This window comes from Colius striatus, chromosome 8 (assembly GCF_028858725.1).
Source record: "Colius striatus isolate bColStr4 chromosome 8, bColStr4.1.hap1, whole genome shotgun sequence".
NCBI lineage: Eukaryota > Metazoa > Chordata > Aves > Coliiformes > Coliidae > Colius > Colius striatus.
The window spans coordinates 7,882,153-7,939,155 of NC_084766.1; the positions used below are offsets into that span (position 1 = coordinate 7,882,153).

Below are 57,003 nucleotides of genomic sequence, written 5' to 3' on the forward strand. Positions count from 1 at the left end.
ACTATGTAAACATCTCATTGATCAGAAACTATTACCACAAGGAAGTTCCCTTTATTAAGCAGCCAGAAGCTTTATCTGTGAACAACTTTAGAGAGTGGCTGGGTTTTTTTACCCTATAATTTATTGGATGATATATTACATTAGCACAAGTACCTTTTATGTGCAGAAAACCAAACCAAGCAATGAAAACCACATTTTTTTAGCTTTTTATTACAAATTACTTGCTGAATGTAAAAAGTGCTTTCAGAAATTCGGGCAATTTAAGAATTAAATTATCAGCCAGCTCATGAGAAACAGCATTTTGATTTCTGCACTTTCAGTGTGCAGTTTTGTGTATTTTTTGCTATCATAAATGTGACTGTTTCCTTTAAAACAGCAATGATCGTGGTTACTGTTTGTTGCCAATGTTATGTTTCCCTTCTTTTATATTTTATCAAGATTCCCAGAGCTAAAATAAAGAGAAACTTCTTTTAGCTCTCAAAACTAGAGGACTGGCTTAGAGAATTAAAGATAGAGTTCAGAAAAAGACAATTGTCTAGCTTCTTTCTCTGACTTGCATGTTTAGACAGCACAAATACAGTACTACCAGCAGAAACTGTCAGAGTTATACTGATTCCTCCAAATGTTGTCTCAGAAGTGAGTCCCACAGCTCCCTGTAAAGTAATTGGTCTAATTAGGTGGTAGGAAGAAGCTTCTTCAAATTCCTCAGAAATTAAGACGTGTCATCCGCTTAACATCTTAGCATCTGTTACTGCCTCTTGCACATTTCTCCACTACCTTAGTCTGAAGGACACTTACTTGGACCTTTTAGAGAGGGAAAAAAAAACCCCAACCAAACTCAAGTCGTTGAAACAGAGAAGAAATTGGCCCTTTCTTCCGTGGGATGAAGCATGTAAGGCATCTCACCTCCTTCTTATTTCTCAGTTTGGTGCACATTTGCCTGGGTGAGTACAATAATCCCTTTGTTAAGTCAAAATATAGGAGGATACAAGCATAACCTTAAATCCTGTAGTAATCCTTACTGATGTGGTAATGTTGTCCTGAAATATTTTCCTTGGCAACCGATCCCTGTGCAACTATTACCCTCTGTGTTTATATATTTGGAGCTTTGTTTCAAATGAAGGACTATTTTGAATCTCTAACGGTTCACTCAGTAGAATGACGACTAATTTGTTGTTTCTTGTTTTTTTTTAACTTTGTTTGCTGTTGTCTGGCAGGAAGTAAGTAACTATTTAATTATGGCTAATTGCTCATGCAGTAGGCATAATTTTAACACAAAATGTGCTTAGTATTCTGGGTAAGGTACCGAGGCACTGGGAAAGGTTCAGACCCGTGTGTGTAGAGTAAGGGAGAGGTGTGCAGTCATTGCAAGCTGCAAGGGTTGATTTTGCAATGAAGCTGTCTGGAATGGATTGAAATTTTTTTTTTTTTTTAGAGGGACCTTGCTACTTGAGTAGTTTCTGTTATGTTTAGGGGTTTTTTTTCCCTATGTCCTCTGCTTCTCTATTTGTTGCTGTGTGGATACTGCCACAGTGGCATGTAGAAGTAATTTTATTGTAAAAATCTGTACAGATATAGTTCTGAAAGTCTGTTGCAGCACTGGGTATGTGCCACTCATAGTATTCCCAAAACAGCTCATGTTTACCAAGAGTCAGGTAGCAAAAGCAAATAACTGCTCCATATAAAATGCTTTTCTTTGGCTTCTGTTCTCTTTTAATTGCAGTTCAGGCAAATTATGCCCCCTATTTCTTCGATAATGGAGCCAGAAGCACCAATGGGAACATGGCACTTCTCAGCCTGTCAGAGGACACACCTGTTGGTCAGTATGAAAATTATTATGTTTAAACTGTAAAACTGGAGCTGCTTGTTCTTTTGATTAGCAACATATATTTTGTTGTAGGTGGTTGTCAAATACTGTGGTCTTACATGTTTTTTTTCTCTCAAGCTTTTAATTGGCCTCAATTTAAAATGGCATGTGTGAATTATAGCTGTAATTTAAAACATGAATTTTAGCTCCCCTTTTCTTAGTCCACCAATCTATTCACAGCACAGGTTCTCAGCCCAGATGTTTGGGATCAGAAAGAAATTTGTGGTGGTGAGAGACTTCTTACCAATGCTGTAAATACTTGAGAAAAAAGCCTAGTTGCTAGTGATTTTACCAGCCTAGGTAAAAGCGAGCTGTATATTGAAAAATAAGAGAGGCATGATTTTCTTTATCACATTTTTCATGTTTAATGGTAGAAAATGTTTCTACTCGGAGTGGTAGAAAATGTTTCTACTTGGAGTGGAAATTACTTTTCTAAACGATTGGTATTTTAAAGAAATATTTAAATTAGTTTTATTGAAAAATTAAAAACTGATACATTTCTCAGCTTTCATCATTTTGAGGCAGCTCCATTTATGGTGCTTTTAACTGTAGTTGCATTAAAACAAAATAAATAAGAACAAAAAATGATTTATAAACTGTATTTTCCATGGGGGGAGAATGATTTCCTAACATTAAAAAAATATAATCAAATATAATACAGTGATGAATACCACCTTTTCTTCAAATATCACACTGAGGTCTTGTTTCAGATTTGCTCCCATTTGTAGCTCTTACAGGCTAAATCAGAAAAGTGTTTAGATATTGCATATGAAGTACCAGAGCACCCATTTATTAGCTACCTCATGCATAGAGGAGAGATGTATGTGTGGAAGAGTGCACCCAAACCCCTCTGCTCCCAGGGGAGGTGCAGAAGAGGGAAAGTTCCAGGGGCCACAGCCTCCTCTGAAAGCCCAACACCACCTTTGCCTTCCTAAACATGACCAGGTTCACTCACTGCTTTGGGAAGCAGATGCCTGGGTGTTGCCCAAAGTCTCCATTTCTGGCCCAGTGGTGTTAATGCCAACCAAGATCTACACTGGGCATGCCCTAGCCTGGGGAGAGGGTGATTGAGAAGCAATGGCTTCTTTACCTGCTCAGCCAGAGAAGAGGGGGGGGGGAAGGTGACTCTCAGCATAGAAGTGACGCATCGAGATGATGAACTTTAAAAGAGCTTGCTTATGATGCAGCAGGGATTTGCTATAAGCTTGGTCAAGCTTAAGTGGAAATCTCAGCTGAAGGCCAACAGTAATGTACTGGCACTTGCAAAAGCCAGAGGCAGATGAAGGAGCTGCCATTTTTGCTGTCCTTCTGCCCAGTTTTACATGGAAACCACGCTTGCTCAGCCCTGATGATCTGGATGGCTCTGCTGATTGCTGGAGTAAGATTCACCAGTGGAATCACTCATCTTAGAGTGTAGTTAAGGCTTGTAATGCCAGACAGCTACAAACCAGGCCCCAACACAGCTTGTTTAAGGTGGTGTTTGCCAACTCCACCCCTCAAGCACAGGCAGTACAACTCACCCACTTGCCATCATAGTCCAGGGCCAGCCACAGCATCAGCCTCCCCCAGCCACTGCTGGCAACCTCCAGCCAGCTGCCTGGAGATGGGCAGCTGAAGATGGCATTGGGCTGCAGCACAGGGAAGAAGAGCCCTTCCTACTGGGACTGCAAGACCACAAGGTCTCTCAGATGACAGCACTCCTTGTAGCAGCAAAGCACAGCAGTAATTTTCCAATGTATTTGATCTGGGGCTGTGGGCAGGCCGAGAAGGAAAGCATCATCCCTCAACAGCAAAACAGCAGTGTGAGGGATCAGAGCTTGTGTTAGTGTTCTTGTAACTAGCCTGAGTGAGAACAGTGACAAGTATGTGATGGGTCTCTGCTTGTCCTTTTGTGACATTAGCAACCAGACGACGTAGACAGAGGTCCCTGGAGACCTTATGCTTTGGTTGCAGCAGTGATAAAGTTCAAGCTGCTCCTTTTTCAATGCTGCCATGCTCGTGCCTGTTGGCTTCATCCAGAATGTGTTTACATGTGTTTATGTTGGCTGGTTTGTACTTATAATTTACTGTATAAATGTGGAGAGAAGCCACTTGTGGCTTAAAGCTTCAAAGGTGCCACCAAAAGCATTTATCTGAGATGAAAGATTAGGAGGTGTTGAGTTTTTAGGCTTTTGAAGAGGGCCTAGGGAAACCCTTGCGAAAGGGAGAGAAGAGCTTACTTTTGAGAACTCCAAGCATGGTAGCTTTGCCACACAGCTGCCAGAGCTTCTCTGGCCTCATTCCCAGAAAACCTTGGTAAAAGCTCTAAGTGCTGCAGGGTCCTGTCTTCTGAAAGCCCTTAGGGAATCACAGAATCATAGTGGGACGTGGCTTCTTGAAGTTTGCTCAATGTAAACGGCTGCTGCTGCCCACAGCTCACCTCAGCACAGCCCCAAGCTCGTCCCGAGCATCCATGCTCCATCAATCGTCTTTCAGTTTGAGCAGGACAATCAGTGACAAAAGAGGAGAGTTAAACCTTCCATGTGTTTGATTCTGGATGGTTTCACTCAGGCGCTACAAAAATGGGCAGACTGCCATTAGGTCTTCCCCGTGCTTACATAAAATTTGGAGTGGTAGGCAGAATGGTTTTCTTGGCAGCAGCCAGTGTCTGATCTGATGATCATGATCAATGCCATGAACAGCAGCTTTCATAAACCTCCAGGAATTCCACAGTCTTTGGCCCCACTGAGATTGCAAGTAATTGGCAAAGTGGTGTGTGTTAGTTACATTTCCAGGCATCTGCAGACAAGGGACATGCAACTTTTTAGAGCACCAAAGAGACGACAGACTCTCTATGTGACTGTAGAAAGAGAAAGTGCAGTGCTGCAGCATAAAATTCAAGAAAATCACGTTATCATGCTCATACCATCCTTACCTTGACCTTCTTTTCCCTTGTGCAGTTGTGTTTACTAACAGATAGTTGTGATCTAGCAAGTTACATACATTGTGATGTAAATTATCATAAGAACAGCAAGTAGTATTTCTGTGTGAAAGCTTGAAAGTGTCTGCAGCTTCCTAGATCCTATTTATTGCTGCATGGCATGAGACCCCTTGAGGTAAGAAGGGCCAGAAGAGCAGCCCTTTCCAGTGACAGATTTAAGAATGGCAAAAGTTATGAACTGAAATAGCAGTTGCAGTTTCTGTGGCTGTTTGGCAGAGCAGGTGGGTCATTAGCTCTTTGCCAAGAGTTGCCTGTGTACATACAAAATGTGCGTGTGCTCCTAATCAAGGTCTTAGGGCATGTGTGGGATGCTATTTCAGGTTGTTTGTTTCATCTTACCTCATTAATCCTCATAGTGGGCACAGAGTGGGACTGAGGACAGCTGCAGAGCAAGAGATTGAAGCATGCTCAGAAGGCCTAAGCCCATTACTCTCTCAAAGCCCAAGCACCATCAGTGCTCTAGAGATCTTTGCATGCCTCTCATCCTCACATTTTTCCTTTCTGTTTTTTCCCATGGCCTCAAGTATGCACTCCCTCCCATTAAGGCCAGTTTGCAGTAGCAGCTCTTTGATCAAAGCTCCAGCAGCCAGCTACCTACCACCAGCTGACTGCTTCAGGTCCTTCCATCCTTCAAGCTTCCCTTGTTGTACCTGCATGCTCCTGGTTTAATTTCTTCCTGTCATTCACAGCTGGCTGAGGAAAGCCCTCTTTTCCTCTCTAGTACCTACTGTTCCTTCTCTGTTTCTGTCATTCTGCTGCTCCCCAAACTGTATCTCCTGCTAATGTGTTTCCTGGCCTGTTGGTCTGTGCTCAGCAATGCCACCCTGGCATTATGACATCTCCCTATATGTGTTTCTGTATTTCATCCAGCACAGACACAGTACCTGAACCTGCAAAGATCTTTTTTTTTTTTCTGCCTACAATTTATTTCCAGCAAACTTTGTCATAAAAAAAAAAAATCTGAGTGAGAGAATTAATGTGTTTCTCTTCTCAGTTACAATTCCTTTCTGAATAGAAAGGATGACAGACATGGACAAGCTGCATCTTGGAATCTAGAGCCCCACTGAGACCTCACATTCAGATGCCTCCTGAAAGGTTAAATTGATTGAAGGTGCAGAAATATTCAACATTTTGCAGAAACTAAAATCTCCCTCCTGGGAAAGCTAGGAGCTCTCAGAACAAAACCATTACATGCAGCCTATCTTCTGCCTTGCTGCAGCAGAGCTAATGCTCTGCAAAACAGAGCTCACCTGCAAAGAGATGTACTGAGGACGTGCAAGTGCTACAGCCTTTGCTTTTGTTCTTATGCTTCTAACAGAAACTGCAGGGACATCAGAAACTTGCCTTCAAATGTCTTCTTCCTGGAGCTCCCAGGAGCTGGTTGCTGTGGGTGCCATGGGGACACATCGGGCCTATCTGCGGGGTGATATTTCGGGTCCCATGCTGAGTACTTGCTGACGAATCCCCCTCTTCCCCTGCAGGGCTTGTTGCTGTGGAGCCTTTTTCAGCTGCTGCTGTAGCAGACACAGCTTTTGGGCTGATGATCCTGGTCATGTCTTCACTTTGCCAGCCAGCACGGTGTGCTGGGGTTCAGGGAGGGAGCAGGAGTCACCTGAGTGTGCTCGGGAAGGAGTAGCTAGTAGGGAATGGGAAAGGAGTAATTTTTTAGGTAGTTTTGGTGTATGGTCCATGTTTTCCTGGAGCCTGAGGTCCCCTGTGCTTGCAGTGTAAAGCAAGCTGTGTTACCTGCCCATCACCTTTCCTGGTGAGCCTTTGGCCAAGACAGACAGAGCACAGGCACATAACCCTGGTGAGATGATGTTTGCTGTGACAGTGGGAAGAGAGCTAAGAGAGCTGTCCTGCCCTGGGAGCATGGTCATGGACATCCCTCTCAGCATCTTGTTAACAGATGACAGCTGTGGTGGCTAAGAACAACAGGAGGACTGGGCCCGAGCTCAAACTGTGTGTGGCTTGTTGAGGCTGGCAGGGAAGGAATTGGAGTTCCATACAGCAGAGAGTGTGTCTTCAGTGCGAGGGCAAAACCAGACCCAGAGCACATGGACAGAGGCTGGCTGTAAATAAATTTACATCAGAAATGAAGTAAAATGGATCCATAGCATCATGAGACAGCCATTCAGCCTGAGTGACCGGAGCAAAGAGGAAATGAGTGTTAAGATGGAACTGGAAACAGAGTGAAGGCCTGGCATGGCTCAGGGAGCAGCACGCAGCTCCCCACTACTTCCCCAGGCCAGCATGCTGCACCATCCCCTGGCTACTCAGAGCATCCTGCTCTTCTGACCAGAGCCCTTACACAGCATGTGCCATATCCCTGGGTAAAGACTTCCCTTATCTTTCTGCCAGTGAGAGGCTGTTCACTTGGTACTCACTGATAAGATTTTAGCTGGAGTTTTTTTTATTTATTTCCTTTTCAGCAAGTGGAGGCAGCACACTGAGAGGAGATTTTTAATTGGCATTAACACAGTGCTGAGAAGTGTTCCCAGGGTGTTAATGACATGGAGACTATTGTCCACTGAAATTAAAAATCAGACAAAATTAGGAATTGTAATGAATTAGAAGAGAAATTTTGATCCACAATCCAATTTAAAAAGCAACAACTATCCTGTGTTATGACAAATGAAGAAGTATGAGCTTTAGCTAAGAAGCAACCATTCCAGTGTAAAGATCAATGATATCCTTCAGTCTGTAATTACTGTCCTTCAGTAACCTCAGTCAGTACCAATAACAATATTTCTTCTCATATCTCACAGCGATAAAATTCCTGTTGTCCTTATAAGGAAATTCCTAGAAAATGTAGGAGAGAAAATTGTGAGACTGGAAGAATAAGCCCAGGTTCAAATGTATTCACCTAAACTTTCCCAAGCTCTAATAGCACAGGCCCCGTGGTCCCAGAGGAGTGGTGTGCAGTTGGTGTCCTGCTAGTGCTGGTCCCTCAGGGCAGCCCCAGTCACAGCACCAGCCCTTGTTCCTGTCTGTTGCCCACAGGCTCTGAGAGAGCACAGACACATGGTTGTGGTGGCCATCCTCTGTTCCCACTACACAGACAGCACTGCAGACCTCTGCACTGGCTAGAAATGGACAGCACAGCCAGCAGTGCACGAAGTGGAATCATAGAATGGGAGGGATTGGAAGAGACCTTTAGAGATCATCTAGTCCAACCCCCTTGCAGAAGCAGGGTCACCTAGATCAGGTCACACAGGAACATGTCCAGGCGGGTCTTGAAGACCTCCAAGGAAGGAGACTCCACAACCCCTCTGGAAGTGACAGAAAAAGTGAAGAAGGACAGAAAAACAACTTGTAATGGGCAGTAAGAACTTCCAACGACCAATAAAGCCTGAAGAAAAGCACTGAATTGATAAAGATGTCAGTGAAGTGCTGGCAAGTGACACCTGAGTTCTCTATTTGGCCCCAGCTCTGGTATTAAGACAAAGCTTTTAAAAAGAAGAAACACAGTGCTGGCGCTGCAGAACCTTAACAGTCTTAAAATTTGTAGACAGGTATATCAGGAGGCAGGTGTCCTTTCAGGACACTCTTTTATATCAGCCCCAGTTTGTTCTTCTCCTTCCATTTCTTTGCCCTTGTAAATGTCCCTCTCTGGCTTTCTTGTAGGCCCTTTTAGGTAACAGAAGGCAACTATGAGGTCTTCCAGAGCCTTCTTATCTCTAGGCTGAAGAGCTCCAGCTCTTTCAGCCTGTCTTCATAGGAAAGGTGCTCCAGCCCTATTAATATTATTATTAAAGCATAGGAGTATTAATTTTGTTACTAATGCACAGTGGAATGACAGGCATCTAAGTTTAAAAAACAATACTAAGAAACTGTCACCATGTTTTGAAAATATGGGTGTTCTAGCTTGCCCAGGAAGTATCACTTCTAATAAACAAAGACAGCTTACTGAAAAAAACTGGCACCAAGTCCTCAAATGTTTAAAAATAGAAGTAACAATCTCTCTTTTCCCTGCTTGTGAAAGAAATACGTTGATGAATTTAGTTTGGAGGATTTATTCGTTGGTATGAGCGTGAGTAGATGTGTCAAGTAGAGAATTTAATGAGAGGGAACTAATGAGTGGGAGTGAAGTAGGAAAGAAGACTTTGGCATCCATTAGTTCTGCAAGTGGAAAAGTCTGCAAATGTCCTTGAATCTGCTGAGCTTTGGAGCCTGGGCACAGTCCTCTGGGGCTGCTGCTGTCAGTTGCAGGATCCTCTGCCTGCTCATCTGCAATTGCACAGAGCAAAGGTGTGTGAGGGCCTTTTGGTACTGCTGAGATTGTCACCCAGTCCAACAACAGCATCACTTCTGACTCAACCTAGGTTCAGTCAGGAGCTTCTCATCTAAACACTACAATGTGAACAGTATTGATCTAGGTGTGGTTGCATAGGAAAGGGCCTAAAGTGAGAGAAACCAGCACTGATAAACTGTATAAAGTGCAGGACAAAGAGTGACAACCAGGACTATGGAACTGTGAAACTGTCTGCTTACCTCTGTTTCCCCATAAGTGGGTTTGATTCACAAAAGCTTTGCCTAGTGCAGAGTAGATAAGTTCCTGAGGAACACACCAAAGAAATATTTACTGATTGAAGGGGAATTCTGTTGGATGCCAATTTTTCAGGTACCCATGTGTACACTCTGAATGGAACTGACCCGGAAGGGGATCCCGTGACATACAACCTGGCCTATGAAGCGGGATCGAGACGCTACTTTGCTGTTGACAAAAACCTTGGGAATGTTACGCTGATCGAGGAGCTTGACAGAGAGGTACAGTGAAATGGCACCACTTGGTGTGTTTCTCAAGTTTCCTTCAGCTTCATTTGATCTGTGGCGTTGAGAGACAATACCAACATTTTTGCCCTCAAAACATGTAATTTGTTTTGCAATTCTGAGACATTATACTTCACCCATCACATTGTTTTCCAGTTAACTTGTACCGCTGCCACTGCTATTGAATTTTATTGGCAGCTGTCTGTCCAGTTTTTGGCCAAAAGAGTTTACACTTCATTTCTATCTTCTCCCACAAGTACCCCATCAAGAGCTTAGGGGTAGTTACATTCCTCTAATCTTCAGACAGGAGACTGTCCTGTCATGAGGATGAAGCAGAGTTTTGTGTAAGCAGTGTTCCAGGACACTTCTAATAGCCCTTTAGCCCATGTCACCACATGGGTTACAGAAGTTCCCAGCAATAGTGGCCTAAAGGTAACATTATTTTGGGAACACAGGCATTGAACACTTCGTGTTTCTCTCCCAGAGAAGGGCACAGATTACTTAGTAAACCCTTCAAAATACTGTACACCGACACAGAAGAATTTTGAACCAATTGAGCTTTTTTTAGGGAGCGTTTCTTGAAAAAGATGACTGATTTTCACTAGTGCTTTACAGCACAACAGGATTCCCAAAACAACCATCATGGTAGCCACAGAAAGGCCAAGGAGCCCCACAGCTGGAGGCTCCAAGGGGTCTTCCTCTGCTGTGATTGCTTTGTGGTAAACACCATCTCTCTGACAAGGGAATTTTTTTGGTTTGCAGAAGGAAGATGAGATTGAAGTCATTGTCAGTATTTCAGATGGCCTGAGTACAGTAAGTATTTAATTATGCTGTATCTTGTCAAACTATCTGTTCCCACATACCCCCTCCAATTAAATTTCCTTATAGAGAATGTCTTGTTTTATCAGAAAACACAATTTCATTGGAGTCCTACCTCCTGTTTCAAAATCCACTGAACTCCCAGTAACTCAAGTCTCACCCCAGCTTCTTGCTTGGCTATTTAGTTACAACGTGGTGTGGGCTGAAAGACTGACTTTGTGGCCTGTAGAATTACAGCAGTTTCCTATGAAGTTTCATTGTCAGCTCAGTAGCTTTGAACCTAAGAAAGATCTAGATGCTCTTTGGAGAAATGTATGGCTTTACAGGAGCTAGTGTTGGACACCTGAGAGTTGATTGGCCCTCCGCCCTCGCAGTGGTTCCCTAGCATGGCATTAAGTTTTGCTGAGGCTAAGGTGGTGAATGTTTCCTTGTCTGCTACTGAATAAAGCTTTTATCACGTCTAATCACTAAGGACTTCTCTGAGGCATTACACAATCTTCCAATCTCAGTTACACAAATTCCCTTGGTGTTTTTTGTTTATGGATGAATGCTGTCACAGACAGGATATTAATCTCCCAATAAGAGGACATGGACATCATCACTAGAGGTGCCACAATAGTGTGACCCTCTTACTGTCCACAAGACTGGGTAACTCTAGAGCTCTTCCTCATCTCAAACAAATTAATTGAGATTACTACAAGAACTGTTTGGGAGGTGCCATCATCCCACAGGCACAACTGCCCTGGAAATCTCTGTAAATAGGAAATAATGGGGCCACACCTATATGTCCACTTGCAAGCAACTGGGAAGTTTTGTTGGTCAGATATATTTGCTTCTGTATTCCTAGAAAGACGACACCCATTGCATTCTAGATGAATTGTTATCTATTGGTAGCATGTTTCTGTCCATCCAAATTATGCATGCTAGTGTTGTAATATCAAATGAGGCATTAATCAATGCTCTTTGCTGTCAGGTACCAACTTTTATAGTCTTTTTACGTATTCTCATAGAATACATCATGGTATGTTGAATGTCATGAGGAAGGAAAAAGACTTTTGACAACCAGTCCCAATTTGTAATTCATAAAGTACTCTGAGAGTCTTTAGTTAGTTTGGAGATATCTGTGTGTTCTCCACAAAACAAATTCTTCTGTATTATGGATTTGCTATATTTTATGTGCTCAATTTTGATAGTGCAAAGATATCCTATTGCAACATGATTTTTCATTGCCTTTGACTACTCCTTAGTAAGCAAATGAGCAGGTACATGTTGAAAATCAACTTGAGTCATAATATGTTCTTCATATTCTACTCCAGGTTTCTGAAAAAGTCAGGATCCTTGTCATGGACGCTAATGATGAGAGCCCGGAGTTCATCAATACTCCTTACATAGTCCAAGTCCCAGAGGTTGGTGGAGTTCCTTTGCGTACTGGAAGTGTATTTCAATAGGATGTAAAGAGGAAATAGTATGTTTTCAGTAAAATAACAAGATATGCAGGACTGACTTGCATTCTTTCATTTTAAGGTTTGGGTAGATATTTAATATTCACTGTAAACTTAGGGAATAAGTCTGTAGGTACTTGAGGTGTGCTATTTTCTGGGTAATCTCCAAGGCATGTCATCAGGACCTTTTAGAATTGACCTCAGAATATATGTGATGTGCTCTGTCTTAGCTGAGATTTCCTGTCGTTTTTATTCAAAAAGTGTTTCTTCCTTCATGTTCTTCTTTGTTTTTCTCCATTTTTAATCATTTCCCTCTTTTCTTTCTGCTTATTGCATTTATATTCCCTATACTATCCCACTCTTTTCTGGCCTCCTTTTTGATCATTTTTCATTTCTTCCAACTTGCCTGGTTTTCCACTTCTGTGTGGAAACTTCTGGAAACTCTTCTGGTTACAGAATGCTCCCTCTGGCAGCAGCATCTTTAAGATTGAAGCAATTGACAAAGACACGGGTTCTGGAGGAAGCATCACCTACTTCTTGCAGGTAAGGTATTAACTGTACCTTCAAAAATCATCTCTCATTTACTGAGAACTCAGAAATCATGTTAAAAAAAGGAGATTTTTAGGACTGACCCTGCTGCTAGTGTGTATGGGATCAATTTTGTACCATGCACAAGAAAACAAGCACTGACCAAACAGATATTGTCCGATTGCAAACAGCCAAGTGCAATCAGGCAGGCAGAAGGAGGAGCTGGAGTTGCCACTGTCACTCCTGTGCTTGCAGGACTCCTGATGGCATGCCTTGTCATTGGAGTCACAGGGAGAGCAACTCTTATTTGTAGTCTTGTATGCATATGGGATTTTTATAGCAAGAAGTGGCTTGCTTTAGAGAGCAAAATGCACTGGAAACACAAACGGGCACTTTGTTGGAACAGGTTGGTGCATAATTGAGACCTGGATCACAGAGGGAAATATGAGGTACTATATTTTCTCATTGGCATGACATGCTTGCTGGGAACCAGCCTTTCAGTTATTGCCCTCTGGTGAAGAACAGAAAAAGCTACATAATTAAAGATTAATTTCTGTGTAATACAGATCTTCTGCATGCCAAAAGGGCAACTTTTTGCATTGTATCCTTCAAATTCCTTCTTCCTATGAGCACCTTCATTTGGATTAGCTGCAGTCACCCTCATTCAAGAGACAACAGAAAAAAATAAAACAACAAAAACAAAAATTAAAAAACCCAAACAACGAGACAAAGCCAATTTGTTGCAATATTTACTTTGGATACAAATATGGAAACAAGATGGGAGATATCTGCATAGCACTAAAGCTAATCCTGTTAAGAGCTTGAGCATACTGTGAAAGAAAACCTTGAGTGCCATCTTGAAATTGAGTTTTGATTTCACTAGTTATGATCTACTTAAAATACAGCATGTGCAGGATTCCATTTTCCACAGGGATCTCTCCAGTGTCCTGTTAGATACAGCAATTACAAACTTCTATGTCTAGTTGATGTATTTGTGAGGCAAAAAGGATACAAGATAGATGTATTTGTTGAAGAAAAAAAAATTTTTCCCTGTCTTCTGGCACAGTCTCTGGGAATTCTCAAGTTGTAGTAGAAGAAAAAAAACCTCTCCAAAATCTGATGTTGGCAGGTAGTGACATCTACTGAAAAGGCCAAGATTATCTGAGAGTGGCCATTGTGTATGGGTACCCAAATGGAGAAGGTTTATAGATGGCTCCAGTCCAGAAGAATGGAGGGGGAGGTCCCTTCCAACCCTTAAGATTCTGTGAGACAAGTTTTAGGCATTTTTGGAAATCAGATGTCTTTCAGATTTTATTTCTGTATCACAGAAATCATCAAAACACCTTCCTGATTTTTTTATTAAGCCAGTAGAACTTGAAACACTAAGGGAGAAAACCTTTTTCTTCTTCCTTTTCTCCTCATCTTTTCTCTTCTGTTAAACCTTCCTCCCTCATTCCATTCAATGAACTGTGTTAACCAAAGCTGAAGATTTCAAATGCTAAAAGATTAAACAAAATCTACATTGCAGGTAACTGATTTATTCTGAATAATGAGAGACTTGTGGTTGGTTCATGAATTGTTCATAAACACAGAGAGGGAAAATTCATCAAATACATTATTCACCCAAACTTTATCGTTATTCCAGTCATTTCCCTTAGCAGATGAAATAAAAGATGAATCCCTATGGCAATCTTATTTCCATACCTGTAATCTCTGGCTATTTCTTCTTTGCTTTGCTTCTAGAACATCCATGCTAATAAGTTTACAATAGACCGGCACAGCGGTGTCCTGCGCATCAAAGCAGGGGTCACCCTGGACTACGAGAAATCAAGAACACATTTTGTGGTCGTCGTAGCCAAGGTAGAAAGCTTTTTATCTGAAACTAGAGGAGATGTGTGTGTGGGAGGGTGTTTTTGAGTAGAGCTGATTAGTTCAAATACAAGTGTGACTTAAAGGGCTGCTGAAACATGAAGCATAACATCTGGAGGCATTTGAGAGTGGGTTTCCCACATTTCACTCGGGGCCTAGTGCCAAGGATAGTGAGCCCCACTGCAGAAAGTCATTTGTGCATTTTGAGAGGCTCCTAGAAGTGAAGGGTTAGTGTATGCAGTCACAGCTTCAAGAAGCATCAGCCTTTGGGCAAATGGAGGTGCTCAGGGCTCCTTTGTGCTGCCAGGGACATGGCCGTGCTGCAACAAGGGCAAACCCTTGGCAGGCAGGCAGGTAGGTATTAGCCACAGTAACAGGGCATTGCTAGACCCAGTGCGGTTCAGATGATGGACTTATTTTCTGGAAATATCTGTGCATGTTTCTTTCTTCCACTTCTCTACTGCCTTGTGGCACAATCCTGCAAATATTGCACATCCTTTCTCACCACTGTCACTCTCAGCAGGGCTGTGCCTGTGGCACGGTTCAGGATTCATTAGGCATTACAAGTTTATGGATCTTGAAGTAAAGGCTCTCGGGATCCTGTGGGGACCTGTCACACAGACAGACTCACATGAGTTGGAAAAGGACAGTTTTGCTGTTATTTATGAGGGCTTTGAGTTCCTTGTGTTTTATGGAAAACATACAGATCTTTTAATGTATTTATTTAAACTGGGGTCATTTGAGAAGTAACATTTGGCTTAAATGCTGCCTTTGGGGCATTAGGGAGGACAAAGAAGAGCTTATCTTTTCTAAAACATTGAACGTTTAGAATTGATAGAGCAGACATGCTGAACAATTTGCACTCTTATACACCAGCATGGCTACTGACCTCGGGCTGGTGCTCTGAGACTGAGGGTGTTAAAAGCTTCTGAAATTGCAAGTCATCTTTCTAATTTGCTCCACTGTGTCAGTACCACAGAGCTGGTTGTAGTCAGGTCCCCAGAGACTGTTTAGACTGTTAGACACTGTGGCTGTCTAACAGTTCTTGGCTACACAGCTCCTCTGTGCTTTCACTTTATCATGTAAGAGTCCTTAGGAGACTTTGATCATGTGCACTGTTTAATTTCCCCCTAGAAATGCATTACCTTGCTACTATGGATTGTCTTGTGTTTATGACTAGACTATATGTGGAATGAAAAGCTGTAGACCTTAGTCACTAACTTTCTGCATCAGTTCTAGGATTCTTTTTTTCCCCACAAAATAACTTTTCCTGTCCACTGTGTTGCTGATAAAAGGTCATGTATGACTGCTTATATGGACACAACCACTTTTAATATAAGAAGTTACTTCTGACACATTGCAAGCTGTCTTCTAACCAGAGAGGGAGCAGGACAGATGGGAAAGACAAGGGAAGGGGGCAGCAGAAATTAGTCCCTATGTTGAGAGAAGGGATTCCTATGACTGTGCTTCTGAAGGCTCCTAAGCTGTTTTGCAGATATGTTTCATCAAAGGGATCTGATGATGACTTCTCTTCTAGGATGGTGGTGGGAAGCTCAGAGGAGACAACAAAGTGTTTTCAGCCACAACAACAGTTACTGTCAATGTGGAGGATGTTCAGGACACTCCTCCCATGTTCATTGGGACTCCTTACTATGGATATGTCTATGAGGATACACTCGCAGTAAGTGCTGGGTTTTGCCTGTAGGAGAACAATTGCAACCTTTCACATCTCAGTCAAGATGGCCTATGGCTTTTATCACAGGCTTTACTGGAAATCGAGACCTAAATTCTGATTTGACTCCTAGGTGAAATGAGCTGCCCAAATCTCAGACTTGTTATTACATCCCTTACAATTTGCCATGCAAGTCTTCCTGTTGCTGTCATTAAAGTAGAAAAGACTTCTACCCGTTTATGTTAGTCTAAGCTCAGTGACTAAAAGCTCTTCTATAGATGAGACCTGCAGAGATATTTGTCTGAAGGCTTAGGCAGGTTGCTAGTTACTTCACCTGAACACATCATGCTATTAGCTTCTGTGTTTCTGTGCTGTGTGGTCTCATGATGATCCAGCTGAGCAGGCTGGTACCAATAGCTGGTTGTACAAAGTGTGGAGATACAGCTTAGCAAATCAGTTTGTTATAGCCACCATGATGATTTCAGCTACACACTATTCTTGAAGCTGCAAGCCAATTAATTTTCTCTGTATCTAAGCAGTAGCATGGTATTGTGCGGATCAGCTTTCACCCACATGAGATTTATTAACAGTTTCTTCACACATAGGCTGAGAAATGGCATCTACTCATGAAACTACCCAACATACGACTGTTGATCTCTCTGGCAGTTTAATTGTACACTGTTTTCCTCATCTTCCCTTGAGTTGCAGGAAAGATTGTGTCTTTACTTTCTGTCCAGGACTCCATGTACACTGCAGCCCTTGCATGACTCTGTACTGGAATTCAGTACACAGGCTGCTATGACTCAGCAGGGCAGAGGAATAAGGCTTGTGTACTTTGCAGGTGTTCAGAGTGAATGGTATTATGTATATTGATTTATCCTGCATACTTACATATAGATTTTGAAATAACTTTCAAGAGCACACAGGAGTTATTGTTTACTGTGGGAGTCAATAAATGTTAATTACATCCAGCTTGAGCTCATAACTTATACCATTGTGATATTATAATGATGCAAGAACAAATCAGTCCTTCCCAGTGTGGGTTTTGCTGTTAGAATGAACTCCACAGAGATGCATGCACTGAATGATTTCAGGGTTGTTTACACACTGGGTGTTAATTTTGTAAACTTGCTTCTTTTCTCCTTGGTGGACTTGTAAGGATTTACAAGTAGTTTGTCACCTTCAAAGGGACTGCAGAGCATTTTGCCCAGTAGGCAGATTTTATTGCAACTTTCAGCATAAATGATAATAAATACAGTTCTGTGTTTCCAGTTGCTCTAAGAACCTTGCTCTTATTTGAAAAATTCAATCCAGGGTTGTGATGAAAATGCCCCTTACTGCCCTTTGTGATTAACTGACAGTAGCTTCAATGTTGTCTATTTTTGCAGCTCCAAAGAGTAACACTTTTGTTCAGAGGCCTAGATTGCTCACTGCCACTTAGGTGGGCATTTTGATGCTGACAGTCATCATCCCTCTGAGTTGATGGGAACAGTCACACAAGCAAACGGTCTCCAGCACACGAATTGTGCACGTATGGCCTACAGCCACGTTACTTGTGCAGAAAGACAGACGGTGGAGGTTTAAGGACAGTTAAATCACCACATCATCACAATTTTATGTCCTAAATGTTCTGTGGGCAAAATGCTTTGTGATCTGTTTGTTTTTGCTGCCTGCCTAAACTCAATTAGGCAGGACCAAAATGCCACGATGACTCCCCAGCAGCTGCCTGTGTCTCAGCTCACTATGTGGACACAGGACACACAGTGACACCAGCACCCTGCACAGCAGCTACTGCATGGAATCTTGGTAGTGATCCAAATGAAACCTTGAGTCTCTGGTAGGTTACTCCAAATGCTGTGTCCAAGTCTCTGGCTCAAGGTAGGTGTCCCTGGCCACGGCTTCCAACTACTTCTGCGGCCTCTCCCGTTGGCCCACCAAGGAGCATCCAGCTCCTGCTCTGCAAAGCCAAGCACTGGTTTTGCCTGGGCAGCAGTCAACGGCCCCCACTGCCCCCTCCATACAGCACGAGCAAAAGTACCCAGTCTCTCCCACACATCTCACTGCAGAAAGACTTACAGGAGCTCAATTTATTAACATGCAGTTGCAAATTCACTGCTCTTTGGTCTCAGCATACAAGCTGTGATTTCCCTTTTCTTCCCAGGGCTCTGAGGTCCTTACTGTTGTTGCTCTTGATGGAGACAGAGGAAAGCCTAACAGTATTCATTACCGCATCATGAATGGTGAGTAGACTTGTCTTGTATGAAATCTGAAGGGCAGTCGAAACTAGAGCTGACATTAAATTAGAATGGGATATGCTAGCGCTTAATAAAGATGAGACAAACTCTCATGAAGTAGTGTCAGGTGCCTCAAACAACTCCAGGGCTCTGTCTAACAGAGAACAGGCAAGACACAATTCACTATTTTTAGCATCTGCTTCACAGAACTATGCTTGGAGTTGTTAATGTTGCTGATTTGTTAAGTGTCAGTAGCCTGCTTGTCATTTCAGAAAGCACTGCTACTAAGCATCTCTGTCATTTAATCTGGGAGGTGAGGGAATGCATTGGGAGACCCAGACTGGTATTTCGAGGGATATTTTTGTTAGTGTTGTGATTAAAGTGGATAAATGTGAAACTTCTGATTTCTGGGAAGAAATCATATTTACCAGTGAAGAGACATTGCCTGTACACTGCACTGGAAGGAAGCAGATGTTCTCAGAAGATTAATGCATTTCATCAGCTATTCTGGGAGTGTCTGCCACACATCTTTTAATAGCATAAATGTGAGACTTAGCCAAACTGATGATTCATTAGCCATCAAAGTCAACAACTTAGCTCAACTAAACTCCAAGCAACAACTTTAGTTTTGTTTGGGTCTCTCTTCTTCCACAACAAGACTTCCGTGGCAACTGGCACCCTGACTCCCAGGTGTGAGAGAACCCCACATTTCATAAATCTGAGGTGTAGTTGCAGAGCTAGGCAGTAAGCTCTTCATTGCCTTACCTGGTCTAAACAGTGAGTTCTAGAGAGAGGCTTGCAATGGAGATTTTGCCTTGACTAGATGATCTCTAAAAGTCCCTTCCAACCCCCACCACTCTACATGCTGAGGTTCCTTTTCCTCAGTGCAAGGGAATAGATAGAAGAGGGTAAAAGGAAGGCAGCAACACTGAGAGAAAAAAGAAAAAAAGGTTACAGAAGAGAATAGATGGCAAATGAGGAAAGGTGAAAAGAATGGTGGAGAATGAGGGGTAAAATGTCGGAAGAAAATATGCTAGGCAAGGGAGAAATTGACATTTTCCCCTGTTCACCTGCCTTTGCTTTCCTTCCTTAATCAAAGAGAAATAGAACTAATGAGCAAAGATACTAGATTTGCAGAGAAAATGGAGGAGGACCAAAAAGGTGCTATAGGATAAAAATCGTAAGTGATTAGGAAAGTGAGGAAAATGAAAATGGAAGGAGATGACAGATAAGTAGCACAAAATATGACTTAATGGAGAGCAGGCTTTCCTCACACACATTAGCACAGGATCTCGTTAGCATGAAATGAAATAGAGGGGAAGGGAATATGCTTTTAGTGCATAGGAAGTTGTAGAAACAGAGAACAGGTTTCTGCCCCTGCACCTCAGACCCTGGCATTACTACTGCAAAGCCATTGTTCCAACACCTGCACTCTGGGTTGTCAAAGGGCAAGAAAATAACGACCAGCAAACAAGAAATTATTTCTTTACACGTACTTTTTATCTAAGGAGTGTGGGATAGTTTTAGCAAATCCTCCTGTCCTCTGAACATGCTGCATGAAGGAACACACACAGTACTGCACACACTGAGCTACCAATTTCCCTGTGATAACTAGACAATAACATGAAGTATGGTGGCTTCAAACCACTATCGACTTAAGCTCCTTCTCAAGCAGGATGTACTTTCCAGGACAATGTGTCTTAATAATTGACCATTGTATGGGTCAATATCTGTTCAATGTTGTGTCTACTGTTCTTTAATGAAGTTGCAGTTACTGCAGGTATTAGCAAAGCGAGATACTGTCAGGTGGTTTAAGAGTCAGCATTGGAATTGAGTTAGAGAAAAAGAAAAATGACTGGGCTTCCAGGTCATCATCCTTTATTTCTGAAGGCTTGATCTCCTTCATTGTAAGGGCTTTTCTCTCTCCCTTTCAATGGCAGAGAGTTTTTTAGCTGAATGGCTAGGGCCAGAAGATGCTTCTCCAGAGATGCTGTCTGCAGAAAGAGTGACTGTGTTTCTTTCAGGCAGATTGTCAGACTTCTCACCTTAGTTGATATTAGTGAGAGAAATGTTCTTGTTTCTCAGAGACTTAATTATGCATTTGCTAATTAAAATGAGGAATGTCTATTTTTGTCTAAACCAGCATATAAAGAACACAATGTAATATAAATGAATACCAAATTTGCATGCCTCGTTGCTGAGGCTTGAAGGGAACCTGGCCAAGGTGGGAAGAGGAAATTGAGTACAGCTACCTATAGAGGCAGAGTTCGACTGAGCCATTCCTAGAGGAAGAAACCCTTTTTGGCCCTCATCTATGTTTTAATCTCACTGTGACCAGGCATAGAAATGCTTCAATCTTGCGAAGCGGCTTCAGATCTAGGAATAGATGTGGATACACATATGGACAAAGATATGCTTAATGAAGGATAAGGATGATTGCTCATGCTTGTTCAGAAAAAGGAAGTGTGGCAGGTAACTAAAGCATCTTGGTTTTATTGCAGGAAGTGAAGGTTCATTTGAAATTGGCAACACAACTGGAGCTATTTCTGTTATAAAAAGCCCAAATCAGCTCAAGAAAGAAGTGTATGAACTAAAAGTTCAGGTATGTTCTGAGACCACTTGAAATCTGATGGTCTCAAATCTGTGAGTAGTAGTGGTTAACTAAAATAGCTCAATTTATAGCTGACTTTATGTGTTTCAGAAACTAGCTCCTGTATTTGAGCAGAGTGCCAGATAGTATAAAACAAAACAAACAGAACAAACTGCTTTTGTTCCTTGGGATATTCAATGTCTCAAATTACTTCTTTCAAATGAAGTCATTGTGTCCTAATTTCATCTCTGAGTCTAGAGAATCAACGTTCTTTACTGTATGTACATACCTCTTCTCTGTGTTCTCAGATTTTATTGCTGAACTGGGAATTAATGTCTTGTACTCTCTGTGTGATGCGATAGGTAACTGTCAAATCTATGACTAGTAATAGGCCTGGGGTAGGTGGTGCAATGTCATATCCACATCCACTCCTGAAGCACTGGTCAGCCACATACAAATACCTGCTGACACCTTGATGAGCTGTTATTAGTGTGACAGGCTGTGTTGCTTTAAGGAGTTTCTAAAGACAGAGAGTTTAACAGTGTGCGGTTAAATTGGGAAGACTATATCAGTTTCCTTCAGCAAATATATCTTACAGCCACAGGAGTTTGTCATGGTAAGGACACTATTGTCTGAAGGCAGCTTTTAGGCCTTGCACACTGACAGAAGCAGTGTAACATCCCCAAGGGCACTTGCCTGCTTCAAGCAGCTTGCTGCTGTACCTGGGAGATCATATAGTTGCCGTTGCCCGAGTTAAACACAGTTGTCCGAGTTAAATTCTTCCCCTAATCTCTCTGGTTTACTACAGTCTGCTAGAGCTTCTCAAACACAGGGTCAGTTAAGCCTTTGCAAGCTTTTCTGATCTCCTAGTTATGTCTGCGGTGACCTGGAGCTCATGCAGGCTACAATAGCCTGCCGAGCAGCCAAAAGGGTGTTGTATTCCCCAAGATAGGTGCCTCAGTTACCAGAGTAGCATCTTCAGAGAAATTTAGCACTCATGTCTTTGGGTTTGAGCCCTTTGAACAAAAAAGTGTACTAGAGAAAGCTGCTTTGTTACAAAAACACTAACTGGAGTTTCTGTCCTGGCAGAAGGAACATCTAAGGTTCAATGCAGTGAACCAGGCTGCATGTTGGAGTTGTTGAAACCCAGACAGATTGAGACTTTCAGTTCAGAAAAATGCGAACTAGGTTTGCTCATCTGTCCAAACTATATCCAGTTTAGATTACAGTTGTCTAGACAGCAAAGCAGAATTGTGAAACAGAGACTAAATCTCAAAAACAAACAAAAAAGTGCCATTTTTTTCTTATCCAGTATTTTTCTAAATACCACAAGTAATTTTTCTTGCAGAGTTTTCAAGGCTGCAATCCTTGCAGCAATGGGAAAAGCAACTACCTGTGGTACCAAAGAAATTTAAAGATTGTCTTCCTTTTCTATCCTATCAACACTTTAGGCAAGCAATTATCTTGCCTCTATTAGATTATCTGTCTTTAGAGAAGTGTTTGCACCCAGGGTGAGTTACTAAGCCCAGAAAATGAGGAGGGGAACTTTTTCACTGGAGTTTTATTTGAATTGATTTATTATCTTAATCTTCTAGTCATCATCAACTCCAGTGTGAAATGGAGATTTCTAGAGAAATATAAAGCTCTGACTCTGTACAAGTTGGTGCATTTGGATGATTTGTACATGTAGGACAATACCTGAGCATGGAACTGAGAAAAAAGATTACACCTTCATCATTCCTCTTTCTGCCTCTCTTTCTCACCTCCTTCAGGCATCAGAAATCAGTCCAGAAGGTGACATCTCGGTGTCTGCTTTTGCCATGGTGACCATACGGGTGGTCGACCTCAACAACCATCCACCAACCTTCTATGGAGAAAACGGTCCCCAGAACAGGTTTGAATTGACCATGTACGAGCATCCCCCAGAGGGTGAAATCCTGAGGGGACTGAAGATTACAGTCAATGATTCAGATCAGGTAAATGGAAACTATGTGGACTCATGATTTTCCTGACATATTTTCCAAAGAGTAGAAAGAGCTGTCAGATGAGGAAAAAGCATTTTAGGAACTCAACTGTTTCACCTGAGCTCTTCAAAGGCCTAGGACAGATATAGTAGTTCTAGAGTCCACTACTACAGAGAGTTTGGACCCAGAATGTTGCAGTCATACTTATTGTGTCATATACTGTTACGTTGAAGAGAAGTCCTAGAGCTGCAGCCCAGTTCTGGTGGTGACTAAAGTTGAATGGTCCTTATGAACTTCCCCTGACTAGTGGTTACATTTGCTTGTTGTCAGAGTATCACCTGAGACTGTATTCCCTTTGGAGATTTGCTAAGTGTTTCCAATCATTTCAGTAATCTCAAGTGCAATTGCTGTCTCTATCTTCTCAGCCCTTGCTGGAAACAGTACAGTTCATACCCTACCTTGGTTTTATTACAATGTATTCTCCTTTTGGCCCTTGTGTCAAAGCCAGCCTGCAGTGCATACTTTGATAAATCCTTCCCACTGGAGTGATATTTTTAGATAATTTTAAAAATTATGCTAGGGCCAAAGTAACTCTAATCAGATAAAGGAAAAGGAAAGAAGACTCCATCCATCTCAGCCTGCTATCTCACTGACCTGTGATGCCCATAGATACTATGGTGATGGTTGCTATAGGGATCCCTAAGCTAAATACTGTATGAATGGCATCCATCCCAGTTATCCCGAGGTTATGTGGTGACAAGAGAAAAGCTTAATGCATCTGAGAACTGTATTACTATTGGAAAGAGTGCTCTTATATAACTATGCTCAGTGTTGTGCGGTTTTGACTGTATTGTGCTCTGTCAAACTCACTGGCTCCTTCGCCCTCCCTCCTGCTGCTCTGCAGCAAGCAGATAAACGACTGCTCTCAAAGCAGTGCTACGTCTATCCTGCTGTCGTCACAGGGGATGTTGCTGCAGAAGGAAAGAAACAAAACCCATCTCTTCTAATATATATGTATCATATGTAGGCTGGCAAAATATTCAGACTGCAAGTTAGACAATAAAATAAGCAAAAAACATTGCTAAGTACACAGTACAGATTTCTTAAGAAGCTTCCCACTACCATCAGTGTAAGACATCACTTTAGAGGATTGGGTTGCTTTTCTCTTAAGGCACAAAATGCAGTGTTTTCCCTTCCACATAAGAGGACTATATAGAGAAGAAAATGAAATATATGTGTCTCTCTATCACAGTCATTTGTGACTATCATTTGAGGGATTGTATGGGACAGGTGAGGAGGAGGAAGCTGTGGGCATGCTCTGTTTTAGGCCTACAGTTTGATGGAAATGCCATCTTTACTTACAAGAACATATGCAGAATTTTTTCCCTCTGCCCCCCTCATCCAAAAATACAGCTCAGACCTCAGTGCTATTGTTCCTTCAGTTCCTTCCTGTGTCCCATGGCTCTGAGCAGTTCTGGACTTAGTAGACATCACTGTTAGAAATCACTCAGCTGTTGAAGGGAGGCAGTTCTCTCCCCACCCCATGCCACCATCCCTTCAGTCATGTACAGTCCAAGTGCAGGGGCCTTTTTATGGTCAGAATGCCCACTTTCCCCATCAGCACTATTTTCCATAGTCCAGCAGCTCTGGCTTTGCTACCCAGCAAAAGAGAGCTCATTGTCATCTCTATAGCTGTGGGTGTTTGTGTGACCAAACAATGCAGACCACTCAGTTTGGATCCAAGACCATTCTGTTTCTCTTTGAGGACTACTGCTGAGTACTTTTCTTTATGACATAAGCTGAGGTTGTAGCAAGAACTGCTCATAACAAGCCCTCCAGGGATACAGCTGAAACTAGAGTTATCCTGTTTGAAAGTTCTTATTAGGAATTCTTCCTGTCAGGATCCATGCTAGAGGGAGAACATGGCACCAGCCAGGCTGTGAATCTGGCAGGTTTGTCCCAGTGTAACGACATTGTTTGAGGAACTGGTGAACTCAGAGAGTTGGTGAACTGGGCTCTGCTCTTTTCCCACCTCCCCTGTAAGGCAGAAAGATGAGAATCCTCATTTCCTCTTTTTTCTTCTGTGATCCAGTTTGGTTTAAAAGAATGAGTCTGGCCAACTGTCTCTGGCTCACTCTTCCCAACTCTCCCACAAGTGGTGGTAACCTTTTAGATACTGCTGCTTCTCATGTCCTGTCTGGCTAGAAGGTTTGTCTACGTTATGGGATTTGGACTCTCACTTCACCTGGAGCTGTCAAACTTGTGTCAGATTTTATTCTGCACAAGTGGAGCTCCTCTCTCCTCCCAAGTGCATCAGCTTCCCAAAGGTTTAGTGGCTGTAACTCTTAATCCAGTCAGTGCAGACTGGTGAGTACCATCTTTGTGTGGAAGTTGTACTTCATGGCTCTGCATCATCATCCCAGACTGCCACCTTTTAGGATGCAGGCTGTGTTTGAAGGGTCTGGTGTCCAAAGTCAGGCAATTCAGTTGCCTTTCCTTGGCAGGAACCAGGAGGAGACAGGATTTGCCTACCAATGTGCACATTGTGTCATCTCAGTCACCTGCACTGGCCCAGTATGTGGCATGAAGCCCAAGGCTGCTTGCCACTAGAGTTCCTCCCTTAGCCAATCCTGCTGCAGGGTTTTTCCATCATGATTGGAAGAATAACCAAGCTTGTCAATCTATTTTGGGTAAAGCTGTGTCCGTCTTGTGACCAGGGTTGGAAGGATTATAAAACTAAGCTTCTTAGCAGTCTCTTGCCCAGGGGATGGAGAGCAGAGGGCTCTATGCAATAAGACTCATTCTGATTTTATGCAGTGTGAAGAAACAGAGCCAAACTTGGCTGCACAAAGTGCATCAGTCACTGAAAGCAATGCCTGCCTGCTTTTGTTCACAGGGAGCCAACGCTAAATTCAACCTCCGTCTTGTTGGACCTGGTGGCATCTTCCGAGTGGTTCCGCAGACTGTCCTGAACGAGGCTCAGGTTACAATCATAGTGGAAAATTCTGCTGCTATTGACTATGAGACATTCAAAGTACTAACCTTCAAGGTACTTCTGCTTTCTGGGTCCTCTCTGCCTGCGTGTATAATATGTGTCTGATGGGGTTTAGCTTCTTAATCCCTTGGAGCTGTCTGATGCATTGTCAGTGTCATTATATTCCATGTAAGGGAAACTCATTTCTGCCTCATCAACTTCCAAAGGTTTAATGGATGCATCTGTGGACTAATTTTGTCCAGTCAGTGTGAAATGTTGAGTGTTATCTTTCTGTGGAAACCGCAAGTGTTGGTGGCTCTGAGTCATTCCAGGCTCGACCCTGAGGGTGTTATGTCTGCTCTTACAGTGATAAATTCACAGGATGAAATCCTAATTTCTCTGGAGCCAGAACTTTACCTGCTTAGTCCTAAGTAATTTGGTCCATGATCATGCTTTTGAATGCTGGCAGGCTCAAGACCCCAGCTGACTGGAAGATAATTTCCCAGAATTGCTCACTGCCTTTGTCAGAGTGTATCAATCAATCTCCATGGCCTTTTGCAAACTGACCTTAGGCTACCTCAAGCATGCTCAAAGCCAGACATACAAGAACCAACTTTTATCCAAAAGCTAGACTCTTGCGTTATCACTTTCCCGGATGCATTCATTGGCTCATCAGCAACACAATAAACCAGTCTGCTTTTGTGTCAGCTGTCTCTGAACCTGGGTTTAGATTGTTCAGTTCTGACTACAAAGAATGACATAGACAATCCCTGTAATCATAATAAAAAATAGCCAAAACTAGCTGAGTATTAACATATGTTAGTTTTGATTTTGTACAGAAAGTGACATATTTTTTGCACAATCCAAAAGCCAGCTTTCTGGATTTTGTTCTCACCCTTGCTACACAGTTTGCTCTGTGTCTCTAGCAAGTCATCCCACTGCAGTATGCTTCATGTCTCCTCTTGTAATATTTCCTAGTCATTTTGAGCTTCCTAGGTTATAGATGCTGCAAAAATATCAGACATCATTACTGTATTAAAATGCAAGGATCTGAAAGGGCCATAAAGTGCTACCAAAACTAATTATAATAAGCACACATTTATTAAGGGTAAACTACCAAAAGACCAGTAAAGAAGTTACATATGGCCTCCTCATGAATACTAATAGAGATCAAAGTATTTAATGTGATTGCCACCAACACTGCAAGAATTAATTACCAGGAAAAAAGGATTCTTTTTTCCAAGGTTGTTTTTTTGGATGAAATTATTTCTACTGGAGAAGGACCATAAGGCTTTGCTAAAAACACATACCCTTTGTCTAGATTCCAAATGAAGAAGGTGCAGCTGGATGGTAAGATAGTAATTTATGGCAGCAAATACTTTATAAAGACCTTGTTGCCATCTTCATTTCCCTCAAAAGTTCAAAACACTTGCTACCCAGTTTTAATTGCCAAGGTAGTCATTCTGGATAGAATTTTGGATGAAATATATCCCTATTTCTATTCAACATATATCACACAGAAGCTTTGAGAAGCTATTTTCAGGGCTGTGGGTTTTTTTTGTGTGAAAAAACCCTCTCCTCTGGGTTGTTATTGAACAGTGAAATGCCAGAGAGGAATTAAAGCTAATTTAACTGGGAGATGCACTAAAAAACTACCAGATGCAAAGGCTGCTAGAGAAAAATCTGACTTCCATTTAGAGATGGCCCTTAAATGTAGCTGGTAGCCAGGGCCTCCTTCATTTTCAATTGTCCAAGAGCTAGAGTTGGTTCTCCAAGGTTACGGCAGCTGTGGTAATTCATACCCCTCCAAACCTTGCCTCTTAAATTTCAGGTTCCTCCTCCACAGGGCCCACATATTGCTGTCCCACCTTGCCATGGGCTGACATGCTTTAGGGGCCAAACCTCTTCTGTCTTCACCTCCTTCAGCACATCCTACCTTGACGGGAGCCTGGACCTACCCTTCACAGTCTACAGACACATCTTCCACAGACCAGGGCCACATGAGCCTGCGATTATCTTCAGTTGCCAAAATCAAACTCAGCTGTAAAAATGTACCTGTCCCTTATAAGATTACATCTCAGTTTGCTCTTTGGGCATTTCTGTTGCTAGGTTGCCTGTGAAGTAACTTGTTTATACTATTTTTTCCTCTCTGCATAAAACAAATAGTACAGCTCTGTCTAAGAGATTGCAGGCCAAGACAAAAATCCCTCCCTGCAGGAAGATGTTGTCAGTGTGTTGACATAGCTGGACTATCACTGCTGAAAGGAGAGGGAATACAAAATAAATGTAGAGGACAAAGGAAAAATGCTAAACTGTCATAAGGTATTCTAAGATGGGCTGATTCCAGCAGTGAAGATTATTTCATTGCAGAAGTTGTAATTTAGTTACAGCTCCATGTGCACAATAAGCAGTAAAATTTTACCTCTATGCTGCTTTAGAGCTGAGGTTGCACATGAGCAGGATTTTTACTGATGTTTAATATGACTGTCCCTTCAAAACTTTCTTTTGTTGTAACACCACCTGAGGCTCCTAAACACAAAAGTTAGCACAGAGACACTGTGATCATATTCCCCTTTCAGAGCAGATGTGTCCTGTAGTAATTGCAAGCAGTCCTTTAAGATAAATTACTTCACTTTCACTGTTTGTTTCCAGCCATGATAGCACTGCACTGACAGAGCAGGAAATGCTGTGGCAGTCCTGCTCCACCTTCCACAGCTCAAGGCTCCCATAGGCATTCACCCTCTTTGAGGGAGTTCCTGGGATACATATCCACTGGGAATTAAAGCCCACACAGCAAGATTTTTCAGTGGAGCCTCTCATGTCTCAGTTAAATGACCTACTCACTAGCCTATCCGTGGTGTGCTGTCCTCAGTAGGTCTCTGGAGCCCTCTAGAAGTTTTGTGTTTCTGCCCAAGCATGAAAACCACATGTTTGACCATTGAACATTCTGTTAGTCACTTGGGTTCAGCCCCTGCAGAGCCTAGGACTGATGTCCTAGTTCTGACTCTGTGATGCAGCCACCCATCAGGGACAGACACACAGCACATGAAGGGCTCAGTGTCTCTTAGTACCTATTGCTGAAACAGCTCTTTAAAGAGACTGTGCCACCACCTGAGCAATAGGCTTGCTGCTCTACCAGCTCAGGCTTCCTACTGACATTCCACTAATCTACTGAGGAGCAGAGACACTGTAAAAATACCACTGCTATTTTCTGTTAGATTAAGAGAGAAAACTTTTGGTGCTAAGTAGGTAAAGTCCTATGGAGAAGTGCTCCTCTGAGCATTTGGAGGTTACTCACCAAATACTTGCTCGGGTCTGTTCCCAACCAGGGATCTGAGAGCTTCCTGCTGCCCCATGAGAACTGCCATGCACCAGACACTGGGTTATCCCCTTTCCTCTCTGTGGTGGCTGCTCTTCCCTGCATCAATTAGCTGTGAGTTAAGGGGCAGTGTGAGAAACCAGCTTGCTAACCCAGCAGTACCAGCCCTCAGCTGAGGGTGAGACAGATGTGCACTGGTGTTCAGCTCTGCTGACAGAACAGCCAGCCAGGACTGGTTGCTGGCTGCTCCCCATCCCTGGGCTGGCTCTATGAGGCTGTCTGCCCTTTCAGATGAGCAGGGTTATGAGAATCTGTTATGCCAGAGCTCACTCCCTCTTCCTCCTCAGGGACAGTGAGGCAATTTAAAAGTCCTGATAAGTATCTGTTCAAGTCCTGATCAGCATGAGGCAGGGAGGGTAGGGTCCCAAGAAATCTGGTGGTAGGAGTTTCACAGGCTTTGTGAAATAGGATTCTGCTGTACACACTTCATCCCTGACTGTCCTGCTTTTGGCACGGAGGTACTGCTGCTTCCAAACATCTCAGGGCACTGGTTCTCCTGCCTCTTTACCCTGTTTGGTGCAGTTTATTGCCCTGATGAAGAATTTATGCTTCCTCCATAAAGATTCCTGATTAATTTTATGTGATTACTCAAAATTATGCTTTATGTTTCTGTAAGTTCTAAGAGCTGCCCAGGGATGAGTTATAGCTTTTTGAGCTGTGTTGCTTAGTTAGGACCAGTCACATCTGTCACATGAAGTCTAATGTGTGCACACAGGTTTGAAGTCCTCTTTCCACAGCTTGATTGCCCATTGCAAGTATGCACAAACAAGCCAAGGCTGCCTGTTGACCCTTGCTCATTATCTCACTGGTTTTGCACTGTCTGGTCCAACCAGGCTAAAAAGCACCAGCGTGCCATAGGCAGTGGAAGGAAGCTCCTTTAAGAAGTAAGCATAGAATCATAGAATGGTAGGGATTGGAAGGGACTTTTAGACATCACTTATTCCAAACTGCTTTGTAGTCTTATTTCCTGTTTTTCTCTTCTTAGCTTCTTGCAATAGAAGTGAACACACCAGAGAAGTTCAGCTCAACAGCTGACGTGGTGATACGCTTGCTGGACACCAACGACAACGTCCCCAAGTTCTCCTCTGACTACTACATTGCCAGGATCCCCGAGAACTCCCCGGGGGGATCGAACGTTGTTGCTGTTACAGTAAGTTTCGTTTACCTCTTGAAAGAATGCTCTCTTTTCTAGGTGTCTGTGGAGACACTTCCAAGTACCTTAAACATAGTGGGCAGAGGCAAGTAGCAAACCTGACTTGCCATCCAGCTTTCAGACTAAACTGCAATCCCTTTGCAGAATCAATAACAAAAAAAACTCACCCACTTCAGAAACAAGAAAGTTTTAGGCAAATATTTTTCAGAGCAACAAATTTACTTTGTTTTTTAATTAAAGACTATTTCCTGCTAAGGCAAATTACATGGTCTAGGAGTACTAAGAGAGCCCCAGTCAAATCAAGGTCTATCTGGAAGATTCAGTTATGACTACATGGAATTGGATTTACTGGATTTGCTTGCTTAAGTATGAGTAAAAGAAAACAAGAATACTGCTTAGTAGATATTAGTCTCCTCCCCCTGGGAGAGATTTGGACCCTAAATGCATAATTAGACTGTTAATGAAGGTAAAAATATAACATTAAAATGCTTTGAGCTTGGAAAGAAAGATCCCCATATAAGCACCTTCTCACAGCAGGAAAAACATGCTGATAGATTTTCCAGTATCTCACGTTTTCATAGACAGAAAGACAGAGTATTACATGGGCCATGTGAGCTGGAGAAGCATTTCCAGCTGTTGGTGTGAGCTGTGTCTCCTTAATGCTGCTGCCAGGACTGGAAACAAGTCTCATGTCTCCAAGCTGAGTGACCACATGGGGCTCAGTGGGTGATGCCCATCACCTTGCAGAGGCCTCACAGGTAAGGGTGACGGAGGCAGGTTGCCAGATATCCAGCACGGGCTGGCTGCAAGTAAGAAAGAAATTTGAATAGTCGGAATGATAAAGTGCTGAAGGCAAATGTTAGGGATGGAAGTGGAACATAAAAAAATACAGAGGAAACTAATAGGAAAGCTGTAGGAAATGGAGTTTCCCAAACATCCCTGTCTTTGTAGCAAGAGGAATGAAAATTTCTAGGATGTGGACAGCAAAAAAACCCAGAAATTGAACAAAAGTTTACAAAAGCATCAAAACCAGTCATTGTGAGCCAAATTGCCCAGGAGAGCACAGCTGAGGGTTCCATGTAAAACTTACTGCCATGTGTTGTGAGCTCAGTGCTTGAGCCAGATTCACAGATACCTTTGATGCACTGAGATATTCTGGGTACTCAGCAGGGCAGCTCTGGCAGGAGCCCCAGCATGCATGTGCATTAGGAGTTAGACAGTCCTCAAGGAGGCTGCAGTCAGAATTATGGAGTGACAGAATCTGACAAGCTCATGTCAAAGAACTAAAGCTCACCTATCAGTAGGGCTGCAGGTGTGCTATGTTGACCAGGCAGCAATCAAAGGCTTTCTTCTTGTTTCCAAATGTCTAAACAGGAGGGTGAATGAATCAGCCACTGCTGCCATGAGGTTCGATGCCCACGTGCATTGATGTAATGTAACAGCTCCTCAGAGCTGTCAGAGAGCTTATGGAAATAGCTGGTACCACATCAATAGCTTTCCCAATCCTGAGCTACGAAAAGAAGCCAACAACAGTCCAGAAAACAGATATCATCTGGTGTAGTATCTGCATTGCAAGAAGTCCCACGGGAGCAACAGTGCTTAAAATATAAACAGCTGAAATATTGTGTATAGGTTGAAACATTTGTTGTGCACTGCTTGGAATGGAATCCATTAAACAAGCAGAGGCTTGAAAAATACTCTATATAAAGTAACTAATTTAGTCTAGGGAATATACATTAGTATTTAACTGAGAATTGGGAAGGCTTGGGAGTGAGCAGTGGCTTGGTGCCGTGGATCTGGGCTCCGTCTCTGGTGAAGGCAGGATGTGTCAGTGCCAACAGACAGGGACAGATAGTGGCTTTCACTCTGTTAGAGCCCCGGGGCCCCAGCCTGGCAGGGAGGCATCTTCCCAGGGACACTGGCATTTCCTTCTGTTAGATGTTGCAGTTTTCTGCAAATACACTTTTCTCTCTGGGTTTTTGCATTTTTTGTCATTAAAAGAAAACTGAAACATTTCTGTTTGCTGCTTAGTAAAGAATGTCTCTCATTTTCTTGTCTTAAGGCTACAGATCCAGATTCAGGGCTTTGGGGAGAAGTCAAGTACTCTATCTATGGAACAGGAGCAGATCTGTAAGTAAAAAATCCAAGAAAAAAGAAACTCTATAAGCTGTAAGCAGAGTTATTAAGAGTTTTGTTTTAAAAAGAGAACGGGCTCATTCTTGAGCTGCTCATTTTCAAGGACATTTCAGCCATGTTCTTTGTGAGTTCTGTGGAAACAACAACAGAAAAACTAGTGTGATCATTAAACATCTGCTTCATGAACCCATGGAGTTTTACCCACAAGCCCCCAAAGAGTCATAAGGCAACTGAAGTACCAATACACAGGATCTGTTCAATCATCATTTGAAAAGCTCTTGTAAGACAAAGAGGAGGTTTTGGTCTAGTTGTTGTGAAAAGTCAGTTCTGGAGGAAAAAAAGAAATCCCTTGCTCTTTCCCCTTCCCTTTCCATATAGCTGTACAAATAGTTCAGTTTCAGCTCTTGTCAAATAAATCAAAGACGACAAGACTTTCAAGAACATGAACTTTTAGCTTTGGAAGCCAACTGCACTGGGACTTCAAAGCATTTTATACATTTAAACCTAATAGTCCTGCATCAGGGAAGAAGAGAAGCTGCTGCTTACTTCATCTTACAACGATGCTTAGCTCCCTTCCTCTGTCTTCAGGGATAGTGCTGGGGTAAGAACATCCTGAAACATTGGTTTCTCCCTCCTGCTTCCCTCCTAGTTGTCCTGGCCTGTTGGTCCAGGCTCCCAGCCATAGCTGGCATCTCTTGCTGTCACAGTTATTGCTGCTGGAACCTGCAGCATGGGGGAAGGAATGAGCTTTTCAGGCACTCAGCCCCAGAATCCACTTTTCATTGTACATTATCCACCTGAAATTAAAGCTGAACTCTTCTTGTGAAGGTGAAAGCTGTTTAGAAGGCACAATCAAAGTCCAAAATCCAAGATGTTAAGGTTGAACCTCTTCTATAGCCAGAAGGATACACAGATTGGAGCATTTCCAGGATGGATTATTTTGAGCTTCTCACTAAATCCTTAAGCTAGCTGCTAACTGCATATCAGCAAGCAGTCAAAGGTCATGTCATGCAGGCAGACAGGTTTAAAATGCAGCAGCTGGTGCAAAGAAGCTTGTGAAGGTTGTTGGTGAAGGATAGGTGAGTGCAACTTGATTCTGATGAGAGTTATGAGGATGCTCAGACTCACTGCTCTTCTACTGTTCAATGAGGAAAATAAGAGCTGAAGATTTTATTTTTCTTTTTAAGTAGGATTTCTTTTTGTCTTGTGCCAAAATGGCATGGCTCTGCAAGGCTGGATTGATTTCCCAGCTCTGGGACCCCCTGCTGAACTCACAGTTTGAAGCAGCTTTGAGAGTTTCAGTTGGAGGCATGATTTTTTCTGTCTGAGGGGTTACACCAGTGGAAATGCAGTTGGCAGAAAGATGAGTTGTACTGGAGTAAGAGGAATAGTGTTAACTGCTGAAGACAAAACCATTATGCTGATAATCCTACACATCCAGGCTGCCAGTGGGAGTGTGAGGTACACTGCTGTAATCTCTTCACATCTCAGTGCTTTTATTCTTCCACTAAAATGGGGAGTGATGAGAGTTCTCTCTGCATGGTTAGGCTGGGCTGGGTGCTAAGGACAGGCACTATCTCCTGCTCAGGACAGGCACTATCTCCTACCAAGAGTTGGCACAGCAGTTTCCACCTCCAGGTCTTGGCTGTCACCAAGACTTGTCCTTGTATTTAACAGGGTAATGAAAAACAGTTGCAGATTCTGGATTATGAAGTGCCCCTTTTATACAGTCGCTCTCAATCACACTCACAGTTGGAATATGGAAGATATTTTGTTATCCTGTACCTTAATTAAAGGGTACATAAAACTTCTCATCTGGTAAAAACCCTACTGCTTGGAGCCTAGGCTGACAGTCCATTTTACAAAGACACTGTGTTGGTATCTTGTCTATAAATCCAAGCTTCTGGCAGACACTTTTGACAGTGCCTCAGCAATTACAAATGTGTAGAACTGAAGTTGCTACAGATAAATCTGAACACCCACTCCATCCCAGTGCCTGTCTATGGAAAAGTGATTATTTTTGAAGGAGATAATTTGCCCTGCACTTTGGGAGATTTGAGAGCAGCCATTTTTCTTACCCTTTCTGAGAAGTGAAGAGTTTAAATATGATATGCAGCACACTTCCCTGAGCTGTTGAGGTGATATCAATCGATCTTAATTTATGCAGGACGTGATCTAATACATTGTACCATAAACTGGGGGGAGGAAATAGGCAGTTCCTTAATGTTGTAATGCAAAGAAATCACTCTGGAGGAAGGCCATCACACTGAGCCTTTACTGAGAAGAAAGACTTTGCCAGAAAATGCAGCTAAAATGGCTAATCCATAATAGATAGAAAAATATCAGACATTGATAGTTCTCTGGTTTTCAGGTCCAAAGGAATTAGCCAAAACCAGGTAGGGTGAATGATTTGGAAACATCAGAGAGACAGGAGCTAGGTGAAGAGTACCAATCTTTGGGCACAGCATTTCTATGTTTAGAGCCCATCTTTGCCCCAGGCTGTAAACATCAGTTAAGTGACAAACAAGAAATCTTTCTATGCCTCTTTTCCAGGTTCCTGATCCACCCATCAACAGGTATCATTTACACCCAGCCCTGGGCTGTGTTAGATGCTGAAGTGAATTCAAAGTATAATTTCTACGTGAAGGCAGAGGACACAGATGGGAAATACAGCTTGGCTGAAGTGTTTATCACCGTGCTGGATGTCAATGATCACTCTCCAGAGTTCAATGAAAATATCCAGGAGAAGACAATGATCATTGGTTCACCTGTGAAGATAGAGGTGAGAGGCAACACGGTGTGTCACCAAGCAGAGGGCTTTGGAAAAACCTCAGATCTGCTTGGTATTGCTCAGGGACAAGGAGGAGTGTGTGGAAGTTGGCTTTTCCCGGGCCTTTATTTTGCACATCCATTTGTATGCAAAAAACCCCCACCCCAAATAGATTAAAGCATGGAATGAGAGTATTTACAGACTGCTAAGAAGGAGAAATAGGCAAAAGATAAAGTTATGTTGCAGTATTTGAACCATCAGCTGGTGGAGGATCCTGGATTACACAGTGATCATAAGAAGCCCAAACAGCAAAAGTGAATGAAAGTACAGGGTTTTGAATGCTTAATCTTCCTGGTACACCTTTGTGCTCAACCACACAACTGATTTCCCTTCGTTTTGCAGAGCTGTAGTCATTGGTCCAGTGTGGGACAGGAGCTGGTAAAAAACAAATGCAATAACAATTCACTGGCAAAGGAGCAGAACAGCCAATGTCACACGTATCTGATTGCATACAGCAACACCTGATTACACAACACTTCATGCTAGTGGCATAAATATCACAGCCCAAAAATTAAGGCAGCTGTAGCTCATAGTGCAGAGCTAATCCCATTGTTCTCTGCCATTTCACCTGTCCCTCATGCTGGGTGAGAAGTTCACCGGCAGTGGACCATTTGCATTCTGCAGACAGCTTACAGTTCAGGTTTTGATCCGGTTTTATTTCATCTCAAATAGAATTTGCTTACACGGAAAAAAACTCCAGTCCTGCTGTTTTTCACTAGAAAATGTAGCATAGCTGATACCAGACAAGAGGAAATTGTTTCCAAGATGAAACAAAACAAGCCCGGTCATCTCACAGCATGGATGTTATGGGAAGTGAATGTTCAGAAACTTTCAGAGTTTGTCTTCAGGCAAAGACACAAACAATAACATCTTTGCTCTTTACACTTCCCTTACCAGGCTATAGATCAAGATGCAGAAGAACCCAACAACATTGTGGATTACTCCATCATGCAAGCAGATCCAGCCAATGTGTTTGATATAGATCAAAGCACTGGGGAAATCAAGCTGAAATCCTACATCCGTTCCCTGGACATCATCCACAACATCACAAAGAACAAAGACTGCATCTGGTCGGTGGTGGTGCAGGCCAAAGACAGAGGCTCCCCCTCCTTCAGTACCACAGCAGTTCTGAAGATTGATATCACAGAGGAGGTAAGGAAACCTTTTAGAAAACTCCTTAGGTGAGGCTGATCCTTGAGAGGCATCCAAGAGCAGTCACTGCTTGATCCGTTTCTGAGACTGCTTTAAAAATGCTTCAGGAGTTGAAATTAACAGCCTAAAACTTGTCAGCTAAGGCTTCTCCTTTCTTGCTAGCTCTGTGTGGTAGAGTGTTTCTGGAGCCTCCTGGTGAAGCTGCACTCTACAGCCACAAATGCAAATGGAATTTTGATCAGAGAAATTGCAAGGTACAAAGGTAGGGAGATGAGTTTCTTGCATCTGATTGTTAGAGATGCAGATTAAGAACTAGTGACTCTTGAGAGTAAAGGCAAATCCTGACAGCTGGATTTCTGCTTTTTTGTTTTCCTTCAGGAGACGGAAAAAAATCTTTTTCCCCTACAGAAAGTGAGTGGAAGTAGCTGAGGCCAGATTGAAATATATCAGGCCATTTTTGCAAGTGAGCAGAAGTGGTGTAGGAAAAGTGAGAAAACTTTCTAGAGATGCTTTAAAGTATCTAAAACTTTGCATGTGACTTTAATAATTGCAGTATTGTTAGCAGACGAATCAAGAAGACTCTGAAAGGCAGCACATGTATGTTGAGAGTTTCCTGTTAGTCCAACTTTTATATCAGACAGACAACAAGCCATGATTTATGGTGAGCAGCACGTGCTTGCATGATTCTTATTTATTGTAGCTGCTTTGCCATGCCTTTAAGTGGGTACCAGCAGGGAGGAAACGGGCTTTAAAGTAAATGAGAAACACATCATTAGCCTGACTCTCTCTGGACCACACACATACTGGGCAAAGATGCAAATCTCTTCCCACAGACAACAGCTGGGCTTCTCTTTGTTTGGTTGAAATGCACCCACTGCTGCTTTAGCTGTTAGCTTTTTTCTGTTTTCTCTGTCTCCTCTTACTCCACTGCTGCTCCTTCATCAGGTGCATTTCTGTGATGCATTTGTATACAGTTCAGTGCCTGGAGGACGTTACAAGGTGTCTGCAGAGCACACTTAGGCTCGTTGGCAGGGTAAACTTCCCCACCAGCAGCAGTCCTGGTGCACTGGGGGTTTCTTGGGGCTGGCCACTGGCCCTACTGCCATGGCCATGCTGCTAAAGGCTCTGCCATGTGGAGCTGGGCCTCACTGGTGAGGCTGGAGGTTCAGCCATTCCCACTGAGGTAAAGGAAATAAACTGCTGAGCACCTTGCTTTCCCATGGGAAGGGTAAGTTTTGGTGGGTTTTACCCAAAAAAATCCAAGCTGCTCCCCACAGGCAGTAGCAGGAACCCTGCCTAGCTCCCAGGCTCCCCACAGAGCAGTTGATGCCTTGGGATAAAGAGTTTCCTTAATTTCCTTCTAGTGCTTGAAGCAACATCAGCACCTGGTTCCTTTTCCTCTCTGCTTCCTTTTCTCCCCTTCCAAGTGCACAGATTTTGCACAAAGTGACAGATTCCCCTCCTGATGGAGTCCAAAGGGGAAGCAGAGAGGGCTAGGAAGGGGGATTCCTCTCAGGTAGGACTTTTCCCTTTTTCCCACACTCTTCTCAGTATCCCAACACAGCACCAGAGATGGTCACAGCATCTTCTTTCTTCACTTGAGCAGGTCCCTTCAGCAGGTTCTGCACTGCTCATCTGATGTCACATCCTCCACAAGCTTTTAGACATTTCTGCAATACTTCCTCCTTTGGGCTTCTTTTGTCCAAGAGCATCACATCCCCTTGCAAAACCTCTCAAATTGCAACTTGTGTGTGAGAGACATGCAGAGCAAGTGTACAAAGCCCTTGGCCACTCCTCGTGTCCCAGAGGCAGCAGCCGATGCTAACCCTTTGTGAAGAACAACAGTCTCTGCTACAGGGATGTTGTGTGTTCTCTCTGGCTGCTACAAACAGATGTTTCATCCCTCTTTGCTCCAGCTGTACAAAGTCTCTTTTAATTGGCAGTTTGGTGGGCATTTATGTATTACTGATTTTGGAGAAGGAGGATATTTTTGAATGCATCCTCTAGAGGCTTCCTGCAGTGTTAATCACACTAAGTAATTAAACAGGCATATTTTCTGATTAACATTTACCACTGCAATTAGCACAAGGCTGTGCCCTTTGAGATAGATGCCTTGTGGCTAAGTTCAGCAGTATTGCACATCAAAAGGACCTTTTGCTCCTGGAGTAACACAGTGATAAAAAAAAGCATTCCACAGGCCTTTTAATTTCACTGAGTCTGGTTTTATGGAAATCAGCATTGAGTGGTGGCTGTTATTCTGCTGTCCTGTCTCACCAGAATAAGAAACACATGCTGAGGAAGCCACTCCATTCTCACTCACAAATGTTTTCCTGCAGCCTCAGATTTTCGTGGAGAGCTGATTTCCCACTCCTAATCCCAAAGGCTGGCCTGATGGGGGGATCCCTCTGCCTGTTCAGTACTCCACTGAGGTGCTGCAAACACATGGGGGCGTTTATTTACTCCCCTTCATGGACTTAGGCTTAAGTCCACATTTAGACAGCATAACCTGGGGTTCTTAATAGCTTTGGCCGCTCATTTAGACTTCTAAATATAGCTGGTGAGTGTCAGGTTTAGATTCTCCTAATTGAAAAGATCAACAAATACCTTCTGTGAATTAATGCCGGTGTCTCCTTCACTCTCATACCAACCCTGCAGCCATGGGAACTGTGGTTGCTCATGGCACTGAACATCCTTGGCCACGTTTGCAGAGCAGTTACCCTTTTCTTTCCAATGTTCAGAGAAGGTTGGTTTGATTTGGGTTTTGTCCTGTGTTGGTGTTTGTATTGCAAAGTGACGTAAGCGCAGCCTTCATATGCACTGACAGCGCTTCTCTATGGGATAAGCACTGCTAAGAGGCAGCTTCTGCTTTGCCTCAGATCAGGAGTTACTTCTGAAGCACTTCTTCTTTTCATCCCCACATGCAGGGGAATGGCTCACGTCTCAGCTCCAAGCACAAAAAGTGGACTTCTTTCAGACAAACGTGTGTTTGGGGAGGCACACCTGGTGTGCTTTGGCAGGAGCAGGCAGTCCATGCCTGCAGCCAGGCTGGAGCAGTCTGAAGCAAAGCCCCAGGAGTGATGTATATTTGGAAGTGGGCTCCTCAGAACCAGGCAGTTTGTTGGACAGGTCCAGCTGCTGAAGTCGACACAGCCTGAGTTGTCTGTAATCTGTGATAGCCTGGGCTTTTAACAGCTTCTCCTACTTAGACTTCTAAATATAGCTGCTGAGCTTTAGCTGGTCTCATGGCTGAAAAGCTCTACCCCACACTCCAGCTGCTGGATACATCACCCACTTGTTCTGCTCGTTGCAATCTATGCATGATGACAGGCTCCTGAGAAGTTGCCAGGGAGAGGGATGTCTGCACACTGACAACTGTTGTGGCAAGAGAGAGAAAACCAAAGCATATAAGTCACCATTTCAGCAGCAGAGACATGGCCATCCTTTTTGGAAAACTCAGGTTTTTGAGGAGGAAGCCACAGGTTTTTGAGGAGGCAGGATGGGAAGAATAAGCACCCTGTGCTGCAGAGGTGTGTTTTCTTGCAGCCAGCCCTTCAAGGTACCCAGCCTGAAAGCATCTGTCCACACTTAAACTGCACAGGGCTGGGTCTTATGAAACTGGCTTCCAAGGCACACGTTAGTGTCAGAGACCCTCAAAGGCTGGTGAGTCCCAGTGGCTGCTGGACATCTCAGCACCCCGTGGGGTTTGTGCTGAGGAGCTTCTCTGCAAGGGACAGACAGTGCCAAGGGTTCTGCAAGGTACATACATGCCCATTAAATGAAAACTAACTGATGACATCTTTTAATCCTAAATGATTGCTTTAATCTTTTTAATGGTAATCTTGTGCCAGGATTGGACTTTCTTGAAGGCAATATGAACAGCTCAGCTACTTTCAAACTTCTGCCACGGTTCTGTAACTCTCTAATTGTCCCCAGCCCTTCTCAGGGCCAGTGCTCATTATAACCATGAAGCCACAGCAAAAAACTCAAACTCAAACAACAGGCCATTATCTTTTGTGAGCAGTGGCATTTTAACTCCTTTGATGCCTATTAAGTCAGTATTTCTTCCAGGTTTTGGCACACAGGGATATGACAGTGCTTCCCATACCAGCTTTCATTTCATCTTGTATCTGCTTTTGTTTCAACTGTGCAAGAAAAAACAGTACTCCTCAAAATGCAGCATGCCCCAGGGAAAAAACTCAACAGCTAAACAAATTATACAGGGCCACTCTGCTGATCCAGTCCTGAGGCACCGTTGGTAGCAGATATAAGGAACTGAAGGTCTTTTGAACATGCAGGGTAATGCTCAGGGACAAACTGCTTCAACAAGTGTCCAAATGCTCCCAGACTCTGACTGTCAGAGGGTGCTCAGACCCGTTCTGTGTGTTCACTGACTGGGCCACAGTGATGACAGACAAGATTGCAAAGCTGTTTGCTGGTAAATATACTCACCATAAGCCTCTCTGCAGGCTGGCTAAGGTGATGACATTGCAGGCTTGGTTTGCAAGTTGTTCCTCCTACCTACCCCCTAAGTGTTGTAGCCATGACAGCCAAGCTCTCACATTGTATGGTTACCAAGTGCCTGTGTTTTTATGCAGATGTTATCCAAGACTGATTCTAGGCAAAACTTTAGTGCATGGCCAGTAAGCAGCACACAGGCTGAACCAGCTATTAGTGTGGCTTTAGTTCTGGTACTCATCACCTCTTCATAACTGAAAGCTTTGGACAGCTGCCAAACTTGGTGACATGGGGGGAGCTGAACAAAGCCAAATTCTGTAAGTCCTCATGTGATTTCCATCAGCCCTTACCCCTGCAGCTCTTGTACACTGGCAACACAGGCACGTACTTCTGTTTAATCCCATTTCATCAACGTTTTCCAATAGCTAGTCAATTATCACTGAGATACAGCATCTTCTCAAGTATGTCATCTTTCTCCTGGTGTTGGTCCTACACTATTTAGCAATCAGTGCCTTGCTACAAAATAGATCTTGACAACACTCACAATAAGTGCCTCATTTCACATTGTGTACTACTTAGCAGGGTTTATCTGACACTTAATTCATCAGACTTGCACAGGAAGTTAAGCAAGCCAGGCTAGAATTTCTGTCATCTGATGGGATTTAAGTACACAAATTCCATGTAATGCACAACAGCAAAGCTGATGTGAATCCAAGCTCCACCAATATCACAGGCTACTCTGCTTTTGGTTTCTAGCCCAGGTCTGTTCCTACTTAAATAATGGAAGAACTCTGCAAAATTGGTCACTATCTGTAAGGTAACATGGTGCACAAGTATCAATAGCATTTCTTTGCCTGTTTCTCTTTGGCAATAGGAAACATTCAGAGTAGGGGAGAAAGGGCTTGAGTAATGTACTTGAGGTAGGTTGTGAAAACACAAGACTGAAGTGAAGGCAGCAGAGTGCTTGTTAATGAATTGGTGTTCCCTAAGTTTAGGGATGTGTTTTTAAAATAGTGTTCTTGTGTAATACTTGACAAGAGATATTCTGAAGCATCTTCTGGGGATGTTCTTAGTCATCTCCCTCCACAGATTGGGGAGGGGAAAGAGATGAGTGTCCTGGTTTAGTCATACAGAGGAAATCCATTTGATCTCACTTTCAGTGTCTGAAAGTCAGAGGTTCAAGTGCAAGCACGTCACAAGGCTCTCCTCATACTCACTTCCTTTGGTACCTGTTTTAGCACGTGGTAACTACTACTGTGGGGGTGCCCTTTTCTCCCCCCTGACTACAAGCTGTGAGCTTAGACTGCTCAGGAAAATGCATATAACTTGTTACTAGCAGTGCCAAGTTTGGGTGCTGACTTGCTTCTGGAGGGGAGGCCAGAGGAGTGGGGCACAATGGGCAGCCCTATCTCTGCAGCTGCAAGCAGCCGCATGGCCAGTTCTTGGTGACCAACCTGCTCAGGTATGAGCCTTTGCTGAAGGATCTCCTGGTCTTGCACAACACTGCTGCCTGTCCAGATACCATTGCAGGACCTTATGTTCCTTAGGAACCTCTCTTGGAAATGCACTCCAAGGGTGGCTACCACACCCTGAAGAAGGATGACCTACGTCCCCTGCTGCTACCCTTCATTCCCCAATTGACCAGATGTTTTAAAGTGCTTCCCAACTTCTTTATTGATTCTGGATTCAGTTCAATGTCACTGCAACTTTCTCCTCTTCCGTGCCTAGCTCCCTTTATTGTACATGCTCTCTGTCCCATCCACATGTCACCCTAGTTCCCTAGCTGTGTTTCTAGTAGATACCGGCCTTTTCCAGACACAGCCCTGTGAGGATTGACCGTTTCTCTTATTTTTGATATTTCCAGATCAAGTCCAGGGTAAAATCCTATATTTTAGGCCTCAAGAAGCGTCCATGGACAATATTTGGGATTTGCATGAGTGGCGTCCTTTCCACCATTTCTGTAACCATGGTGATCTCCACCATCATGTACTGGAAAAGTGTGAAAAGATCCAAGCTGCACCCACAGGGCAAAATCCGCAAAATCATACGGGGACCTCCGAGGCGCACAATGTGCTGAGCTGCGAGGGGACCTGCCCCTTCATTTGTCCTTAATATGCCATACATAGCTCAATGCTTCACTTTTTCTGAAAACAAAGCTCTTTAGCTCTACTCATCTCCCCTACCTCATAAAGAGTTTTGTTACGTCTGTAAAAGAGTACTTGAAAACAGAATGCAGCACATTTGTATGTCGTCATTGCACAAAGTGATTTTTCCTTGGTCATCTTGCTTGGTAACAGTCCCATAAACCACGTCACCCTATCACCCACAACTGAGTTTGAAAGATCATTTCCTACTCATAAACTCCTGTTTGGGTTCAACACTGTTATTGCTAGGAAATTAACTCTGAAATGTAGTACAGCAATACAGCTGCAGATCCTGGAGCTAAGTATTTTCTTGCTCAGTTCTTCCAAGTGCAACAGACATGCAGGAATCTGCCCCAGTTGGCAGTAATGTGTTTGACAGTCATCATTTCCCAATACCACAAAGCTTGCCCAGCCTCCTGCTCCATCCAAATTCTCCAAACCTGGACTGGCTCGCATTACAGCTCCCATTAGTCAACCCTGCTCGTTACATATTTTGGACAAATGAAATTTCCGTGTCTGTCCCCCAGAGTGAGTCACGTGTTTTCTTTGTACTCTTTTACAGACTCTTCACAAAGGGCCTATGGCCGCCTTTTTGATGCAAACTAAAGATAACCCCATGAAAGCCTTAGGAGTTCTAGCTGGTGTCATGGGCATAATGGTGCTGATAACTATCATGATCTCCACTGCCATGTTCTGGCGCAACAAGCGCTCCAACAAAATCATGCCGGTAAGAAGGATCATTAAAAAGAGACAGAGCCCACAGCCCCGCATGGTCAGGATGGAGTGGCTCAAGTTCAAGAGGCCCAGCAACGCTGCGGAGAAGTTTGTCGTTGAGGATGATGCCAAGAGCCTGCACAACGAGAACAGCAACAACAACATCCACGTTGGTGCCCCTGTGCCGCCATCAGCCCCTGCGCCCCCGCCGCCGCCCGCCCTGACTCCCAAGGGAGATGCCCCAGCCTGGCAGGTGCCAACCATCTCCGGCTCCCTCACCCCCAAATTTATCAACAAGCAACTGAAGAGGAAAAGCCACAACAGCGCCCACAATGCCCTCGTGTCAGAGCTCAAAATGAAGTTTGAGAAGAGGAACGCGGCTGTCGGTGAGCCCCACATCTAGGTGCTCCCGGCAGCACCCACAGACTGCGGATGGTGGCTGTGCAGGGGTCTGTTTGTGTGCTGTGGTCCCCCCTCCATGTCTATCAGCACCCCGTGAGCTGGGAGCAGCCTCTCGCTGCCACAACCACTCCTCACCTTCCACAAGTATTTATCTGCTACAGTGTCCCCCCACCCATGGCAAACATCGTGGTCCATGTCCAGTTGAGGCTGAGGTTCCTTCAGCCCCTGTCCCAGTGCTGGTCCCTCCCTGCAGCTGTCTGAGCAGGGTGCTGGGTACCCTTACACAGCCACAGCCTGCCCAGGGGAACAGGGATTAAAGGTTTGGCCTGTTTTAGAGGTGTCTGTCCAGATTCCTGGCTTCCAAATGAGGCACTCTGCAGCCAGGGTACTAGAGGAGGCCACTTCTGACCAGCTCTGGCAGCTGCATTCAAGGTGTCCAAAACCCCATCACACCAAATCCCAGATCCGCTCCTGCAGGTGTTTTCCTGGCTGTGGCACCAGCCCTGAGCCCCCGAGGGGTCTCTTTCAGCAGTGACACTGCACACTGCGGGAGGGTGCTGCACAGCTAGTACCTGCTGAGCTCAGGGCTCTGCAGCAGCTGGCAGAGCAGTGTGCTCTTCCTTCCCTTTTAAAAGGGAAGCAGGCAGGCTCGCAGAAGTTCTTCACTTTCCTGCAGTCTATGCCCGGTTTTGCTGGAGTACATTGCCATGATGCCCTGGCCTTGCCTGCTCATCAGGAGAACTGCCTCAGCCTTCCTTCGCTGGCCGGGGCCAGCCTGGAGCACAGCAATTCAATAGCAGCGCTGGCTCAGTGCTGCCGCCTTCTGACACTGCAGCCCCTCGTGAGAAAGGGCTGGCAGGAGGAGGACGGGGGAAAGCGGCAAGGAAGGCAAGGTGAAACCAAGAGGAAAATTGTAAGTAAAAAAAAATCTAGCCAAGTGCTGGAAAGCCGCGTATGTCGGTCAGGGAAGTGTCTGCAAAGATCACTTGGGTTTGTGCACTGCTGGCAGGAGGTGTCAGGGAGTGTATTTCATCACCTTTGCTGACTTGCTCCAGGGACTGGTGAGTGCAAAAGGAGGTTTCCATAACATATCCTGGTTTGTACTATCAGTATTGTTGAGTGAATTATGCAGCAGTTAACAGGGCAGGGGGAGGGACTGGGGCAGCTGCATTTTCATCCTTGTTCCATGGAAGTGAAAAGGCACCAAAGGCACAGCACTTTTCTCACCAGATCTACCCCAGGGTTTCTCACCCCTGTGTTTCTGAGGAGCTGTTTTTCAGCTGTTTCTCAGCCCCTGGAGAGAGGGCAGCATGCACCATGATGGCCAGGGCATCATGGCTGGCTGAGGAGCAGCACCCTGTACCCTCTGCCTGAGCCCTGGCCCCGCAGGCCAGCTGTGCACAAACCCAATCAGCTGTGCAGATCAGCACCGTGAACATCAAGATGGGAGCAAATCTGACAGGACAGGCCACTGAGTTAATTCAAGGTGTTTGTGAGACTCCTCCAGTTGTCATTTCAGCTGGACTAGCAGACCTGGCTCTCACAGGCTCCTCTCTCTCTTAGCTGGTGTAATTCCCTTTGTCTGCACCATGACTTCATCAGCTTAGGGGATAGCTGGTCAGACAAGTTACCCACTTACAGGGAAAATCCCGTGTTTTTTAACTCAGTTCCATCCCCCTGGAAGCTCCTGTCACCTGCAGCCTGAGCTAGCAGCTGCAGCCAGGAGGTGCTGCCAGGTCCCAGCCGCAGCTCATGGCAGCAGCACTGCTCTTCTCCTTCCCTCCCTGGGACTGTCCCTATCCTCCGGCCTCGAGCCCATTTCAAGGAGGGGACTTGCAGCCCCCAGCCCCACTCCTGCTGCCTCACACAAGCACTCCCCTTCTGCTGCTTGTGTCTCGGACCCAATGTGCCGCATTTCCCGAGGTACAAAAAGGTCGTGATTTATTCCCCCTCCTACTGTTCCCCTCAATGTTGTGTTGAAGCCCATATTCAGTGTTCATTCTCCAATAAGGAAAGCCTATAAAGACCGTTCAATTAAGTGACATTTAATGAGAATTATAGGCTTATAGTCTTAGAGATTATGTTTAAGAGGGAATAAAGGTGTTTTATTACTATGTTGTGAGACTTTTTTGTGGTTACTCTGTATTTCACTTCAGGGGGTTTTTATAAATAAAACCACAAACCTGCAGGGAGTGGTTGTGTGCCTGGTGTGTTCCAGAGGTGGTTGTGTTCCTGGTCTATTCCAGAGGTGGTTGTGTGCCTGGTGTGTTCCAGAGGTGGTTGTGTTCCTGGTTTATTCCAGAGGTGGTTGTGTGCCTGCTGTGTTCCAGAGGTGGTTGTGTGCCTGTTGTGTGCCTGTTGTGTTCCTGTTGGCAAGAGGCCTGGGCAGGGCTTGCTGTGTGGCCACATTGGCATGGGGAGCCAGGCGGCTTTCTAGGGTGAGCAAAGTGCCTCTTTGTGAGTCAGGAGAGTAGCTGTGGGGCTTTCAGGCAACACCAGCCTGGAAAGAGTGGAGGCAAGAAGAAGGATGCCGTGGGGCACAGGCAGGGGCACAGGCAAGAACCTGGCCAAGTGCCTGCTGTGCTCTGCAGCCCATTGTGTCATAGCCCCAGGGGCAGGAAGGCTCCTCATCAGGCAGCAGGTTTAGTTTGATGCCAGTGCTCATTGGTTAATTGATGTTTTGTGAACTTTCTACACGTGGTGATGGGATGCTTTGTCTTTCCCTGGCTGTTTCCTCACTGTGGTTCAGCAACATTCTGCAGTCCCTACAGTTGCCTGTTGTTGCTCCGCAGACTGGGGTGGGAGGGAGGGCATTCTGCATAGGCATTGGTTTGGTTTTTCACTCCCACTCATACCAGCCCCATCCTGGACCTCCACCAGCATCAGCCCCTGCCTAACCCCACGTGCAGCATCCCTCCAGGGGTTTCTCCAGGACGGGATTGTCTGCTGCTGCCACCAGTTCCTGACTGCTCCAGAGCCCCATCACGCAGGCTGCAACTGCCTGGCCTGCACCGTCCCTGCAGCTGGGCGCCGGAGCTCCTTGGCTGTCACCTCTCTGCAATTTGTGACTGTAAAAGAATAGAAATGAAGCAGAGGACAATTGAGTGTTCTGAAAATCTGTTCTGTTTATTGCTTTGATGCTAGAAAACTGACAAGACTAGGAAGTCCCTTGGAGTACAACACCGAGTCAGCACTGACCAAACAGGGCTCTGCTCAGAAGCTGCACAGTAAGTTACAGCAGAAGGAGGTGCTGGAGGGGGAAATGTGGGGCCTGAGGAGAGGCAGTGTGGAAAATGCAGCAGAAACCAAAATACAGCTAAGAAGCCAAACTGCGACATAGTGAAGCTCACGTTAGTCTTAGCCTCTACTGGCAGATGAGGTTTCTACTCTAGTGCTTTCTCTGAGGCATCAACAGCAACACATCTGACAAGGGCTGTGGGTCTGTCAGCCACGTGCTTTGGTTGTGCTGGAAAGCACGAGGCTAAACGAGAAAAAGATGTCACATGTCCTCAGACTCCCTAGAACACAGCGTGAGCTGCTCTGTAAGCAGGGACTGATTGCATATTTGTGGAGGTCGCCTCTAGAAATGAGATGAACTTTGGTTTCCAAGCAGCAGGATAGGCAGGCAGCCTATCTGTATCTCTCACCTTCGGCTCCCAAACCCCAGCTCCAACACCCTCTCTCCCTTCTGTCCTGAGCCACTTGTCCCACCAGCCTGCTTCATGCCAAGTGTCTCCATCACCCCACACACAACCCTGCAGATACAGCACTGGCCTGGGGAAAAGTGATGGGGAGGGTGGAAGGGGAAACAGTTTGCCTCACATGACAAACTTCACTTCTCGCCAGTTTGTGTTCTTAACTTTACAAAGAATATATTAACACAACATACATAGCTCCTCTTAGATGTGTTTGGACACAAGCAAAAGTCCCTCTCCTTCTCGCTAGTACAAAAACCAAACAACTCGAAACCCTGTGCTGCAGCTACACTGTGCTGGTGCTCAGTGTGGTACAACAGACTGAATCTCTCAGGGCTCTGTAAACCCCAAGGAGGAGTGAGGAAAAAATCCCCACAAAACAACAAATCAAACCAAAGCAAACAAAACAAGCAGAAAAAATAAGCCCCTAACCCCCAAACCAACACCCAGCATCCCTGGTTTAAAGAAAAATCAACAGGGAGTTTCTCCAAGTGAAACAAATTGTCTCCATCACTTTGCCCCATCCTTCCCTGCTATGTTTTGTTGCTGGTTGTGAGCCAGGCCTTGCCCTGGCTGCCCTGTGCTATTCCATGAAGCAGCAGCAGGAGCAGCTGAGCCTCCCCCACCCCAGCAGGGCATGTAAGGACACAAGGACCCTCCTGTACAAGTGTGTGGGGAGCCCTTCGGCCTTTCGCCACATGCACCGCTACGGGGTTAGGGTTGGGGTTTTTGGTCAATACCTGTGTTCTCATGTGTCTGGGGCCACAGCCACGCAGCCACGGTCTCACAGCCCTGTTGCCAGGGCTGCCCGAGCCCCCACGGGCGGCAGTCATTGCACAGAGCCCGCATGGCACAGTGCTGGGGGCAGGGCCGGGCTAGTAGAGGTCTGCACTGTTCCTGTGGGGCGGCCGGCTCTTGCCGGGCTCCTCACGGGCCGGGGGCCGCCGGGCACCACGGCCACCGTCGTGGTGGCAGAGCCCATCCTCGCTGCCAGCGGGCAGGCTGTCCAGCGTGCTCTCCTTGCTGCCCGCTGCCTGGGCCTGGCCCCCGCGGCGCCGGCGCAGACAAGCCCCAGGGCAGCGCAGCAGGCAGCCGGGCCGTGCCTCGGCAGTGCAGGCGTACATGCCGGCAGGCACAGCCAGCACCATGGCGCAGACGATGACCACGATGTGGATGAGCTTCTCGCGCTGCTCCAGCTGGCTGATGTCGCTGCCCGTGACGAAGACGACGCACTGGCCCTTGCGGGGAGCCTGGTTGCGCACGGCCACGCACACCTCGTACTTGGTGGCGGGCAGCAGATCGGTCACTGAGTAGGTGTTGACGCCGGGGCCGATGTAGATGGCATCTTTCTGGGCAGCATCGTAGCGGCCCACCAGGAGGGTGTACCAGGTCTCCCCTGGCTCTGCTGCCGCCGCTGCTGCCGCAAACCACTCCAGGGTGATGCCGTAGACCGTCTGCTTTGCGATGCGCACTTCAACGTGGGCCCCTGGCTCAGCCGGGGCGACGGGGGCCCAGCCCGGGGCAGTGGCGGCTGCCCACGGGGCCACCACGTGAAGGACAATGGCTGCTGAGGTGTTGCCCAGGAAGTTGGCGGCTGTGCAGGTGTAGGTGCCAGCGTCCGCCGGCTGTGCTGCCGGGATCAGCAGCTCCGAGCGGACAGTGTCCTCGCCGATGGGCTCGGTGGACACTGTGGGCAGAGGGCAGCTGTGTCAGCAGGCAGGGAGACTCCAGGCAGCACCAGGACCACCCCAGTGTGGGACAAGGGCCAGGCAGGAGCTCTACCCAGAGGAAGAGGAGGAAGGGCACGGGAGTGCACTGAGCCCCACAGAGCTCATCAGCAAAGTGTTATCCTGGCCAAAAGGCAATAAATGCATCAGGACACTGAAGAGCAGGGACAGCACACGAGGCTGCTGCAGGCCAAGCTGCTCATCTGCCACCTGCCTTCAGCGTTCTCAGGCCAGGGCAAGCCAGAGGCAGCCCCTTAGGCACAGAGGGCACAGCTATATTTTAGACACATGCTCCATTCTCTGTTAGAACTGTGCCTGGAAAAATGTTAGTCTCAAGAATCTCGGGCCAGAGACAGGTGTGTGGAGGCAGGGAGTGTTAGGTTTGAAGTGACTTGCAGCTTTAAGAACAGCATGAAACACCCTGTCATCTACTCAAACAGGAAAAGCCTATATGTAATTAATTCAGCCTGTGCTTGTGGAAAGATGCACAAGTGCTGCTACAGCACTGCAGTTAAAGCAAATACCAGTCCAGGATTAAGGGCTAATGCTATCTTATTTAGCTAGCAGGCTAATTAGGAACACACATAACCTGTGTGGTGCCTATATTGGCTTACCTGATGAAAATAGCAACGTGTCCTATTGAAGGCTCAGTAAAAATAAATGTGAGGGCAGGTGTGTGAGAGCAGAGCTGGATGGGGAGGAAGAGAAGAAGGCCTCATATCGTAAGGCCCACAATAAAGACTATTACTAAGGAGAGCTTACAGAGAATGACAGCTTCTGTCTTGGCTGTAGAACAGGAATGGACACAGATAGGCAATAAGGCTGCAGGGGTTTGTGGTTTGTATGGGTTTTTCTTGAGAATACATAGGGGCATAGTATAGAAATGTGTGGGTGTGGGCTATCTCTAGAGGTCCCTTCCAACCCCTGTCATTCTATGATTCTAAGAAATATAACTATACAAAGTGCATATGTATGTAGTATGTAATACATATGGATGGCTAGGTAACTGCATACTTCTTATACATGTATAACTGATATCTTATGAATGCTTCTTACAGCATGTGTCATGAAGAGTTACTATTAAAAAGCCATACATAAAATAACTGCATGGAGGTCATGCTCCCTTCATCTTTGACTGATATCCTGTGTGAGGCTGCTTTTCTCATCCCAGTGAGATGTGCTTAGACACATAGGATGATTAAGATTATTTTATTATTGCCACCACAATAACTGTGATGCTCTAAAGGGGCTGAGAGCTGGTGTGGTGGCTGTGATGGCCTGAGGAGCTATGTAAGTAAGTAGAATAGTAGAACATACATCCACTGAAAAAAAACCAAAATGGGTTTGCTTACCATTAAATGCCCTCAACAGTTTCAGTGCATAGGTCCACCAGACAGCTGGGGAAGGGCTGCCTTGCACAAAGCAGGTCAGGGTGATGTTCAGCCCCATGGGAACTGTCAGATTGGTTTCAAGGGCTGAGGTCAGGGGCTTCATGCAGCTGTTGAGCTCCACTTCATGAAAAAACTTCCCTGCCCTGAATTTTGGGCTTGAGCAAGTTAAATAGGAATTCATCAGAATAATAGGTGGGCCAACTGACTTGATAAACTGAACAAAGCCCCGCAGGCGACAGTCACAAATCCAGGGGTTGTCGTGAAGGGCCAGGACAGCATTTGGAACAGCTTCTGTCTGCCCCTCGACCCTTTGGCTTCTCTGGTAGACAGGCCAGCTGTAGAAGACATCCCTGGATATGACAGTAAGCTGATTTGAGGATAGATCTAAGTAGGTCAGGTTGGGCAGGTAGCGCAGTGCATGCTCTGGGAGAACATCCAGGCGGTTGTGCTTCAGATCCAGGATTTTCAGAGCCGGGGTGTCTTGAAATGCTGTCCATGGCACCGAACTCAGTTTGTTCCCTTGCAAGCGCAGCTCCTTCAGAGCCGACAGATACTCCAGGCTCTTGATGTGCATCACTGTGATGTTGTTAAAATTGAGCCAGAGATACTCCAAGGCACTGATGTTCTCGAAAGACCCGCGAGGCAGTTCCGTTAGGTGAGAATTTTCTATCCTAATTTTCCGGGTGTCCTGAGGGATGTCTGCAGGGATCTGCCTCAGCAGCGCTGACATACAGAGCAAACTCCTGAGGAAACGAGAAAACTCTCCAGGTCACACACCACCTTCATAGTTAACAAACCAGTTGCCTACAGAGGTCTACAGGCATTTGAATAACTATAAGGTATTGTATACAGGGCACACATCAGCTGTACATCCATCCTTCCCTGGGGTTTTACACACATTTTTCCCTCAAAGAATACAATTAAGCCATAAAAAATGCTACCTGACATGTCTCAGGGAAAGGAGAGAAAGCTCATTCCATGCTCAAGCTAGGGCTGTTCAAGTACCAGAGGAAGCACACCACACGGCCAGCTCTTTGGGTTTGGTGCCCACATCATCAGCAAATATCTCTTGGGGCTCCAAGCTGCCTCGTTGGTGCAATGACAAAGATAACTAACTAGTGTGCTTACCTTCCAAAACTCTCTTGAGAACAAGAGCATCCTGTGACACATGATGAAACAGCTGGGGTTATCCTGTGGAAAGCCAGAAGAAGGAGAAAAATATGACAAAGAGGGTCCATAGTCTCCTTTAAGAAAGCACTCTGCGGGGTTTGCACCAAACATGCCCAACAGCCTCCAAGCAGCAAATCCTATTAGCTGTAATCTTCCTTGACGTCGAAATAAATCCTGCTGGGGAGCCGGCCCTGAAGAAGACAGGTAATGTGGTTGTATGGTTCACAGTTCATGGCCAAGAGCTAAAAATCACCCCCTGGGCCTCCTCCTGGAAGTTATTCTCTCACTGTGGGGATGCTGACAGACATGGTTAGTTGGTTGGTAATAGGAAGACAGTCAAAACCACATCTGTTCCTTACAAGCAGGTAACCAGGTCTGTTTACTTTTTGGTTTTAATTCTAGGTGTGTGTCTCAATTTTCTACGTCTTAGAGGCATGTATCAAAGCAAAAAAGTACAGGAAGAGCTTTCCAGGTTTCCCAGCTGCAACTCGTGCCATGTTGCATGAGCAGTCAAGCCCCAAACACTGCCCACAGCTCTGTGCAGGGGTTACTATTGCACATGGTGAGCACAACGTCTGCCCCACAAACTTTGCTGCCTGTCACAGAAACGTTAAGTAGGGCACTGTTTTGCCTCTGAAGCAACTCCCCCACCCACCCTCGGGTCTCCATTCCTACATGTTAGTAATGAAAATAGCAGCACAGCTGTAGCAAGTTTGTGGCTTCTCTGAAAAAATAATATCTTAGTAGTTAACCTATTGTATCAGTATGAAATGTCAGTGCTATTCTCTGCCTTCTCTGTCAGATGTGACCATTGCCTTTCGGTCACCTTGAAAAACTCACTCTTCATTTTCTACAAGAAGAGATGTAGAGTAACCAGTCTTTTGGGTTGTGGGTTTTGGGGTTTCTTTAAGCCCAAATAGTTCTGGGTGATCACTTCCAAGTAGCGCTGTGTTCTCCCGGGGCCATCTAGTGCTCACGGGCTTCATTGCAGCTCGCCGCCGGGAAAGGGCTGCACCCACCTGAAGCTGGGGCGCAAAGCGAGATTAGCTTGAACCTACTTAACCTCTAACCTGCAGCACCGGGATAGAAACATTTATAGTGCTGCGGCTTAGATCTCTACACGGCTGTGGGGCGTGTGTGTGGTAGCATAGCTAATTTAAGTCTACAGGAGACACAGGATTTACTCTGCAGCTTTTAAATCAACAAGTGCTTTGCTTCCAAGGAGAATCAGCAAAATTAACCAGGGGCTGCTGCAGCACTTGGTGGGTACCCCTGTGAGGAGCAGCAGGCTGTGGGCAGTGGGCTTTTTGCTGCTGAGCTCTCTGCCCAGCATCTAGCCACAAGCATATGAGCTTTTCAGTGTTTGGGGGGGTTATTTTTAAACTGAAATATTCCTTATTTATCCATGATTAACCTGATATTTTAACAGCTGCCCTACACTTTAACATCAGTAAGTCCTGCGTGAAGACCAGAAGCACTGGTCTTATACAGCTATAAATTCCCCACCTGACTGTGGTGGCCTCTAGGGATGTTTCTTGGTGAAGCTTCCTGCTGTTGCAGTGAGAGTGGCCCCTGTACAGCTCCCAGGAGCTAAAGCAGACACTCCTTATGCCCTTTCAGCACAGGTTAAGGGCCAAAGAGGACACCCATCAGAGGGATTGGCTGGCTAGATTGGGAGTGCTGCAGGAGCTACAGCAGCAGCTGCAATAGCAGGATGTGTCCATCCCAATCATCCATCAGCTGCTGAGGTAGAGGGCCTCAGGGACCCCATGGCCACCCTGCATGGGCATGGGTCTCTGGGGAGACAAACGCCTCACTCACCAATGCCTTTGGTCCTCTTCTGTAGTCTGCTACAGAAATAATCCCTAATAAAACACCTAGAAAATTGTTTTAGAATAATAATGTTATAGTTTTACACTTCATTATAATTCCTAATAACAGTAGTAAGCTACATCTGGTGTGGTAAGAAAATAGGTGGGAGTTAGGAGCAAACTTGGAGTCTGCTTATTTATGAGCTGCAGGGTCTGGGAGAGCAAAGGTTTCAGCAGAGGTAGAGGATGATGGTGTTCAGCATTAGAGGCGACGGGATGCCTTTCTATGATGGCATAACTGGCTGAAGTTCACCCAGATCATTGGCTTGTCCAGTCATGCTGGCCTGGTACCCATCACAAGGTGATGGAGATGCCCATCAGTGCATGGGATTCATGAGGGAAAAGCAACAGAAAAACAACCTCCTTTGTGAGCTGGAGGCTGCTGGGTTGTGACAGTTTGGTTGTCTCCCAGCACCAGGTGGCCCAGCAGGAGGGATTCACTGCTTTTGAGGCCCAACCTTGCAAAAAAGCCCCCTTTGCTTGCAGGAAAGGCACCTTCTCTGCTGCCAGCATGGCCCTCCTCCATGGCCCACACAGGGAGGGTCTTAAAGTAAGGGGCAACTAAGACATGTCTTCCAAGAAAATCCTTCATGAAAAGTGTTAACTATTATCCAGTTTATACAAGAAGTAGAAACTATGGGTGAGTTCCCCTTGCCATGGACGTAATTCCCAGTGCTCTGGGATGCAGCAAGTAATATTTCATCTAGGTTTCTCTGATAGAAATACAGTAATTTAAATAAATGAGTTAACAGGAAAAAAATAATGCAGTTGTCTTCTTCCTCCCTTGTGAGCTCTCCTCCCAGTCCCACCTATCTTCTATAGGGCTGGAAAATGGCCTTTCAAAGCATGATGTCTGTCAGTACCATGGGCCATGCTCCAGCTGTTTTCAGGCTGGTGTTTATTTGCTGCTTGAGAGGCCATTTCTCTCAATATTCCCAAACCCCAAGTGAACTCAGAAGGTTCAGTATTAACCTGAGAAACTAGTGGTGAATTACTTGTCAAGATCAGATGAATTAGCAGGTAGAGTCTACCCACACTCTAGGGGAGAGAGAGGAAAGAAAAGACAAAAACGATAATAATGCCCAAACAGTGTTAGGTACAGCCACTACATTTATGTTCCCTGACTCGAATTGGATTTTGTGGTCTTTTTAATTCAGCCCAGTTTATGCCTGCCTGTAAATTTAATGGTTACTTTTGTGACAGCAGATGTCCACTCAGTTCAGCTGCCTTTTAATGTCATGTGGCATCCTGGCCAAAGCCAAAATACAGAACAAGCTGTCTAAAACCTGAGCTGTCAAAATAAATCTCCACAGAGACATTGTCTGCTAATCTCTGGGAAGTGGAGGTTCAGAGGCTGCACTGGCTGCCAAAGCAAACGCCGACAGGCCGCTCACTGCCTGCTCCTGGCAATGGCAGGGGAGTGGAACTCCATCTTGAAACAACAGGCACACATGGGGCTGTAAGAAATCAGGCTGAAGCTTGACATTCACAGTCCCTGGGCCAGGGCTAGTAGCAGTAGAAGTCCTCACTGGGGAGGACATAAGATGTGAAGGCTGCAGTTGGGTATTTGAGATACAATGCATGTAACAACAATGGTACAGGCACAAGAAAGCAGCTTTGAAAAAGAGGAAGGTGATGAGAAAAAAAAAACCAACTAATTCAGGCCTTTCTCTCACAAGCCTTCAACAGCAGCAGCTGTACAAACTTGCCAATCCTTTCCCAGTATTTTTCAGAAACCCATGCTCCAGGAGGGTTCCTTGGGGCATGGCAGCTCCAGCACTACAGCACCAAGTCCCACAGAGTGCTGACAAAAGGGCACAACCCACCACCTTTCACCCTCCAGAAGAAAGGAAAGGCTTCAACTCTGACTCAGGGCAGCTCAGGGCAGGAGGACAGTCTGTCTCCCATCTGAAACGAGTAGCCAAGGGCTGACAGGCTGATGTGGGCTGTGGCTGCGGCCATAGCCTCCCCATGTCAGCACCAACAGCCCCTGGGACACACTGTGACAAAGGTGAGCTCCTGGGCCTGCTCTCAGGGATGGAACTACTGCTGAGAATTGCTAAATTGTTTTTCATTTTGATCACTAGGGAAGTCAAATAGGGGACAAATCTTTTGCTTTGTTTTGGGCAACAATTTGCCTCTTCTTTTCACGGACTTTAAAGCTGGTGAAGCTCCCACTAAGCCACAGTAGTGTAGCACTATTGCTTAAATATATCCTGAAGCTGTTCAGACATTCCCAGAGCACTGCTGACACTGAGGGACTTGGATGTCAGCATCTTCAGGAGCTTTTTAACCTTTACATTTTCCTTTATCATTGGAATACTTTCAAAGTCATTTTTCAGCTTCCATTCATTTTTTAAAAATACCTTGAGAAATGTCTCACTGTCCCTCTTGACATTTTTGGGGGTTCTTCATTTTCTTTTCACACATTTCTATATATGCACATGCACACTATTGTGTCTTATGTCGTTTAATAATTATAAGCACTTTTAGGCTCTTCTTTCTGTGTACACGACATAAATATGAAAGTGATCACACAAGGCATTTATAACCTTCCAGTGTGCTTAAATGTTTGTCAGCCTGGACATTATTTTGCATTTTATTCATTTAATCATTAATCTATTAATCATTAAAAAATGATTGCACATACTTTATATTTCAGAACTTTCTATTTCAACCTTTGTCAGGATCTACTGACCAGATGATCTGGACACTTTTTAAGATGTTTGGGAAAATATATTTTAAAGCCTCAGCATGGGGGAGTTTTTTCACATTTCTTCTTGCATTTCCCTACTTGCAGTACTCCTTTTTAATCACTCAGGACACATTACTTGACTTCTGTTCTGCTCAATTCCCTCATTTTGATAGTTGCTTTTCTCCAGATTCTTTAAGAGAAAGAAATAACATCAATTTTCCAGTACTGTTCAGACTTATTTGGATTCCTTTTTAAAGCACCTTAGCTTTTAAAATGTAACCTTAATTTTTTCAATTTTATACTATTCCAATTTCCAAAATTAGCATAAAAAGAGACTGTGGATGAAGGAACTTGTCTGTGTTATACATCACATGAAG

The 57,003-nt window shown here is 44.8% G+C and overlaps 2 protein-coding genes across 2 annotated transcripts; one reads left to right on the forward strand and one right to left on the reverse strand.

Moving 5' to 3' along the window:
* The first annotated feature begins 883 nt into the window (after positions 1-883).
* CDHR1 (cadherin related family member 1) lies at positions 884-44,078 on the forward strand. Its single transcript, XM_010209180.2, has 17 exons — positions 884-944; positions 1,724-1,819; positions 9,472-9,617; positions 10,383-10,433; positions 11,756-11,845; positions 12,338-12,424; positions 14,153-14,269; positions 15,816-15,959; positions 18,112-18,190; positions 20,686-20,786; positions 22,547-22,750; positions 25,635-25,787; positions 30,077-30,241; positions 32,307-32,374; positions 34,934-35,162; positions 36,108-36,362; positions 43,524-44,078. The coding sequence occupies exons 1-17, from the start codon at positions 884-886 to the stop codon at positions 44,076-44,078; spliced, it is 2,601 nt and encodes an 866-aa protein (XP_010207482.2).
* Positions 44,079-47,246: 3,168 nt separating this feature from the next.
* Positions 47,247-52,137, reverse strand: LRIT2 (leucine rich repeat, Ig-like and transmembrane domains 2). The gene is made up of 3 exons (XM_010195299.2): positions 52,019-52,137; positions 50,852-51,633; positions 47,247-49,459 (listed from the first exon to the last, which is right to left on the reverse strand). Exons 1-3 carry the CDS (start codon positions 52,126-52,128, stop codon positions 48,648-48,650), a joined length of 1,704 nt encoding a protein of 567 aa, XP_010193601.2. The 5' UTR covers positions 52,129-52,137; the 3' UTR covers positions 47,247-48,647.
* Positions 52,138-57,003: the final 4,866 nt, after the last annotated feature.

Bases quoted from the DNA above. Each gene is read 5' to 3' on its own strand.
- CDHR1 (XM_010209180.2), top strand. From the start codon at position 884: ATGAAGCATGTAAGGCATCTCACCTCCTTCTTATTTCTCAGTTTGGTG. The intron at 18,191-20,685 runs GTGAGTAGACTT...GTTTTATTGCAG, and splicing joins TCATTACCGCATCATGAATG to GAAGTGAAGGTTCATTTGAA. The intron at 36,363-43,523 runs GTAAGGAAACCT...ACTCTTTTACAG, and splicing joins AGATTGATATCACAGAGGAG to ACTCTTCACAAAGGGCCTAT.
- LRIT2 (XM_010195299.2), bottom strand. From the start codon at position 52,128: ATGGACCCTCTTTGTCATATTTTTCTCCTTCTTCTGGCTTTCCACAGG. The intron at 51,634-52,018 runs GTAAGCACACTA...TCGTTTCCTCAG, and splicing joins TCTCAAGAGAGTTTTGGAAG to GAGTTTGCTCTGTATGTCAG. The intron at 49,460-50,851 runs GTAAGCAAACCC...CTCTGCCCACAG, and splicing joins ACTGTTGAGGGCATTTAATG to TGTCCACCGAGCCCATCGGC.